The sequence below is a fragment of the Pinus tabuliformis genome, chromosome 3_1 (genome assembly GCF_031772625.1).
Source record: "Pinus tabuliformis cultivar Carrire ecotype Pingquan chromosome 3_1, CPIR1, whole genome shotgun sequence".
Taxonomy (NCBI): Eukaryota; Viridiplantae; Streptophyta; class Pinopsida; order Pinales; family Pinaceae; genus Pinus; species Pinus tabuliformis.
This window is the reverse complement of record NC_142301.1, coordinates 89,619,881-89,691,184: the sequence shown is the minus strand read 5'-3', so window position 1 is coordinate 89,691,184 and position 71,304 is coordinate 89,619,881. Positions and strand designations below refer to the sequence as shown.

Below are 71,304 nucleotides of genomic sequence, written 5' to 3'. Positions count from 1 at the left end.
TTTCTTTGGACCTAGAAGCTAGGGTTTGGTTTAGGTCTATGCCTTGTTCAAGCATTTCATCTTTGAAAGATTTCCATTTAGTATTCAATTCTTATTGTAGAACTTAATATCCATACAAGTTTCTTTTTGAAGGTCGTTGTGAATATTATGATTCTAAAGAATCTTTAAAAGCTCATGATAATCCTATTGAAGAAACTAATGATCCTGTTGATAATATATCAAGCATTTAGAGAGGTTATAGCCAGATTAATCAGATCCAAACAAATGCATTAGAGATAGAAGCAAATATGGTGGTTGCAGGAAAAGCACCAGAGACACAGCCTATCCAAGACACGGGAAAAGAAAAGATGGAATCCTCTCAAAGTCAAACATTGGAGGATATGTGTAATGTAATTAAAACTTCGTCAGATAGGTTGAATAAGTTAGAGTTAGAAAATAAGAATTCTCAGAGATATACATTATATGAAGTAGATGAAGATGAAATTGGTATTGAAGGAGAAGAGTATGAATATGATGAAACAAATGCCATTCATGATGAAAATAAAAGTGATGAATATTGGAAGCAATTCTCTGATTTTATGCAGACTAAACTACATAAGAAATATGACTTGAGATTGACGAAAAGATCAAGAAGTCAAGAAAATAAAAGTGAGCAGCAAGTTTCAACTTCCTCACCAAAGGCGATTCCACAAGAATATCAACCTGCAAAACAAGTGAATAAAGGAAATCAAGAGTGTATTTAGATGGGGGAAAATTCAAACATGCATCAAGAATTTCTGCTCAGCAGTCGAGAAGAGGAAGGAATAATTAAGTTGCAAATAAATATCTAGAGTTCCTATTTTGTTAAATTTGATGATCCTCCTATCTATAATGAAAATGGTTTAAATGGGGAACAAGACGAAGCTCTTCAAGTTCATCAGTTAGGTGTTTAACATAGAGGGAGAAAACATAAAGTGGGATATGTTGGACAACAACATATTGAGCCATCTATCATAGCAAAAGAGGCTATATTATGTAAAAAGAAAGTTGATAAAGAGATTGTATATCATTGCATTGAAGAACATAAGTATGCAGTTGGAATGATGTCCTTCGACTCAAGAAATTAGTGGTCTTAGAGGTATATAGTCATATCAATCTGATCAGATATTAATCAAGCACCTTAACCACAGTTAAGAAAAAGGTTGCAAACAATGTACATGCGGTTGCAGTTCACATGACCACCAGTCCTACGTGAATTAGAGTTAAAAGGTTAATATTGGCTTGAAGCGCTAAAACCTTTACTAAGCGCCTTTTTCTTAAAATATGAATTAAGCACGTGGGTGGTCTTGGAAAGACGGTAAATGGTTTCTCACGTGGGTGAAAGGATGGAAGTAGTATTCTACCAAAAGCATGTGATTAGCCTCAACAGGTGACATGTAGTAGGGAAAAATTGATGTTCTTGCGCACCCTTGATTTGATATCGGTCGTGCAGAAATCTGTGCGAGATTGCGCGATGTCCATTGGATCGAGCGGGGTCACATCAACGGTGGAGATCGTACAGGCTAGTTGGCCAGTGGACGACGTGAACATAGTTGGATGGACGAGATAGATCGACGGTTGAGAGTTAACTCGATCGCAAGCTCTATGGAGGATTATCCCTAACCATTGGGATTATACCGCACATATGTGCACCCAACAATTACGATAATGCTAACGACTGCCTCTGACAGTCAGCCTGGTGGAGTGGCTAAATTTTAGCGGATATGCTAATTTTAGCTAGAGATAAGTGCAGTTGCCAAAATTGGTGGAGTATCCCTAGAGGATAAAGCATAAATACACTCTAGGAGCAGTTTTCAAATGGAGAGAGTCCAGAGAAGAGATAGAGAAGCTCAAAAGACTAGCGAGAGTGAAACAACAAGCTCACTAGGCTAATTAGAGCCTTTTGAACCCAATGGAATAATCCAGAGAAGCTGAAGAAGTCATCTTCATGGATAATTTCATCCAGGAAGATTGATTTGGAGCTCATAAGCCACCAGAGGTTGGAGGAAGTTGTAGAAGCTACCAATACTCATTCTTAGTGATCCAATAGTCAATTATGACTGTAAAGGACCTTCTAAATCCATTTTAGGGATTTGCAGAAGCATTTGGATACTTCTAAGGGCCAAGAAGCTACAAGGAAGTTTCAGGTAGAAAATTATCAAATGATCAGTCTGTTGTAGGTGTTTGATATGTGCCAGAGACAGAAGAAGAAGTTCTAGAGATCGTTGAAGAATTCTGAGGGAGTTAGTGCCATTAAGAAGCTCAAGACAACTCAGAGCACTGATTGAAGGAATCAAGTCCAAGGAAGCTTATATCTGTTTGCAGAGTGAGGATAGGCAGGATATAGATGGTATTTTAAGCCCACTGGTTCAGTTCAGTAACCTTTGGAGTTAAGTGTGGAACTTGTAAAAGAAGCTTTACCATAATCCAAAAGAGCCAAGTTAAGTTGACAAGAGCTCAAGGAGATGTAGTCAATGATGTTAGGGTGAACTCATAGATTAAATTTGTTGTTATGTGTGTGTTAATTATTTGCTGCATTATATTACTGTTATATGTGTTTTATATGAGCATAAACACTTCAAGCACTAAAACAGTTAAAACAAACAAAGACATATACCTATTTCAAGTACTTAGTTCTGCAATTGTCAACATAAGTTAGATCATACATTTGTTAATCTTTGGAGTGGGAGGTTCTTGTAAGTATAACAAGATGTTAAACCCTCATTTCAGAATAGGTGGTATCAGAGCTAGCTGCTTGATTGACAGAGCATGCTTGCTTGATTGACAGAGCATAGCTACATGATTGACAGACAATAAATTGTTTGTTTGACTTGATAGGTGTTTAAACAGTACAAAGGATTTGACTATTTGATTGTTTGTAAACTGACTATTACTTGAGTTTGCAAAGGTGAAGGGAAAGCTACAGATAGCTAAGTCCAGGAGAGGATAAGAAGGAAGAAGGGCTGAAGGCATTATCCTTACCCCAAGGACCTCAAGGAAATCCTTGAAGCACAAGAGGTTTGTTTGCAAAAGGCTGCTTGAATAAGCTCCTTGTGAATTTTGTTGAAGTTCTTTTGTTCATTTCTATAATGACAACTTCTACAAGTGAGTTCTCAAAATCCTCCTCCTTCACAAGATTCTTTGATGAAGACATGAAGCAAGACTTGTTCATCATGATGGATATGATGAGAGAAATGTATGAGGATGAAAGGAAGAGCACCAAACTTCAAGAGTAGTTAAATTCCATGAAGGAAGATAAGCAATTTATTTTTGACAAGTTGCAGGAAATGGAGAGCCAACTTCATATTGCAAATATGAGCCTGGAAACAATGCATGAGATGGAGACACAACTCCTTGTTGCTAAAGAAGCCTTAGTCAAGTATCAGCTTGAAGAAGAGGTAAACAATCCTAGTTTGTCTTCAATTTCCTCTAAGAATGTTTATGTTGGTTCTTTTGAAAAACATACAAGATGCATAGGGTCCAAGTGGATGTCAAAAATGGGCTATGAAGGAAAAGGATTGGGAAAACATGCAAGGGGCATTGTTGAGCCAATAATGGTTGAGGAAAGCCCTAAGTATTTAGGTCTTGGCTATGGACAATATTATGGAGAAAGTTCCAAAGTAGCCATGAAGGCAAGTGAAACAGTTCCTAGAAGGAGTTTCATTTCAGGTTCTCTACCTCAAGTTTGTAAATATTGTATTCATGGGGAATACAATAGTTGTTTGAAACATAGTTTGCAAGAAGAAGATGTTCATAAGCATGCAGTCGAACAAGAGAGTTGTGAAATCTCTAACACCATTGAAGAGATTGATGGTGTTCCAAAGGGAGCCACTTCTTCATTTGATTCACCTCCTCATGAAGGTAACAAAGGTGAAAGAGAAGGGTATAAATCTGATTTCAATCATATTTCTTTGATTATGTAAAGCATGATAAATTTCCACATAAGCATTGGAAAAAAATTGCACGTTCCTTTCGTGGTTTGGATAACCATAGTATTTCTAGATGTTGGAAGAGAATGGCCACATACAGGAAACTTTTGAAGAAAAGTAGGCAAGAAGCCAAAGGTCCATTGGACAAGGAAAATCATGTTGTCAAGAAGATGTGCATGTGTTGCACTTACTGCCATAAGCAAGGACATATTGCTACAAAGTGTTGGACTTTGAATCCAACAATGCTTCCACAAAATTTGAAGAAGGTGAGAAGAGAAAATGGCAAGAATGGAAAGGAAGTTTCCATAATTGATGTGTTGCAAGATGATTCACATATTGATGTCAATGTGCAGACAAAGGAAGCACCTTTGATATGGATTGGTAAGAAATGGTTAGAGTACATGTCCAATTAAGGTTGCATGTCTTTTGATTAGATGCATTTCTTTGCTAATGGAATGCAAGTTGCACGCTTTTACCAAAAAGGTGAATGGAAAAAGTTGATTATGAGAAGTCTCGCTTTACTGCACCAAAATTATATTCATTTAAGCCTTGTAAGTACATGTAAATATGATTGAGGATCTTGTACTATTGATTGTGCTTAAGAGAAAGTTGAAGAATGGAATACATACACGAGAATAGTATGTATGAACACAGGGATGTTGATGATTTCCTTGTATTTGAACATGTATGTGTAATTGACTTGATGGTTGATTGCTTTGTTTAAAACATGAATGTAATGTCATATTGACTTGGAAAAATTTGATTTTGTCTCCAAGATTGAAAAAGGAGATAATGATGAAATGTTTCACAAGAGGTGGAATTTTTTCTACTTTGGAAAAGAATCATTAAGTTCTTTTTGTACATGATTGACTTTAACAGTCAGTTGTTTGAAAATGCATGTTTTTTGTCAGCTGGTTATTCAGTCGATCATTGGTATACAAGATGTAAAGACATGATGGTGATTCACATGATGTGAAATTTGTTTCTTTTGATGAAGCAAGAGTTTATGCCATCAAGTTGTTTTCTTGTATTATGTTGCTTTTGACAAGATGTCAGAAGAACAATTGTTTGAGCCACCTTAGATCAATGATCAAGGAAGCGATGTTCAACTACCTTCTGTAAAAATTTTAACAAAAATTCTGAAGGAAAACCATTCTTAATAGGAGTACAAGCGCATTCAGAAAGCAAAGTGTTGACTACCTTCGAGTTTTGGTTCAGAGGCACTGGCCATACAAGGAAAGTGTATGGAGGTTGAAAGAAAGAGGGTGCTGGTACTCTCATCTACTGTACAGATCAATATATTAGTCTTTTGGGGTCCAAAAGATTCTCAATGGGGAGGAGTGATCAGATATTGATCAAGGACCTTAACCACGGTTAAGAACAAGGTTGCAAACAATGTTGCAAAGAATGTACATGCGGTTGTAGTTCACATGACCACCAGTTGTACGTGAATTAGCGTTAAAAGGTTAATATTGTCTTTAAGCACTAAAACCTTTATTAAGCACCTTTTTCTTAAAATATGAATTAAGCATGTGGGTGGTCTTGGAAAGATGGTAAATGGTTTCTCGTGCGGGCGAAAGGCTGGAAGCGAAATTCTACCAAAAGCAAGCGATTAGCCTCAGCAGGCAACACATAGCAGGGAAAAACTGCTTTTCTCGCGCGCCCTCAATTTGATATTGGTCGTGTAGAAATTCGCACGAGATTGTGTGATGTCCATTGGATCAAGTGGGGTCACATCAATGGTGGAGATCGTCCAGGCTAGTTAGCTAGTGGACGACACGATAGCTATTGGATGGACAGGATAGATTGACGGTTGGGAGTTAACCTAATCGCAAGCTCTATGGAGGATTATCCCTAACCGCTAGTATTATACCACACATATGTGCACCCAATAGTTACGGTAATGCTAACGGCTACCTCTGACGGTTAGCCTGACGGAGTGGCTAAAGTTTAGTGGATATGCTAAGTTTAGCTAGAGATAAGTGCAGTTGCAAAAATTGGTGGAGTATCCCTAGAGGATAAAGCATAAATACACTCTAGGCGCAGTTTTCAAATCAAGAAGGCAGAAAACAGAGAGAGTCCAGAGAAAAGACAAAGAAACTCAGAAGACCAGCGAGAGTGAAACAAGAGGCTCACTAGGCTAATTATAGGCTTCTAAAGCCAATGGGATAATCCAAAGAAGCTGAAGAAGTCATCTTCATGGAGAATTTCATCCAGGAAGATTGATTTGGAGCTCAAAGGCCACCAGAGGTTGGAGGCAGTTGTAGGAGCTACCAGTACTCATTCTTAGTGATCCAATAGTCAATTATGATTGTAAAGGATCTTCAGAATCCATTTTAGGGATTTGTAGAAACATTTGGGGACTTCTAAGGGCCAAGAAGCTACAGGGAAGTTTCAAGCATCAAATGATCAAATGATCAGTCTGTTGTAGGTGTTTGATATGTTCTAGAGACAGAAGAAGAAGTTCCAGAGACAATTGAAGAATCTTGAGGGAGTTAGTGCCATCAATAAGCTCAAGATAGCTCAGAGCACTGATTGAAGGAATCAAGTCCAAGGAAGCTTAGATTTGCTTGTGGAGTGAGGATAGCTAGGGATATAGATGGTATTCTAAGCCCATTGGTTCAATTCAATAACCTTTGGAGTTAAGTGTTGAACTTGTAAAAGAAGCTTTACCATAATCCCAAAGAGCCAAGTCAAGTTGATAAGAGCTCAAGGAGACGTAGCCCATGATATTAGGGTGAACTCCTAGATTAAATTTGTTGTTATGTGTGTGTTGCTTATTTGCTACATTATATTACTGTCATATGTGTTTTCTATCAGCAGAAACACTTAAAGAACTAAAAAAGTTAAAAACAAACAAAGACATACACCTATTTCAAGTAATTAATTCTGCAATTGTCAACATAAGCTAGATCATATATTTGTTAAGCTTTGGAGTGGAAGGTTCTTGTAAGTATAACAAGATGTTAAAACCTCATTTCAGTTCAGGCTCTTTCTCTTTGAAAGGAACTTTGTTGGTTCAGGTGTGTTTGATCTTGGATATGCCTTTAAATATTAAAATTTTTGAATATCTTGTTTAGAAAAACAAGATCCTCACCTGGCAAAACCTGTGTAAGAGAGGTTTTGAAGGTCCTAGCATATGTTATCTTTGTAAGGGTTCTTTTGAAAATGTGCTACATCTATTCTTTCAATGTCCTTTCACCGTTTCATGTTGGATCCATGATTTACAGTGTCTAAATGTAAAATCACGATGGTTTTTCATTTCTATTGAGGAGTGTTGCAAATGATGGATGTTGCAATGAAGAAAACAATGGACTCTTCCTTTTTTTAATTATTTGGGGCATATGGAAGGATACAAATTCTCTAATTTTTAGGAATATCCTTTTGACATTTCATGTATTATCAATAATATCTGTGCAGTATATAGAGAATATGGGTAAAAGAAACATAAGGAAAAACCACACATATCCATGGTTGGGGTTCCAAATGATCTATTTCCAGTTGTTTTTATCAGGATGTCGAATGTGGGAAATGTAGATGTGGTGCCCTTGGCGAGGTCTCATAGGTACTCCACTCCAGTACCATTTTTTTGGAGCTATGGCATTGGGATGAACACAAGGGCTGAGGTGGTCGTATTGTGGGGGATTTTATACTGTACAATGAGATTTAATATTGATCATATTTATATCTTTCGCAATTCTCGGGTCGTCATTGATTGGCATCTGTTTGTTTTCCAATTAGATGCGCAAGATTAGAGTGTTAAAAGCTTCATTTCATAATATATCTTTTGAACATATTTATAGGGAAAATAACTCGTGTGCACACACTCTTTTTGAAAGGATCTCTACCAACATTCACACTAGGGTGTGTTGTGGAATGTTGTGTCATTTCCATTAGTATGATTTTTTCTATGCCATTCCTCGCTTTTATTCTGCAGGTTTTAAACTAAATGACACTGCATAACAAGTAGTTTTTCTACTATCTAAACTTTTTCTTATTAGTATATGTATGATAGGAAATAGATGTTATGAACTAAGTATAATTTATATGATCGTATTGTGATGCATATGTAATAATGAATCCTTTATCAATTGAAGGTTGTTATAATTTGGAACATGTAAGTGATGCTACATGAACATATGAACTCATTAGTCCCTGTCGCAGGCCACACAGGGACTATAGTAATCGAAATGATGGTATTTTACATTAAATAAGATGATTATTATGAAAAATAACCGGTTACTATTCCGAATAGCCAAACTTTTTAAAATGAATTGGTTTGATCATCTTATTTGGCCTCTTCCCGAGGCGGGAGGATAAAAGCATAAGATTATATTCATATTTTTCTTGGCATTTGGAAATTTAGCTTCGCAAAGTAAACTAATGCTAGCATTGGTTGAAAATATTAAATGTTAAAAAGAATGAATTACCTACACTACACTAGATGAATGCAGGCATGCAACTCTTTTATGCTAATTGAAATATATGAATGCATAATAGATACAGAGACAAAGACATGAGCGGTCGAGCGTATCTATTTTCTCGGTTGCTCTGGCACTAATGTCATATTTGTCCCAACAAGTGGCAACCTGCTACCACTACATGGTTGATCATCTGCTACTACGTAGATGATCACCATCTTCTTGGGCAAGCAACGCTTTCTTGGGTAAGAAATGCCTCACGTGCCTTCTAAACGATGCAGAAAACTAATATGTTGATGTTACATTGTTGATTGTAGGCGATGCTTCAATTGCTGATTTTCGGTAATGCTTCAATTCATCTTCTAGAACTTATGAACACTCACATTGTTTCAACATTGATGGTGCTAATAGCTACATATGGCTATGGAAGAAATTCTAGACACACATGAACTGATGGGCATTGTGTCAACATCTCTTTCAACATTGATGGCCCAGCACTTGGTCTCCGCTTGGATGCTACTTGACTAATAATCAGAAGAAGTGACTCTTAATCTACATCACAAGTAAATAGCAGTAACTCTTAATCTACATCATAAGTAAATAAGGTAAATATATCAATAACTCATAATCTGCATCATAAGTAAATCAGGTAAATATATCAGTAGCTCTTAATCTGCATCATAAGTAAATCAGGTAAATATAGTAAAATCTTTACCTATAAGGCCTATCATGCTTGTACTTTATATATAGCATGCCTATACTTTATATATTGTATTTTATACATTATGACGAGTAAAAACCATAAACAATATAAGCAACTATGAGGTAAGAATGTATGGGAATATGCGGACTGGTCCTAATTCAGAGGTATATTTTCAATTTTAGTTTTTAATATGACAGAGTTAAAACCAGATTGAAATTTGAATTTTTTTTCCCTCCTTAGTGGTTAATAAACTTAGGGTCCTTAGTGCTTTCTAGGCTATATCTAGATGCTAATGCTTAAGACATCTAACAAAAACAAGAATAACCATGCATTGCAGATAGTTCAAATGTGAAATCAAAATGTACCCTATTTTCTATGCTTAAATCTATGTTGGTGCCTAACACATCTAGCGAAAGAAATAATGACCTCATAGTTCTTAAAATGGTTTAAAACATACCCATTTTTCTATGGTTAAATTTATCGTAGTATCTAACACATTAAGGAAACAAAATAGTTGCCAAGCATGCAGTGAAGCTAGCAACCAAGCATGTAGTGAAGCTAGCTATTTAGATGTGGATTCAGAACATACCCTGTTTTCTATGGTTATTCAGATGTGGACTGAAAACATACCCTGTTTTCTATGGTTAAATCTGTGCTAGTACCCAACCCATCAAGGAAAAAAAATAGTGTTCATGTAGTGAAGATAGTTCTGATGTGAGCTCGAAAATTCTCTTTCATTGAGAGTAATCATGGTTCAAATTTTAGTTCGCAATATACCCTGTTTTATTGAAAAAGGCATTCAAGACATCCCATCTTGACATGGGAAGGCATCCATAATCTTATCTTCAATCGATGGAAAGATGAGATTAAGGCATGATCATACTCAAATTCATATGAACCAAGTGATGATATAGTTCACAATTAAAAAAAACACTGCTAAATTATTGTAACCTTACTAACCTTTCACAACGGTGGCCAGCAGTGGGTTTTCAAGAACCTGACAAAGAATTGATAAAAATTATAAGCAATTTTGCATTCAAAGAAAGTAAGAATTTACTTCATCATACTGAAGACAATAATTTCGAGTAGCCCTTTCCTTTCCTTCCCTAGTTCAACAGACTAGGGTTGTTTATTACCAAGTTGTTTACTTCCCAAGCATCATGCGCTTTTAAACTTTTATAGATTGATTTCAATTACAGAATGGCCCCTTCCAACGCCTGCAATTGCAACCTAAAAATGATTCCATCTATTCCAAATCCCAAATTATTTCTCTCCTCCTTTCTCTTACTACTAACACTAGCACTCGCTTACCTCACTTTGATATTCCCACCAATTTCTTATCATCCAGTTGCAGTGGCAGTGAAAATACCATGAATGGAAGTACTCGGGAAAATAACTTGAAGGTGAAGGGTAGAGCATTTACTAAATTTAGTAGGGAGTCGTACCACCAACTGCATGTCGCATAATCACATTTCTCTAGTAGCCACCAATCTAGAATCGCACATATAAAATCCTTGTCAGTCTCACCAATGGCAGATTCTCCCTCCATCCAAATCAAAGCAATAACGGTATTGTTAAAACCGCTTTCACATCGTAAATAGTTACAACACGGAGCTTATTATTAAATCACTCGCTCTTACACCACTATAAATCTATGATACGATCAACATCTGTTATGCTATTGACCTGCGAGAAGATGCCAGAATACCAAATATACGAAGAAATACAACCCAGAACACAGAAAAAAATGAGAAATAACATGTATTTTATTATTCAGAGATGAAATTAATGTTAACTTGCCTCTTCGAGGGGGCAGCCTCCAATAGATCGGGGCTCGATTACAGAATAAGACACCACACTCCTCAATGGGGAGTCTCTATCCTTTATATAAGTTTCATACATGAAATACCATGGGTCAGTACCATGGTTCTATTAATACCATCTATCTAATACCATGGCCCATTTGCAACTAATTGTGGTCCCTTTCTTTAAATGCGGGTCAACCACTTGCAATTATTAATATGGGCTTTATTGACTCTTTAACTAACTATAAATATGACTCGACCCTATTACATAAATAAGGGGGTTAGGGTTGGACCCTGACATGCCCTCCCCGATAAAAACAACCTTGTCCTCAAGGTTGAAGCTACGGAAACCACTGAAGAATAGTGGTTGGTTCCCAGGTTGCATCTTTTGGAGAGGTGTCTTTCCACTTGAAGAGGACTTCCTTGATCGTGCAACCACACAGGTTCCGTTCTCGCATGTCAAGAACCTATTCAGGTTGGAGCCAGATTGAACCTTCTTCATCCAATTCCAGTAGACTGGTTTGAATTCTGCAATTTTTCTCTACCACTTTCTTGAGGCATGAGACATGGAAGACGGTATGGATTTTTGCAGTGGGTGCGAAGGCTATCTTGTAGGCTACTTCTCCAATGCACTGAAGTATTTGATACAATCCGTAGAATTTTGGAGATAATTTCTGATGACCCTTGTCTTTGAGTGATGTTTGCTTGTATGGTTGTAGCCTTAAGAATACCTGATCCCCTTCTTGAAATTTCTGCTCTGAACGATGTTGGTCTGCCTGTTGCTTCATGCGATTCTGAGCTTGATGGAGATTATCTTTGAGGTGGGCGAGCATGGTTGCATGGTTTTGTAGGAGTTGATCCACTGCTTGTACCTTAGAGCATCTAGGGATATAAGAAGTAGGTGAAGGGGGGAGTTGACCATAAACTGCTTCATATGGAGTCATCTTGGTGGCGGCATGATAGTTAGTATTATACCACCATTTAGCTAGAGGTAACCATTGTACACATAGATGTTTCTTTTCTGAAGTGATACACCTGAGGTAGGTCTCTAGACATTTGTTGACTACTTCAGTTTGTCCATTAGTTTGGGGATGATAGGAAGTACTGAGTTGGAGCTAGGTACCTTGTAGCTTGAAAAGTTCCTGCCAAACGTTACTGGTGAAGATTGGGTCACGATCAAACACAATGGAAGTGGGAATGCCATGCAATTTGAAGATCTGGTCCATGAATGATTGAGCCACCAAGGTGGGTTTAAAAGGAGGGGATAGGGTGAAAAAATGAGCATACTTAGAAAGTATGTCCACAACCACCATGATCATTGACTTGTTGCCTGACTTCGGAAGACTAATAATGAAATCCATAGAAACATCCATCCAGATTGACGCAGGTATGGGCAAAGGTTGTAAAGTGCCTGGGGACTTGGCTGTTTCTCCTTTGTGGCACTGACACACATCACATTCAGCTACAAAAGCAAGAATGTCCTTTTTCATGCCTGTCCAAAAGAAGGAACGACGAGTGCGAGCATAAGTCTTCTGAAAGCCTGAATGTCCTGCAGTGGGAGATAAGTGCAACTCTGCCAAAATGCGGCTTTTGAGGGTGGATGTCGATGATATCACTACTTTGTCCTTGTAGTGAAGAATCTCATCCTTCCAAGAGTAGCCCACTATGGAATTTGGATATGCTTGTAGGTTATGAATGAGTTGGGAGAGCAAAGGATGTGAAAAACATTCCTTGCGAGCTTCTTCAATCCACACTGGATTGGGAAGAGAGATTGCTAGTAGGGTGCTGTCCTCCTCAAATTAGCGTGATAAATCATCTTCTACGACATTTTCATGCCCTTTCTTGTAAATTATCTCATAATCATATCCCAACATTTTTGCTAGCCATTTATTTTGCTGTGGCGAGGATAGGCGTTGCTCCAAAAAATATTTAAGGCTTTAATGGTCTATGGGTATTTGGAAACGCTGCCCCAATAAGTATAGTTGCCAGGTATCCACTGCATGTAATATGCCCATCATCTCCTTCTCATAGGTAGATTGTCCCAGATGTTTCCCACTTAGTTGTTGGCTAGTGAAGGCCAAGGGTCAACCTTCCTGCATTAAGACAACCCCAATACCTGTACATGAAGAATCACATTCAATCACAAAAGATTTGGTGAAGTCGGGTAGTGCCAATATGGGAGTGGAACACATGAAATGTTTCAGAGCTATAAGCACCTATTGTGCTTCATCATTCCAGATGGATGATTTTTTCTTAAGAAGGTGAGTGAGGGGTCTACCAATGAGACCATAATTGCGGAAAAATTTGTGATAGTAGCCAGTGAGACCCAAGAATCCCCTCAAAATCATCAAGGTCTTTGGTTGGGGCCAATCCTGCATTGCCTGGATCTTTTTGGGATCCACTTTGACACCTTCACGCCCCATAATGTGGCCCAAATACTCGACTTCTTTCATGCCAAAAGATCACTTGGAGAATTTGACAAATAATTCATGCTTCCTGAGTAGTTGCAAGAGTAGGTCTGCATGTTGAAGATGTTTTTCCCAGGTGAGGCTGTAGATGAGAGTGTCATCAAAGAAAACAAGGACAAATTTTTTGAGATATGGTTTGAGCAGGTGATTCACGAGGCTCTGAAAAGTGGATGGGGCATTACAGAGACCAAATGGCATGACCAGGAATTCATAATGGCCTTCATGAGTTCGGAAAGCAGTCTTCAAAATGTATACTTCTTTCATGCGAATTTGGTGACAGCCTGAGCGAAGGTCTAGCTTAGTAAAGAATTGAGCCCCATTCTGTTCATCCAGCAAATCATCAACAATCGGGATGGGGAATTTATCTTTGACTATCAGCTTGTTGAGGGCCCTGAAGTTTGGACACATGTGTCATTCCCCATCTTTCTTGAGCACCATGACCACAGGCGATGAATAAGGACTAATGCTAGGACGAATGACACTAGATTCCATGAGTTCCTTGATGATTTTTTCAATTTCATTCTTTTGGGCAAAAGGGTACCTATATGGGAACACATTCGGGGGTTGTGCCCCTGGGACCAAAGTAATGCTATGATCATGTTCTCCTCTCGATGGTGGAAGCTCATGAGGTTTGTCAAAGATTTGCAGATGGTTGTTTAAGACTTGTTGCATCTCAAGATGAATATGAAGAGTAGGGGGCTCGAAGGCTTGAATGATATTAAATTGGATGATAACTCCATGGTGGCACTTTTTTAACAACTTTTCCATCTGATACGAGCTGATGATAGAAGGAGTAATTGCTTGGGGTTTGCGAATGATATGCCTATGGTCATTCTGCTTAAAGTTCATATATAACTCCTGGAAATCCATTGTGATTGGGCCGAGTGTGCGGATCCATTCAACACCCAAGACAATGTCACACCCACCCATGTTGATGGAAAACATGTGGACCTTTAGGTGGTAATCTCCCATCTAAATTTTGATATTTTCACAGCGGCTGTCACATTTCATTGTCCCCCCATCAACAATCTATACCTGGAAATTAGAGACTGCTTTGAGAAAACAATGCATAGCTTATGCGACTCTCTGATGGATAAATTTGTGTGCTTCCACTTGATATGAAATGACCATACACTAAAAAATGATGTAGAATTGATTAGCCATTAATGACTTGAATGTTAACTGAAAGCACGAAAATCGAGGAAAACTGCTTGAATTGATCACTTTATGACAACTGCTAAACCATAATTAAGATGCAAAATATAAGTGAAAACAACAAAAACACAGATAATACCAAACAACAAGATTGATTACGGAGTTCGTCCTTGATGGACTATGTCTTCGGGTCCGCTTTCAAGATGGGCGACCGTTTTATTAGGAATGAGAAGAAGGAGTCGATTACACAGTGATTTATTCAGAATAAAATTCCACACAGGAAATTCTAACCTCTGTCATCAGATAGCCCTCTGAACCATCTTTCCAACGCTGCTTACAGTTTCCAATTCCGACTCTGGATGCTCCTGAAACATTGAAAACAAAATCGCCTCTATCCCTCTAGCACTTGCACATGAAACTCAAAAACCACTCTTCCCTCTTTCATGAACAAAAAATGCCTCTTGTAGGCCTGCAATTACATCAAAACCTCCTCAGGCTCAATTAGGCATGAATGTGCTAACTTCTGGGTTACAAATGCCTCGGTCTTGTCATGAAATGACACCTAGGCATTAGGTTACAAGGTCATTTAATTAATTTTTATAACAAAACTAACCATAAACCCAAAAATGACTTTAGAAGTTCCCGAAACCATTACCTGGTAGCTAATTGGGTGGAGATGCTAACGGTCCATGTGACTAGCACTATTTCTTGCAGTTTAAGTGTTGGCGGTTCCGGTTGACAGCACAGACTGATGGTTCATGTGTTTGCATTCTCCGATGTAGTTAGAGGCTAGCGGTTAGTGCTGTGGTCTACTGACTGCTCACCGCAACTCTTTTCCACGCTGCTCACATGAACCTGGTTTCGACAAGGCTAACCAACTGATGGTTAGTGCCTAATTGTTGGCTAACCTGATGGTTTATGATACCCTGTTCACATGATTCTGACGCAGTTAGTTGGCCGCGCTTCTTTTGTGTTTTTAATTTAGTTTATAAATAAACATAGGCCGAGGGTTAATTTAAATGGTTTTATGTGTAGGAATTTAACACATAGAGATATGCGATAGGTTTTTAGGTTAGGGTTTAGTGTTTTAGCATAGGATTATGGTTTGTAAGGCATGAATTTTATCTTTAGAACTAGCATTATGTTTTTTGGGTTTTAGATGTAGGATTAGCGTTTAGGTGTAGAATTTAAAAACCCTTTTACAATCTTTCATCACAATGTGACATAAAACCACCTGCGACGAAAAAACCCATGCACATCATCGACTCCAGATGTCTTTGCAACGACAACCCAGACAAGGAATCTATGCCACAGACGACACCCATGTCAACACATCAAACCTTCACAGTCGAATGACAAAAAACATGTCGTCGACAATCCTGGCGGAAGTGTCGATGAACATAAGTCGACAACTAGGTACAACACCACATCAACTGAACGCCATGAAAAACTATGAACATTACCTAAACAACCTGATCATAACCAACACTATCAAAACTAAACTAAAGCGACGACGACACTGAATGATACCCATGAACACTGATGACGACACTTTGAACATCTGTGCAACTTGAATCAACGGATCCTCCTAGATCATTCCTCTCCACTTGAAAGCTTTTGGACCACAAAATTTTGCCTAAACAAATAGTCGATGAGGGTAGAACTCCCTCTCTTTCCACCTTGACCTGACGATGTACAAATACATTCGATCAATCACCTACATGTGATGACCCTGATGATGCTGACCATGATACCTTTCGATTCGGTAACCTGTTTCTTCCATCTGCAGGATGAAAAACTTGCGATGATGGGTAAGCAACCTGTTATCAACATGGAAATTGAATTCTTTCTAGGAAGAATCATGAGTTAGTGATTCAAAAACATCTTTGAAAACAGTATTTGTATAACTTTGTTCAATACATCTGATGGGTATTAACAATCCACTTTCTTGAATAACTGAAATATTCAAAAACTCCTTTGATTTTGACTTGACATCAATTACTTGACATGATTTACTTTCCTGTTGATTGATTACTAAGTGAACTTGCTGCACAGAACTCATCCAGTTGTGATGTAAAGACTGCTGCAAATTAGTTTGAATTTGAAAGTATCTAAGTAATTGTTGATTTACTTGAATCACTACTTCTTCATCTATTAATTGATATCTCCATTGACTTACACTTTCACTTAATGCATTAGTTTTCAAATCATGATAAGGAAACTTTAGATCTTCTTTGTCATGAAAACTTATAGACTTCCTCTCCACTTGAAAAGAGGCTTCATTACTTTTTAAAGCATGAAATGATGATGTAATACCAAAGAAATGTAATATTGACTGTCCCTGATACTGACCTGAACCCCTGAAACTGAAAATAAACATACCATCTGAAACCAGTCTCTTATTAGACTCACATGTACCATTCCTTGCAATACACTGCTAATGATGATAGTTCTAGAATTCAATTGAATTAATGAATTGAAATTCATTATATCTTTAAGAATATGTTCATAGGACATTAAATGTATCTCATGTTGCTTATCCTATTCATGAATAAGATTTCTTGGAAAAGAATTAACCACCTTGACCAATTGATCTATGAACTAAATCTCACTTCTCGAACAATCAACCTTATGTTGTTCCTTAATGAAAATGAGTACATATTTACTTGAACTTATTAACTGCTTAACTTGATTTGTAACAATTAAATCCAAGATTGATTTGACTTTATGTACCCTAACAATAAATTCAACCCCTTCTTTCTTTAGGTGATATTTATTTGCTCTTCTGTAAAACACTGCATCTCTATTATAAAGATAAGGACTTCCTAAGACAACTCCACATATGTATACTAGGACCACATCTAACTCCACTTCATCAATGTACTTAGATGTAATTGCAAATTTTAACTGACACTGCTTTGTGTCATGCATCTGAGTTGATTTATCAATCCAACCTAATGGGTATGGTCTTGAATGATTCTGTGTTTCCAATCCCAATTGATTAACTATATGTTTAGATATTAAATTTTCTTGCGATCCACTGTCAAACATTGTGTCAATCTTTGTATGCTTAGAAGTTATCCTTATGTGGAAGAGTTCAACTCTTTTATCCTCATGTGGAGGATTTATGCTTGAAGAAGATACATTAGTTTTCGAGCTTGAACCAGTTTCAGGAGTTTTACCTGTCGTAACCATGGCGGTTATCTTCATTTCATCACCTAAATTTGAACCCAGATCTTGCTGGACTGCTGCAATGGCCTTCTTATCATCCTTCGCCTTAAGGAAAATTTTGGGCTTAAGTTCTGGATGAAGTTTCCAACACTTTGATTCATCATGACCGATTCTCTGGCAATGAGAACAAGTAGGTCTTTCCTTTTGAACGATCGCTGATTTCTTTCTCTTTGAAATGTTCTTCCCCTTACTGTCACTGGAATCTCTGGTTTCCAACTCTTTGGATGACTGAGATGAAAACTTGAATGGTCTGCCACCTAATTCAATATGTATGGCCTGAACACACACCTCAGCAAAATCATCAGGATTAAACATCAATAAAGTATGTTGCAAATATGAATGTAAATTGCCGATGTATTTTAACAAAGTTTCATGTGTATCCAATGAAATACAAAGTGCCAATGCTTTCTTTCTGAACTCCTGAGTAAACTCCTGAACACTCTACCCTTTACCTTGCTTTAGATGTTGCCAATCAATAACAACTTGTTGCATGTATCCTAAAGGATAGAACTATTTCCTAAGAGCTTTAAAAAACTTAGACCATGAAGAGATGACTTTTCCTTTACGCTTTACATCTAGTTGAGTTTTACTTTCCCACAGATTAAAGCTATTCCCCCCATTCTAAGTGTAGATAACTGAATTTTATTTTTATCTTTAGAAATGTTCTGAATGCGACAATACACTTCTAAATGCTTTATCCAGTTATCTACATTTTCAGGATTCATTCGCCATCATAAACAGGTAACTCAAATTTAACATCAAGTTTCAAAAGAGATGATTTCTTAGGCTTCTTTTCTGTTTCAGATTCTGCACTAGAAGAAGAAGAAGAAGAGGATGACGGAGATGATGGAGGTGAAGGTGGTTTATCATTCTTCCCTTTACCTTCATCCTTCTTCGATGAATTTGAATAAGAAGCTGCATCTCTCGCCTTCTTGTCTTCGTACGATTCTCCCAGCATCTACTGCATAGTTAAGAATGCCTGCTGAAACTATTCCTCACTCATCTTAGTTTTAGTGTTTTCACCTTCATCTAGTCCTGACATGATCGATTTCTAAACGACTCATCGCTTTCCAATCTCTGGATCGATCTACTCAAGGATTTCTTCTCCTCGTTGCAAATTAGACCTGGTTAACATTTAATGGCACATTATACAAACAAAACCTACTCCAATACCAAATTATATGATATGAAATGACCATATACTAAAAATTGATGTAGAATTGATTAGCCATTAATGACTTGAATGTTAACTGAAAGCATGGAAATAGAGGAAAATTGCTTGAATTGATCACTCTACGACAACTGCTAAACCATAATTAAGATGCAAAAAAGAAGTGAAAACAACGAAAACACAGATATACCAGACAACAAGATTGATTGTAGAGTTCATCCCTGATGGACTACGTCTCCGGGTCCGCTTTCAAGATGGGCGACCATTTTATTAGGAATGAGAAGAAGGAGTCGATTACACAGTGATTTAGTCAGACTAAACTTTCACGCAAGCAATTATAACCTTTTTCATCAGATAGCCCTCTGAACTAGATTTCCAACGCCGCTTATGGTTTCCAATTTCGACTCCGAATGCTCCTAAAACACTGGAAACAATATTGCCTCTATCCCTCCAGAACCTGCACATGAAACTCAAAAACCACTCCTCCCTCCTTCATAACAAAAACTACCTCTTATAGGCCTATAAGTACATCAAAACCTCCTCAGGCTCAATTAGGCATGAATGTGCTAACTTCTGGGTTACAAATGCCTCGATCTTGTCATGAAATGGCACCTAGGCATTAGGTTACAAGGTCATTTAATTAATTTTTATAACAAAACTAACAATAAACCCAAAAATGACTTTAGAAATGCCCGAAATTGTTAGCTGGCAGCTAAACGGGCGGAGGTGCTAACGGTCCATGTAACTGGCACTATTTCCCGCGGTTTAAGTGCCGGTGGTTCTGGTTGACAACGCAGACTGATGGTTCATGTGTCCACATTCTCCGATGCGGTTAGAGGCCGATGGTTAGTGCTGCGATCTACTGACTGCTCACTGCAACTCTTTTCCACGCTGCTCACATGAACCTGGTTAACCAGTTGACAGTTAGTGCTTGACTGTTGGCTAACCCGATGGTTTATGATACCGTGTTCACATGATTCTGACGCGGTTAGTCGGCCGCTCGATCTTCTGTGTTTTTAATTTAGTTTATAAATAAACATAAGCCGAGGGTTAATTTAAATGGTTTTATGTGTAGGATTTTAACACATATAGATATGCGATAGATTTTTAGGTTAGGGTTTAGCATAGGAAATAGGTTTAGGACTAATACATGGTTTAATGCTAGGGTTTAGTGTTTTAGCATAGGATTATGGTTTGTAAGGCATGGATTTGATCTTTACAACTAGCATTATTTTTTTTGGGTTTTAGATGTAGGATTAGGGTTTAGGTGTAGAATTTAAAAACCTTTTACAATCTTTCGTCATAGTGTGACATAAAACCACTTGCAACAACAAAACCCACGCACATCATTAACTCCAACTGTCTTTGCAACAACAACCCAGGCAAGGAATCTATGTCATGGACAACATCCATGTCGACACATCAAACCTGAAAAGTCAAATGACAAAACACATGTCGTTGACCAATCTTGGGAGAACTGTAGATGATCATAAGTCGACAGCCAGGTACAACACCACATCAACTGAATGCCATGAAAAACTATGAACATTACCTGAACAACCTGATCATAACCAACACTGTTGAAGCTGAACTGAAGTGACGAAGACACTGAACGATACCCATGAACACTGACAACGACACTTTGAACATCTGTGCAATTTGAATCAATGGATCCTCCTGGATCACCACTATCAATCAAGACTATTACAGGGCGATGTTTAATAAAACCTATAATTTTGAGAGTTTGGGGAGAAGAAATGCCTGCCAAAGCATGGAGCGAGATAACTGGTTCTTCTGGGGTAGCTGGGAGCTCATTATCCTATTGGTTGTTCTCATCTTCCTCCTCTGGTCCCTAAAAGGATGGGGCTTCCTTAGATGAACTGTAATCAGTACCATCAATTTGAAAGAATTTGGTTTCCTTGCATTTATGCCTCGGGGAGTATTTGTCATCACAGTAGTAACACAATCCTTGCTTTATTCTTTCCGCCATTTCTGCTGGTGACACCTTTTGAACCTTAAGTGTTTGGGAAGTGCTCGGAGCTTGGGTGGGGCGTCCCTTGGCTATGAAATTTGGACGAGGCGATTGGGCTGCTAATGCGCGTTCCCCTTCGCGAGCTGTTGTGCAAGCTTCCAGCCATGTGGGTGGGTGGTGCATCCGGACGTGAGCTTGGATGGCGTCTTTGAGACCACTAATAAAACATTCCAAGTAGAATTCATCTGCCAAACCACCTGTGTGGAAGGCTAATTTCTCAAAGGCTATAATATAGTCGTGTACTGCACCTTTCAGTTTGAGCTTAGCAAAATGACCCAAAAAATTGGATTCACATTCAAAGCGTTCACAAAGGGATTTTGAGAACGCCTGCCAATTAATTGGCCTTGCATAGAATATTTTATGCCACTGCCACCATTGCCATCTTTCTTGGTCCAAGTAAAGGCCTCCCACATGTAGCTTAGTCTCATCATCTCTGATGTGATTCAGTGTGAAATATTGGTCCATTTGCGATAACCATATTGCCAGATTAGAGCCATCAAATTTGTACATGTCCAACTTGGGTGGTCGAGGGTGGGAATGTTGGTGGTTTCCATGGAAATGAATAGAATGACTAGATTCTCCTTCATGGTCTTCATTAAAAGCATATGCCTCTAATTGTACCACCGACTTGCCCTTTGTGAATGTGTCGTTCAATGTCTGGATCTGCTTTGATAATTCCTCCAACCTATTTTCAAGGGATTCCATTCTCATTGGCCATAGCTTGAGCTCTGGTTTCTACCATACACAGATCTCGTTCACTTGTCGTCACTATGAAAAAATTTGGGACTGCCCGAAAATTGAACCTGACAAGTGAATGTTACCACCTCGCTTAACCTGTCATCCTAATTCTTATGGGCTAAGTCTCCTATAAGCCTCCCGGGAGGGCCTCAGATTTTTTTATTTTTATTTTTTCTAACTTTGAAAGGAGGTTTACTCCCCGCTTATCAATACGGCAATAGCCAATTCCCAGAAAAGTTAATCCTATCCAATGTCCTGCGAGAATCACCCCAAGGTATAAGAGCCATAAGCCTCCCTGCACAAATGGTCAAATCTGTCCGCGAAACCCTCAACTGTAGAGTGTGAGTAGGAATGTGGCAGCGACCGAACCCCCACTGCTAGATCTGAATGATATTCTGGTGGATCTGATTGTTGCGGCGGTGTAGAACCCAACTTGCTAGATCATAATGGTATTCTGGTGGATTTAATTGTTGCGGCGGTGCATAACCCAGCCTACTAGATTTGATCTGACAAAGAAGATGATGGTCGATCTCCAAAGAGATAAGGGAACTATGGTCTCAAGGAGTGTCAGGTGCTACAGATCGCAATATACATAAGGGTCCAATAGTAGTACTCGACCCAATATTTCAGGGCACTAACTAAGGAGGATCAACCGTACCCTTAGCCATACTACCCGACTACCCTATTGTACACACGAGTAATCTCCCTGAGTGCTATTCTCGGTTTATTGTAGCAGGAAGATGGCCGACGGTTTATCTACGACAAGGTTTTAGGTGAGCCTAGGGGGCTTCTGATATACCCAAAGGGTACATGGAAGATATTTCGTGCGTAGTTGTGTCTAATGTGCTACTACTCGACTGGGTACCCACAAGGGTTACAAGGGAGTCCAACAAGCATGACCACCTCTTGTATTTTCTGCATGTGTGCCTCCCCAAATCCACAGGTTTATGTGCTCAACGACAAATCTAGTGGTTTAAAGACGTCGGAACACGTCTCTAGAAAAAAAAAAAAAGTTTTGCTACAAATGGAGATACCACCAGCCCTAGAAAGAGCTCTGATACCACTTGTTATGCTCTTGACCTGCGAGAAGATACAAGAATACCAAATATGCAAAGAAATACAACACAGAACACATAACAAAATGAGAAATAACAACATGTATTTTATTATTCAGAGATGAAAGCAATGTTCACTTGCCTCTTCAAGGGGGCAACCTCCAATAGAGCAGGGCTTGATTATAGAATAAGACACCATGCTCCTCAATGGGGAGTCTCTATCCTTTATATATGATTCATACATATAATACCATGGGTCAGTGCCATGTTTTTATTAATACCATCTATCTAATACCATGGCCCATTTACAACTAACTGTGGTTCCTTTCTTTAAATGAGGGTCAACCGCTTACAATTATTAATATGGGCTTTATTGACTCTTTAACTAACTATAACTATGACCCAACCCTATTACATAAATAAGGGAGTTAGGGTTGGACCCTAACAACATCCATCTCCATCAGATACTACGTACTCTACACAACATATCTTAATGTGAGCAAGCATTTATTCCATTGTTGTTCCCTCTTGGTCCATGTAGCGAGCATGGGAAGAAAACAGGATCAATCGCCTCGGCTCTAGCTCAAAAAACTAAAAAGTGCCTTATTATGTAGAAAAGGGGTTCCAAACCGGAAGCCATTATGGGAATTGTCTAGATTTAGAAGTGAGTTTGCAGTCCGTAGGAATCGAACCAAGCGGCGCTGGGATCAAACCAAGAATCGAACCAAGTGGAGTTGTTGAGGCTTTTTCCTCCGCCTTGACGGTTCACTTGAAGGCAACATGGTGTTTTCATCCTTGATTTTGCATTAAGAAAATTGTATAAGTACACGCTGAAAGTATATCTTCGAATGCTAAGGGTAAGGGAAGGAGAAGCCACAAGTGGCGACCATGAAATGTAAGCGCTATCATGTCTTTCTTACTTTTTCCCATCACAACGAACAAACACGTGTCATCTTCTCGAAATTTAAAAAACTGTGTTAGCATTAAGAAACTGTGTTAACATATTTCATGCACAATTCATAATTTAAGAAGGTTAAGGTTTTTGTCCGTACCATTGTGTCCCCTGAGCATAAGCGAAGAAGAAATATATAGAAGCAATATATAGGTCACGGATTTTGGCAATATTTTTGTTTTCAAAATTATGGCAGATAAAGCAATAAGGATGGCAAATGAATCAACATCGGCCGTTACTCCACCTGGGTCATAGTGCAAATCACCATTTGTTAGCATCACTAGTTTTCTTACCAAACAAATTCAGATTCGTGAAGTGAAAGAACATCCTTCGATAGCGATGTAATATTACCTTCCCCACGAACGCTAGTGAGTTAATAGCTTACCAAACAAGCAGAAGCAACTGATTCAATTTCTTGATTGGGCAATCGAAGTACTAATGGGACAACTTGGGGTTTGGCTAACTCATTTAATGGCTTGCGCCGGCACTGGAACATAAGAATTATGCTCACTATCTAAGACATATAATGCATTGGCTATACTTGGGACTTTTGTAAACCTCTCGTATTGAAGAACCGGAGCATAAGCCTAGAAACACATCCATTACTGCAATGATTGGGGAACAACGAGGCTCTCATGCAACTCTTATTAATGTGCCTCTTTGATTTTGATTTTCCTTATTTTCATGCTTCTATATATCTATGCGAATAGCAGGAATAAGCTATGAATATTCATCTGTGACTACTGGCGTTTTAACAAGCTTTAGTCACATGGCAATGGCTTAATAGCTTTTGTTCGAAATGCTATAGAGAGTGTAACACCCCTCCCTTGTGTGTTAGACTATGTAAACCTATGATGAGAAAAAGCTAGGTGTGATATGTAATATTGGAAAACAAATATGTTATTAAATAAATTAATAAATAAATCACTTGGAAAAGCGAGACACCAAGAGATGAGATTCTTGCCAAATCTCATTGAGGAAAGGGATAGGGATAATATTTCATGATAAAGCTTCTAGATGTGATTCTAAATAATCTTGGATGGACTGGAGATAAATATCCATTAAGGAAAAAAACATAAAAGCTTTGTGGGAGATAAAGGCAAGCTTTTATGAGGAAAATCCTCGTGGGATATAAAGGCGAGTTTTTCCGAAAAAGACCTAGGAAAATGGAAAATTCCATAAAAGCGAGACGCCACTAATGGAAACTATATCATGAAAGAGGGTATTAAATACCCATTGCATAGATCAGTTGGAGGCAGTTGATCCATGCTAAGAACCTCGACTCGGGGGGAATGAGAGGTGATTCATGGTTGGGTGGTGGTTCTCTGCTCTCCAAGTGATGTTTTAGTTGGTTTCATGATGCGTGGAATGTCTGTATGTTGTTTTCTTCCCCTCTCTGTTATAATTTCAGTTGTCTAAGAGAAGGTTTGCTCAAATTTCCTCGCCATAAGAAGGACTAAATGAATTGTATGGTATGCTTATACATGAGTAGATTTACTGATGTTCTCCACCATTCTGGTTAATTGCATGAAAAATGGTGAATGGTTACTTTTGACATGTTTGTGTGGTTAAAGTGTTAGCTTATATGTGTATATGTGTAAGCATGAGAATAATTAAATGAGTTACTTGTGGTAACTATACATAAGTGGACTTATGTGTGCTTATGTTTTTAGGAGTTGAGTTTTAATTAAATGCATATGATTTTTATTGCTTTCCAGAGTGGGGACTTAGTTAGTGGTTGTATTACCTGGGCCATGGAGCCATTTTTACTTTACTAGAATTTACATGTAACCATTGTACATAGGAAAAATGTTAGCATTAAGCACCATAATGGTAGGGTGTTATGTCAATGATTTCAGTAATGTTATTAAGAAATTAACTCTATGAGATGGTCATATATAAATTAAAGTGTGAAATAACTAATAGCATGAGATGTGGATACATACAATGCTCCTAAATGTCATAATCAAAGATTCAATGTTTTCTAAGCCATGCATGTCAAAAGAATGATATCCTATAAGTCTAGTCTAGCTGCGTTTGCATGTTACATAAAAGGAGCCATGCATGTCAAAAGAATGATATCTTATGAGACAGGTCTAGCTGCTTTTGCATGTTACATGAAAAAGTTATCACTAAACTATTCGACTATGTATGTAAGAGTATGATCATGATTCCTAGCCACTGACATAATGTCTTATAGATGGACAAAGTCCATGTCATCAATCCACCTTATATAAGAAATAAAACATTATACAATTACGGACTCCAGGTACTCTTGGCAAGAGCCGAACATTAAGTGTAAAAGAAGAAAATTTTCCAGAATAAAGAATATAGGGGCTTAATTTCTGGGTAGGCTCAGAAGGTACGAGAACTTTTATATACCTGTGCCAAGGCCACATGACGATAGCGTAATAGGTTCTGTTGGAAACGCTGCAAGCGAACACCTTTATATCAGATCAAAATACCCCAGCTTTGGGGCATACTGCCTTTCCAATAAAATACGTAAATCTGGCGACAGGGACTTGCTGCATCGTAGGCCTCCTTGTTTAACTGGTTTTCATATTGATAACTTTTTTTTGTGCCCCTAAAAAGGTGCTTCTTTCATTTGAGATTAAGCATGAATTTCGTCGACAATTAATCAGGCGAGACACTCTAATCATCGGTTCACCTAGACGTTACCGTCTTTTTGAAAACAGAGTTCCTCAATCAAAACTCGCATATGAGGGTCATGCAATTGAAATAGCGAAATATTGTAACAACCGACTATCCAATCCTTTTGGTTCACCTGGATTTACAACCTTTTACAAAGCAGAGCCCGCCTTATCAGAATTTTAATAATTTACGTGCCTACTAAAAGTTTGGATATTTCCACGAATAAGATGAATAATTTACGTGGGGAATTGAGACTGAAGGTTTGAATATTTGGACGATGACTCGAGTTTCATTTCATTTACACGTATCTATCTCTGTAAATTCCCTACTCACTTACTAGATGTCATTCCATTTCGTTTGCAGCATTATCAAACGATCATTTGAATCGTTACAATGGCCCTCAATATCCCCTCTTGCTTCCCCCTCATTTTCCTCGTAGTTTTTCTCATGGCAACGGAGAGAATCAATGGAGATCCAGATGCGTTGCAGGATTTCTGTGTGGCGAACGCCAAGTCTTCTGCTTTTATGAACGGGTTGCCTTGCCTTAATCCCAATGAAGCTTCTCCTAAACACTTCATGACATCGACTCTGCGCACGCCAGGGAACACATCAGCCAATCCAATGGGAATCAGCATCGTTGCTGCTAATACATAGAACATGCCGCACCTCAACACGCTCGGAATACTCATAGCTCGCATAGATATGGCTGTGGGAGTGGAAGTACCTCCACATATCCGTCCAAGAGCCAGTGAAATACTATATGTAATGGAAGGGAAACTCTCCGTTGGTTTCGTGGATTCAGATACCAACAAACTCTTCTCTGCAATTCTGGAAGTTGGCGATGTGTTCGTGTTCCCCAAGGGTACACTGCACTTCGCACAAAACATCGGAGAGAATTGTTGAAATTATAATTTCAACTGCAGTGAACAGAACAGCAGCAGCTACTTTATTCATTTGTCGTGATCCGGCACCCCACATTTTCTCCTAATCTTTTATGACACGCCATTACCATCTTTTCACTCTTTAATTATTTTTGTGTTTCCAGAAGGAAGAAGATCAGATCTAGCGCCACACCGTTACTTTTCAACAACCATATTAATGAGCAGAACGGCTGAAAGAGAAAAGAACCAGCCTCGAGTCGACGTAGCATTTATCAGTCATAGATTTCATCACCACCGACTCAAGAAATACAGCAAAAGATCAAATCTGTTAATTATGAGCAGCAGAAACTTTATCAGCAAGTTAAAGCGGTGAAGACCCTTTCCCGCACTATAAATAGAAACAGAAACAGAAGTAGAAAACAGAGAGATAGATGAAATAGATTGAAAGTCCTTTTGTAACACACAACAGTGTAGAACAAGAGAGTTTTTTTTGTATTGCACAGCAGTGCTGAAATTTTCTGAGATAGTTGTTTTGTGGAACTGAAGCGTTCCTGTTGTAATCCCTCTGTCAAGAGGAAGATGCTCTTTAGCATAATATTTTGTGAAGATCCCTCTACGTGAGGAAGACTTAGTTTTATCTGTTGGTTTATTTTCATAAATAGAAGTTTCTTTCTGTGCGTTGCTGTTACACCAAAAGTTATTTTGTCAAAGATTTCCTGTTGCTGTTACACCGTAAGTCGAAAAATACTTGACGTCAAAAGTTACGTTGCTGCAACACCACGAACAGCGTTGCTGCAACACCACGAACAACAACTGAAAAAAAAACTGTGTTGCTGCAACACCGTTTCCAGAGAACGAATTTTTCTGTTTTTTTGAGTTAAAAACAGAGTATTTTTCTGTGTCAAAAACAGAGTATTATTTTGATCAGTTTTTGATCCTGAGGCAAAGTAGAGTATTATTTTATGCTCTGTTCTTGTGTTTTTGAATTATCAGAAAACAGAGTATTGCTCTCTGTTCATATTTTTGTTGTTTCAGATTTTATCAGAAAATTCTGAACAGTGGAAACAGAGGATTTTTCCACTGTATTTTGTTTGGAATAACCAAAAATTCCCAACATGGTATCAGAGCTTGTCCAGGCTCTTTGAAGACATCAAAGAAGCTGAAAGAAGATTTGTTGCTGCAGCAAATTATCCAGCAGAGCGAAAACGCTGTCAAGGTATTTTTCAGATTAGTTTTTTGTGTAGCTGCTGAAGACAATTAAGTGATTTTTTTACAGTCAAGTATTACAAGAATGGCCAGCACCAGCGTGGGTATGTTTAATACCCAGCTCCCACAGTTCAATGGGAAAAATTATGACTACTGGGCAATAACCATGAGAGCCGTGTTTGCCTCACATGATTTATGGGAACTTGTTGAATATGGATTTGAAGAGCCAGCAAATGAAGAAGAGTTTATTGGATTAACTCAGGCAGAGAAAGAGTTGTTGAAGAGCAATAAGAAGAAGGACTCAAAAGCCCTTGTATTTTTATATCAAGCAGTGCATGAGAGTGTGTTTCCGAGGATAGCAGCAGCCAATACATCCAGAGAAGCATGGCAAACTCTCAAGACAGCCTATCAAGGCATGGAGAAAGTGAAGACAGCAAAACTACAGTTGCTGAGGAAAGATTTTGAGAACCTGCGTATGAAGGAGTCAGACAATATTGACTCATTCTTCACACAAGCAATTGGTTTGGTCACACAGATAAGGTCTCATGGAGAAACTCTTGAAGAAAGGAGGATTGTGGAGAAACTATTGAGGTGCCTACCCTCAAAGTTTGATGTGATTGTCACCACCATAGAAGAGACAAAGGATCTCTCAAATTTTTCAGTTGATGAACTTCATGCATCACTGATAACACATGAGCAGAGGTTGAGTAGAAATGAAAACTCATCTCTAGAGCAAGCATTCAAGACCCAGATGTCATTTGGAAGAGGAAGAGGTCAAGGCAGAGGAAACAAGAGAGGAAGAGGAAGAACCCAATACAGAGGCGGAAGAAACAGTCCAGCAAATGTTCAAGGAAGAGGCAACAATCCAAATCAGAACCAAGGCCATGGCAGTAGCCAGCAAAGTGGACAACATCATGCTCAAGGACAAAGGTATGAAAAATCCAATGTCCAATGTTATTATTGTAAAAAATATGGGCACTATGCAAATGAATGTAAGAAAAAGCAGCATGATATGAGTAATAGATCTAGTGCAAATATCACTAGAGAAAATATCAGTCAAGATAATGTGTTGTTAGTTTGTAATATGGTTGAACCAAACAGTGAAGATATATGGTTTCTAGATTCTGGTTGCAGCAACCATATGACAGGAAACATAGCCCTGTTTTCTGCTTTAGATCAGAGTGTGCAGTCACAAGTCACACTTGGGACTGATAGTAAAATTTCTGTTATGGGAAAAGGAGAAGTTAAAATATTTACAAAGAAAGGTGAAAAGAAAACCATAGCAGATGTTTATTATGTTCCTGGAATGAAGTGTAATCTCTTGAGTATTGGACAACTTGTTCAGAAGGGTTACAATGTTTTCTTTGAGAATGATGTATGCACCATCATGGACAAATTACCCAGCAAACGTTGTATTGCTGAAGTGAAGATGACAAGGAACAGGATGTTCCCTCTCAGAATAAGGGTAGATCTGAAAAATAAAGAAGTAATTGCAGCAGTGACACAAGAGGCCCTCCAAAGTGTACCAAAGGATGAAAATTGGTTGTGGCATTTGAGATTTGGACATCTCAACTTTGGAGGTCTTAATTTGTTGAGTAGAAAAGGAATGGTAAGAGGACTACCATTGATAGAAAAGCCAAACAGCCTTTGTGAAGGTTGTATATTAGGAAAACAACACAGAGAAAGTTTTCCAACTGGGAAAAGCATAAGGGCAAAAGCACCTTTAGAAATTGTCCATTCAGATTTATGTGGACCGACGCAAGCTCCATCACTTGCAGGCAGCCAATATTTTCTAACATTTATTGATGACTTTACTAGAAAGACTTGGGTTTATTTTCTAAAGAATAAGAGTGAAGTGTTTGAAAAATTCCAAAATTTCAAAGCACTTGTAGAAAATCAAAGTGGGTTGCGTATCAAGGTTTTGAGAACTAACAGAGGAGGTGAGTATATCTCCAAAGAATTTTTACGTTTTTGCAGATAAAATGGAATTCATAAGCAATTTACAGCAAGGTACACCCCGCAGCAAAATGGAGTTGCTGAAAGGAAAAACAGAACAATCATGGATATGGCGAGGAGCATGTTGAAGGCAAAGCATTTGCCAAATGATTATTGGGCTGAAGCTGTACACTGTGCAGTATATATTTTGAATAGATGTCCTACAAAAGCAGTGATGAACAAAGTGCCAGAAGAAGCATGGAGTAGGAGAAAGCAAGGAGTCACCCACATGAAAGTTTTTGGTTGTGTGGCTTATGCACACATTCCAGATCAGCTAAGGAAGAAATTGGACAGCAAAGGGGAGAAATGTATTTTCATTGGATATAGTGAAGAATCCAAAGCTTACAGATTATATATCCCATCCACCAAGAAGTTTTTTGTGAGCAGAGATGTTCAATTTATTGAAGAGGAAGCTTGGGATGGAAGCATAGAGAAAACAGTTAATGTTAAAAACTGTTTGTCTCATGATGATGATGATGAGGAGTTGGCTGAAACACATCCCCAAACAGCAGCGCCAACAACAGAACAGCAAAAGACACCATTGAGGAGAAATGAGAATGCTTCTCCAAGCACACCACAAGGAGGAAATTCAAGTGCATCTACAAGCACTTGCACACCGAATGAAAGAGGTAAGAAATTCAGAAATTTAAGTGATATTTATGATGAAGGAATGAATTCCCTGTTTGCTTTGTATTGTCATGTTGATGACCCTGTTCATTTCGAAGATGCAATTAAAGATAAGAAATGGATAGAAGCTATGGATGAAGAAATGAATGCCATAGAAAGAAATAAGACATGGGATTTAGTTGAGCTACCAAAAGGTAAAGAAGTCATTGGAGTTAAATGGGTCTACAAGACCAAAAGTAATGCTGAAGGCAAGATAGAAAGGCATAAGGAAAGACTTGTTGTCAAGGGATACAAGCAGCAATATGGGAAAGATTATGAGGAGAATTTTGCACCAGTTGCAAGAATGGAAACAGTAAGAGCAGTGCTGTCCATAGCAGCACAAAACAAATGGAAAGTTTACCAAATGGACGTGAAGTCAGCATTCTTGAATGGAGTATTAATGGAAGAGGTTTACATCGAGCAACCTCTAGGCTATGAAAAGAAAGGCCAAGAGCACAAAGTCTGCAGATTGAAGAAAGCTCTTTATGGGCTGAAGCAAGCGCCAAGAGCATGGTACAGTAGGATAGATTCCTATCTACTGGAGAACGGATTTGAGAAGTGTGAGGGAGAACCCACTGTTTACATCAAAGAAAAAGACTGTAAAATTTTAATTGTTGTGTTATATGTTGATGATGTGATTTTTACAGGTAATGATGACTACCTCATTAAAAATTTCAAATCAGTCATGAAAGAAGAATTTGAGATGACTGACATGGGTTTGCTGAGATACTTCTTAGGAATAGAAGTAGATCAAAATAAAAATGGAATTTTTATTTCATAGGCAAAATATGTAAATGAAGTGTTGAGCAGATTTAACATGCAGGACAGCAAGGCAGCAATCACTCCCACAGTGATGGGATTAAAACTCAGCAAAGAAGACAGCAGCAAAGATTTTGACCCTAGTGTGTACAAGAGCATAGTTGGCAGCCTCATGTATTTGACTGCAACTAGGCCAGACATAATGTATGCTGTTAGTTTAATTTCCAGATTCATGGAGAAGCCAAAAGAAACACATTGGCAGGCAGCAAAGAGAATTCTGAGGTATGTTAAAGGTACAAAGAGGTATGGCATATTTTATACTGTTTCAGAATGTTCAGATTTAGTTGGATACACAGATAGTGATTGGGCTGGAAGTGTAGATGACCGGAAAAGCACATCTGGTTACATTTTTCACATAGGTTCAGGAGCCATTTCATGGGCTTCCAAGAAACAGCCAATTGTGGCATTGTCTACAGCAGAAGCAGAGTATGTGGCAGCTACAGCAGCAGCATGTCAAGCGGTTTGGATGAGGAGAATGTTGAGAAGTCTATGCCGGGAGCAGGCAACAACAACAGTTATTTTTTGTGACAATAGCTCAGCTATTGCATTATCCAAGAACTCTGTATTCCACAAGAGAACAAAACACATAGACACAAAGTTTCACTACATCAGAGAATTGGTGAACAATGGAGAAATCATTTTACAACATTGCAGGACTCAGGAACAGGTTGCAGATATTCTGACAAAGCCATTGGATCAGAAAAGTTTTGAGTTTTTAAGGAAACTTCTGGGTATGACTGATAACCCAGCAGTTGAAATTAAAGGGGAGTGTTGAAATTATAATTTCAACTGCAGTGAACAGAACAGCAGCAGCTACTTTATTCATTTGTCGTGATCCGACGCCCCACATTTTCTCCTAATCTTTTATGACACCGCCATTACCATCTTTTCACTCTTTAATTATTTTTGTGTTTCCAGAAGGAAGAAGATCAGATCTAGTGCCACACCGTTACTTTTCAACAACCATATTAATGAGCAGAACGGCTGAAAGAGAAAAGAACCAGCCTCGAGCCGACGTAGCATTTATCAGTCATAGATTTCATCACCACCGACTCAAGAAATACAGCAAAAGATCAAATCTGTTAATTATGAGCAGCAGAAACTTTATCAGCAAGTTAAAGCGGTGAAGACCCTTTCCCGCACTATAAATAGAAACAGAAATAGAAGTAGAAAACAGAGAGATAGATGAAATAGATTGAAAGTCCTTTTGTAACACACAGCAGTGTAGAACAAGAGAGTTTTTTTTGTATTGCACAGCAGTGCTGAAATTTTCTGAGATTGTTGTTTTGTGGAACTGAAGCGTTCCTGTTGTAATCCCTATGTCAAGAGGAAGATGCTCTTTAGCATAATATTTTGTGAAGATCCCTCTACGTGAGGAAGACTTAGTTTTATCTGTTGGTTTATTTTCATAAATAGAAGTTTCTTTCTGTGTGTTGCTGTTACACCAAAAGTTATTTTGTCAAAGATTTCCTGTTGCTGTTACACCGTAAGTCGAAAAATACTTGACGTCAAAAGTTACGTTGCTGCAACACCACGAACAGCGTTGCTGCAACACCACGAACAACAACTGAAAAAAAAACTGTGTTGCTGCAACACCGTTTCCAGAGAACGAATTTTTCTGTTTTTCTGAGTTAAAAACAGAGTATTTTTCTGTGTCAAAAACAGAGTATTATTTTGATCAGTTTTTGATCCTGAGGCAAAGTAGAGTATTATTTTATGCTCTGTTCTTGTGTTTTTGAATTATCAGAAAACAGAGTATTGCTCTCTGTTCATATTTTTGTTGTTTCAGAATTTATCAGAAAATTCTGAACAGTGGAAACAAAGGATTTTTCCACTGTATTTTGTTTGGAATAACCAGAAATTCCCGACAAGAACCCGCAATTACGATCAACGCACTCAACAGTCAAAATCCGGGTATTCTTAATATCCCGTCAGCCACTTTCGCTTCCAGTCCCGCCGTACCCCAGGAAGTGCTAGCTAAGTCATTCGCCATCAGTTCAGAGGAGGTGGAGCACATCAGAAAGCTCCTCGGAGGCAACTGAAGCAGTGATATATAACAATAAGAATAATAATCGCACTGTGCCGTGTAGGTTGGTGTGGGATCATATGATTATATTCGTTTTTTTTTCAGATAAAAAAAAACCAGCATATTTTTAAGAGAATATAAAAAGACATATAACAATACATAAGGCAAAAGGGAGAGCTATAACGAGACTCCCAACAATTTTGCAGAGAATGATCATTGAACAATTTTGCAGAGAATGACCATTGACCAGTAGCCAAATCGTCCAAAGATTGGATCCAGAAAAAAGCCCATATGATTATATTCGTTGGGATAAGACGTTTGATTTATGCATCTGAAATTTATAATGTGTGTATAGGAATACAGAAATTAGCTGACAAACATGTCACGCCTGAAGCCTTTACCATGAATCGTTTAATGTCGTCATTTTCAACGATCTCATTTGATTTAATAAACTAGCAATTACTTCAAAAGGGGCAAAGAAAATTATTTCAAAAAATGTTTTTGCCTTTTGAATTTGTTGCCTTTTGAATTTGGAGATTATAGTGTATCATGTTGTCGCAACCGCAAATCACATATGGTAAATATAATGATAATTATCTATTAACAACATATTCAACATTAAAAAATGAGATTTATTGTAGCATAGTTTAATATAAATTCATATCATTATAGATATTATGCAATAATATTTTGAAATTAACATTTAACAAGAAACTTCAATTAGTCCAAGAGAAGAATTCAAGGGGTTTTTTTAACATGTCATTTTATTATTTGGTTCTATCTAGAATTTTACCTTAAACTTGTGTTTGACGACAATATAAGAATTCGTTTTTCATTTTGATATAATAGAAATATTTTGAACTTGTGTTTGAGAGGCTCCATGATCTTAATGACAAAGTTGTGATTGATTGCAAACATAAAATAGCACACAACAAACTACTAATCGAATTCTATCTATTGAATGAGGAAATTACACACATATTTATACAAACAATAGTCTCAAGATAGGAATTCTATCTTAGACGTACAGTAGTGTGGTTGAGAGATTCTCTCACCCACACATTAAACTAGGAGAAGCTATATTCTAGCTAATTTCTATTATGTAGGAACAAACTCCTCAAGTAGAGAATTACAACCATAGACAATTAGGAATTAATTATTTCTAACTCCCCCCTTAATGACTACTTGTCATGCTAGTGATTCACAAAGTCTGGTTGTGGTCAAACATAACAAAGAATATGTTGACATCCATATAAAGAGCAACCATCCACCGGAATGTATGGGTACTAACCACTGCAACCGCCAGTTTTGTAGGATGTCCTTCGCATACATGGTTCTTCCAACCATTATAACTGCACACCTGTACTTGTACCTGTAAACCCCCCCCTAATATCATCATGGGTTTTATCGAATTACCCGTAACCATGCTCTTCTCTGTAGTATCCAATACCACAACACATCCTCTCTTCTCCAGTCTTTTCCACGCCGCAGATCCCTCGTTCAGCAGTAATGTTCACTTGCACAACACGTTGTTTCAATTCACCGGCACAACGTTTCTCAGCACTCTGTCACCGCTATTAAATGAGGTCTCAGACTCAGATTTGGCTCCATGAAGATCCGACACCTTCACGCGAACAACAACACACCAGGCAATCTCCACCTCCAAGCTCCACGCAGATTCAGGTGCAATCTGGCAACCACTATCCACCGCTTGCTCGGCACACACCGTCGAGCTCGACCTATCTGCTGCTTCCTGATCGGATCTCCACACACCTCTGTCGGCACTGTTGCATTTGCCTCTCCAGTGCTTGGGAATGGGGCCTATGCCCTAAACTTGAGGCTCCACCGATCAAGCACTCACACAGATTCAATATGAAGCCCAACGGATTCAAAAAAAAAGAGAAACAAATAGAGCCCTTCTCCTCCAGAAAATAGATTCAGATCTCGACGACTTCGACTCTTTGTAGAGCTTGAGCCCATGCGCAGCGTTCCTCAGCGTTCTCCACGGCAGAGTCGTGGCAGCTTTTTCCTCCCCAATCCTAGATTCAACACTCGACAATTGGAAACGCCGGCCTTCAAGAAAGGGATCTCGGCCTCCTCCTTGGCAGTCCGCGCACCCTCTGGATCTAAAGGCAGAACACGAATTCGGATCCTCCAAAGCATGCAGCCCACAGCATGCAAAAAACAACAGGCTGCTAGCCACGGTGGTCACTCCACCTCCATGCATCGATGGATATCCAAGATGCAGACCACTGTGCGGCCTCCTTCAACAGTAGCAAACAGAAGCTTCAGTAGTGTCTAACGCCTCGTTTCTTCGTTTGTGTCAATTATGTTCTTCGACAAAATATGAGCACTCAACACCCAAGCAGTCTTCAACACAATGGCAACACAAACTAAATATCTATTAGCAGCCACGCACGACTGCATACATGCAGATCTCTTGACTTTGAAGATGCCACAAATCCAGCAACAGATCTCGGATCCCATTTTAGCGCGATGCACCTTCCACAACAAATCTCAGTTCTTCTGAAAATAAAATAGCACATAGCAAACTACTAATCAAATTCTATCTATTGAATGAGGAAATTACACACATATTTATACAAACAATAGTCTGAAGATAGGAATTCTATCTTAGACGTACAGTAGTGTGGTTGAGAGATTCTCTCACCTACACACTAAACTAGGAGAAACTATATTCTAGCTAATTCCTATTATGTAGGAACAAACTCCTCAAATAGAGAATTACAACCATAGACAAGTAGGAATTAATTATTTCTAACTTGCAAATCAAACTATGATTTATATATAAATATAAACAACTTAATAGCTCAAATACAAGTTTAACAACATAAAATGAAATATACAAAGTAGACATGGATAATAGCTACAAAAGCTGATATGTAGGCTATATAAATTTTAAAGGGGTAAACATAGATATTTTGGAATTATTGAAAAAGAATCTTGTCAAAATATAACTTATTGTAACCTCAAATATCGATAGAAATAGAGTAAGATAATCAAATTTCTAGGATTTTTCTGGAGCACCATTGGATGATAACATGAATAGATAAACAAACAAACGTTCAATTTATAAACATATAAATTGCTGAGGGAAAAAATGAATTGAAGTTCCTACACAGACCCTTGAACACGCCCTACTAAAAAAACACTTCTAGCTATAGTTACCACGAGTCGAAAAAATTACTCACAATTAGAATTATACTTGTGATAGTGAATCACTATCGATATACATGTCAAAGCCATCATGAAAACATAATTTAATTTCATAGGATATCCCACATAACTATATTTTTAATGGTTATTTGCCCTTACATTATCTTAAATTCAATTCTGATGTTTCTAATATAGCTTGGTATGGGAAGTGATAGGAAACAATTTTTATCTAGTGATTTTGTTACTTTTTTTTCGTAGATACAAGGTCATGGAACAGGTTATGGGAAAGAATTGCAGGTATTTTTCAATAAGTATATTATCATTTTTGAAATGATGATAATTTTAATTTATGATATTTTTGGGTTTTATTAGTATATTCACATTTGATATAAAAGGAGGACAAACTTATCATGAAAATTCTTTTATTTTTCAGTTTGGTTAATTTAACAATTTTATTTTCTCATTTTTGTTAATTTGACAGTTTTATTTTCTCATTTTTGTTAATTTGACAATTCCCACTTAATTTAGTGTTAAAAATTTGCTATTTCCATGTTTTGTTAGTATAAAAGTTAAAGTATTTTCTTTCTAAATATTAATAATTGTTACCAAAATGTTAGAAACTGGAAAATTACTTTTAGCATTTTCAAATGTTAGTTTATGATTTTTCCGCTGGTGTTAGTTTATGTTTATGATCGTTCTGGTTGTCATCAGCTTATCTGAGTCCAATAACATCAAAAAGAGAGCAATTATGATAGTTGAATATATATCAGACATACTTATGAGCGTAAACTAAATCCCAATAAACTATATAAGGTAATGCCTGCCTATGTTTCCACTTGATGCAAACATGGTCAAAGCTTTATTTCCGCTGGGAAGTATGGAAAGATCATTAGATTTCACGATAAACCATAGTTTTTTGTGTGAAGCATTCCCTTTCTTTTGGTAAAGACTGATTTCATTTTTCATGAAACCTTAAGGAAAGTATAAAAAATTAATGAAACTTCGTACCCTTGTAAATTCTACTGCTCCGATGCCAAGGCCTACTGAATTGTTAGTTAGCTTTTAAGACATGGCATAAAACCTATAGTTATCCAGGTTTGGATGGCATGATGAGAAGTCCCGATCTTCATTTCATAGATAACCAATCATATTCGAACCCGCATCCAATCTTGAGCTCTCTTTGCAGCTTTCGCAACATGGATACCTGACCTTGCAAATCCACTAAGAAAAAGTGAAAGAGTGAGTTCCTTCGATTAAAAAAACAAAAACTTTTAATAAAACTACAGATGTCATTCCGCTTTCGACTTGCCACAGAATTAGGCATCTCAATTAAAAGTAACATTTACAAAATTTCGCTCCATCGTTTTGTTTATAACTCCATAAATAATATCCTTAGATATATATTTTGTATACTATTGTTGGAGTGTTTCTGCTATAGTTCTTTGAAAGAGGTATTGGCTCATAACCAGTTTTTCAAAATCACTGATATGATTTCCTTCAATTAGTTGGTTTCCATATTCAAAGCTTTTGTTTTCAATTTTCTATGGTTCTCACAGATATTCTTCCCACCATGAATTTTATTTCTGAATCCCCAAATTGGGCAACTATCGCAGTTTTGATTTCGGTTTCGAATCGAAAGAGGAGACTTTATAAAGCGTTTGGCACATCTCCGCAGCATAGTAAAAAATGGCAGAGAGACAAAGCAGAATCAAACAGGAAGGAGCTGAAAGATATTGATAAAGAAATACAAACCTTGTCCTCTCGTTATAAAAGTAATTCAATATCCTCAAATATTCGAAAACGAATATGGGAACTTGGGAAAAAGAAACAAAAGATACTAGCTGAGGAGGAATCCACCTGGCGCCTCAAGAGCCGTGCTTTATGGCTCAAAGAAGGTGACAAGAATACAAAGTATTTTCACAGATTTGCGAATAGAAGGAGGCAGGCTAATATGATATGGGAAATAAAGAATGCTGCTGGCAATTCGGTTAACACACAAGAAGATATAACTCGGGAAGCAGTTAATCACTTCAAAAAGGCATACAGCAGAGAGATCGGAAGTTGCATTGAAGATATCCTTTGGGGCATTGATCTATACCCCTCTATGTTTGATGAAAACCAAAATGCTGCCCTTTTCTCGGAAGTCTCTGAAGATGAAATACTGGCCACGATGAAATCATTCCAAAAGGATAAATGTCCGGGCCCGGACGGTTGGTCCATTGAATTCTTCATCCACTTTTTTGAACTGTTCAAGGATGACATTCAGCACTTGATTGAGGAATCAAGAATAAAGGGTTTCATAAATCCCCGTATCACCTCCACATACATAGCCCTGATCCCAAAAAAGCCTCTATCTACTACATTCTCAGACTTCCGACCAATTTCTTTATGCAATGTCTTATATAAGACAATCTCCAAAATCATTGCTATGCGCATAAGAAGTGTGCTATCATTGCATTTAACTCCAGAGCAGCATGGCTTCCTCAAGAACAGAAATATTATGGACGCGGTGGCCATCACACAGGAGTCACTTCATTCTATTCATACAAGAAAGTTGGCGGCTGCTGTTCTGAAGATAGATTTAAGGAAGGCGTACGACAGCGTGGATTGGGGATTTTTGCGATGTCTTCTCGCCAAGATTGGTCTAAATTACAGATGCTCAAGATGGATAATGGCGTGTGTGGAGGAGGTCAATTATGCTGTACTTATCAATGGTTTGCCTTCTCCTTTTTTTAAAGCTGCCAGGGGGCTCAGGCAAGGATGTTCCTTGTCCCCGCTCCTTTTCATATTAGTGATGGACTCTCTCAGCCTCCACATCAAGAAGGCGACCCAACAAAGTTCATGTCGTCCACTTCCCATTTGCAGAGGTATATATTCATCTCATAGTTTTTTCGTAGATGACATTCTCTTAACCGCGATGTTATGCAGGTCAACATGGATTTGTCTTCATGGCATATTGCGAAGATTTCAAAGTGCAACAGGTATAAATGTGAATGAAGGGAAGTCTTCCTTCTATGTCGAAGACACAAGCGGGGATTTGATCCGTTATCTTTCTCAGCTCTTTAACATTCAAGCCAATCCACTGCGGAATGGGCTCAAGTACCTGGGTTTTAAATTGAAAACATCAGGTTACAGGGTGGCGGATTGGTCTTGGATTATTGATAGATTTTACAAGAAAATCGCAGCCTGGGAAAATTTGTGCTTGTCTAAAGGCGGTAGGATGACCTTGACACAGGCTGTCCTTGTTCAAACGATAGTTTATTGGGCACACTTGTTCTTCATTCCTGCTGCTATTATCAAAACCCTGAACAGGATGATTGCCAATTTCATCTGGGGATGTGGCAAAGATCATAACAAATTTCATTTAACCAAGCTATCGGCAATAACCCGACCTAAAAATCTGGGAGGTTGGGGCATATTAGATTTGGCTAATTTCAGGAAAGCTCTTTTATGCAAATCAATGTGGAAGGCTGTCATGGGCGATTCAATATGGAGCTTAGCAATTCGCGCAAAATATATGTATAACAGGGACATGACATTCTGGATAAGGAAGAATCATATTGGATCCCCAACTGGATCGGCTATCTGGAGAGGTTTCAAGAAGCTGGAACCATATTTTAGAAAGAACATCATCTGGAAATTTCAAACGGGTTCGCAGATCTTGATTGGCAGAGAAGCGTTTGCGGGTGGAGCGGGGAAAATTCAAGTTTCCCCTCGGTTATTGAGAGCGCTCCATAACAGAGGCAATTTCTATTGGGCCAGCGTCATCCGGCAATGGGAAGGGGCCATACCCATTTGGAAATCCGCGGAAGAATTGCAACTCAGTGGAGACATGAAGGTGCAGTGGGATGGTGTTTTATCCGCATTGCATGGCCACGGGATTTTCCGATCGGCGGACAAAGACCTGCTTATTTGGGGAGGTATGGATGGTTCCACAAGGGTGAGGGTAAAACATGTTTATTTGCAGTTCCTATGTACTGGGGCCGATATTCCTGGCGAAATTTTCCCTCCCTCACTGTGGAAATCGGGTTGCCCCACCAAGATTATCATTTTTGCTTGGCTGGTCTTTTACAATAGGAATCCTACATGGGAGAACCTGCAAAAACGCAATTGGCACGGGCCAGCCATTTGTCCGCTGTGCAGAGAGAGCTCTGAAAATAATTTTCATTTATTCCTCAATTGTCAACAGGTGCGGCCAATCTGGCAGAGTCTTGTGGATCTATTTGGTTTCCCATTCGGCACTTATCCATCCATCTCTGAAGCAATTAAAATATGGGGCACCATGAAGAAAGAATGGAGAGCCATTCCCTTATTGGCTATTTGGGGCATTTGGAAATGGAGGAATGGCAAAATATTCAGCTCAAAGGTGGATACTAGCTCTTCTGTAACTGATTCTATAATTGCCCTGTACTATGCCCTTGATATACATGGGAAGGACAACAACATTCAGGGAAGGAATTATGAGTCTTCTATCGACAGATATGTGAGTGGTAGTAGATCCAGGTCATCATCTGTTTCGTCAACTCCATGTGCATATTTCGACGGTGCTGCCCAACAAGGTATTTGTGCATGTGGTGTTTTCATCAGTATAGAAAATGCACAAGCTATAGAAATATGCTGGAATGCTGGCCCGGGAACAAACAATAGAGCTGAAGCTGTGGCATTAGCGGGTCTCCTCACATTCAACAATTTCCTTGATATTCCAAAACTGCAAATCTTCGGAGACTCCAAGGTAATAACGGATCATGTTCTGTCAAAGCAACAAGTAAAAAACATTCACCTTGCCGGATGGTTGGACAGGATAGCAACATTATGGAGAAACAGGAAGGACTATTATATATCACATATAGACAGGCACAAAAACAAAAAGGCTGATGCCTTATCTAAATTGGGTCTATCCTTGCCCCAGGGTTCAGGGAGAATGCAGATAAAGGTGGACAGCAATATCTACCAGATCCAGGATTTCCATCTTCAAGGCATATAGTGACAACTGGGGGAAATTTTGGTTAATTTTATTACGTCTTATGCATACATTTCAGTTTCAAACAGTACTGGTATTTTCTTCCTTTATACACAACATTCTCTGCAGTTTTTTGAATCATTTTGAGCTCAATCTCATATGAGTTCCACACAGCCTTCCATCAGCTTCTGAGTGTATATCCTGGAACTTTTGTGTCAGTTTCAGTGTGGGGATACGTCATCTATCCATTGTTATCTTCAGGCTGTTGCATAGTTATAATATGTAGTCACTGTATGTATCATCATGGATTATAATACAAATATTTAGTTTTTTCGTGCTGAAAAAAAACAATCCACCGGAGAGTTTTTATGAATTGCAAAACATGTTACTAATACTTTTATTGAAAACAAAACACAGAATCAGCTCCTGTTAAAGACAGAAGTTTAATAGCAGAACATTTACGGATGGATTCGTAGAAATAGTCATCTGTCTATGGACATGAATATAAATGCACAGTGATTTTATTGATGAGATGCAGTCTTCCGTTTGCAAGACGGCAGCATAAAGCTTTCATCTTTCATCTTAATAAATAGACTTAAAAAGAATGAAAACGGACATCCAACTGTGTAAATAACAACTTGTAGTCATTAATCCAATTCAAGAAACCAAAAATTCCCTAAAAAATAATAAATAGCCCTCTGCAACAGTTTTCACCAAGAAAACCAAGATCTAGGGAATTTTCTACGTTTTACCAAGTAAATTCATGGTTTTGAACTACCAATATGTTTGGAGAAACACAACATTAATAGCATAAAATTGTTTAAGGTGGAAAATTAAGGGTAAAAAAGACAAACCTCTATATCTATATCTATTTTCAATTTTGAATTTTATTACCTCGATTCAACAATTCAAATATAGATATATAGGTAACCACTTTTGGATTAAATCATATGTATATATAGGTTTATAAATAGAGCGACAAATTCAAAGCACTGCTGTCTGACAAAAAAAAATGAATTAGAATAGCTTCTGCTTTAATTAATAAGAAAGAAGTCAAATTACGTCCGCAGCAATTCACGGAATTTCTAAATAATAAATATTTTGTTTACAAAAATATGAATTTATTTTTGGTCAATTGAAGTAGGTATGAGCATGTCAGACTAAATACCGCTGACAATTAAACGACAGAGTACAACTTGTTATATTATGTTATGAAGGAATCATATTATGTTATTGAAATGGCAGGCGTCACTTCTATCGTGGCATCGCTGGAACTCTGGCGTAAGTATGGACCCCTTAATTAGGCGTAAGATATTGGTGCACAGCCGCTGTTACGCGGAGAGGAGGGTGAGCACAAAGCTTTTGCAGAGGTGTCAGCAGGAGAGGAGAAGGGTACATGAAAATGGGGGTGCCTTGATTCAAAAGAAAGGCTTATCGGCTTAATTATTTTGTTTCAAAATTCCACTAGACATCTCGATCCATTGTCAAACACGCTCAAACTAAATATAATTAACAATATCACATAACAATATTACAAATTCCCTGATAAAACTAAATATAATTTAAGGATGTGACCTAACAAATTATGAATCTGGCCAAACCATCCATAGTTACAGAAATTCGAATTCAATTCATTCGGCCCCCTAAAGTCTAATAGGGAAAAAATGGACATTTTACAGATACTTAAACCTATTAATTTTTTTTTGTAATTTCTAAAAATTTAAATGAAAAATCATTGTATTGGAAATTTTAATGAAAATTTATTATTTTCTTTTTAACAAAAATATTTCTGTTTCTTTATTTTCAACTATAATTTTTCATGTTCACTTATTTCTAATATTAATTTCTTTTGTCTAAAATTTTATAGACTTTTTCTCTGAAATGGTTTCGAAATAATCAACCCCACCCTTGAAGATCAAAAGTATCTCTCTATTCTAACTAGCTCAAAAAAGAAAATTAATATAGCAAAGATTAGAACGAATTCTCATGAGCTCCATAGTGAGACTGGCCGCTGGGTAGTTCCTAAAACGCTATGGATGGAAAGGATCTGCCATATTTGTGAGAATAAGAGCATCGAGGATGAAAACCACTTCCTCTTAGAGTGCCTTGCATACAACCACATTAGATCTCAATTTCACAACCTTTGTTACAATACTGACCTTTCTAGCCTTTTACAATGCCAAAATTATAGTGAACTCGGGAGGCTTCTCTCCAAGCTTTTTGAGCATCGGAATAAAATCTTAAATCAAAATAAATAATTTGTCTTTTTAGGTCTGATAGATCATTATTTGGTCTCAGTGGACGTTAACAACCATCATCATCATCATCATCATCAATAAGATCAAAATGCATTAAATTTATTATGGTTTTGAAATAATGAAGATTGAAATGCATTAAATTTATTATTATTGCACACTGGAAAAACATGTAATTATGAACTACAAAAAATAAAATTAGAGTTTAATGTAAATTTGAAATATAAAAATAAAATAAAATTGAATGTAAAAATTAAATTATTTTATAATTGTTTACTAATATATAAATTATTTTTTTTATATAAAAACTCACCAATTAGCTATTTTATATTTTTTGTTAAAATATTTTTTTTAATTGTAGTTTCTCACTTTGTAATTTATTTTTAATATAAAAATTATTATTTTTTTATATAAAATTTTTTAATATAATAATAATTTAATTATTTTTTTATATAAAAAAATTATTTCCTTTCCATAAGTTATTTCTAATAAAATTGTCCAACCCGAAACTTGTAATCTTCCAAAAACCAAGCCACATTTGTTGCATAGTTCATTGCTTCCAAAATTAAGTCCGTCAAATAAGTGCACCATACCGAATTCAAATTGGCCAAATTATTAATTGTATCAATCTGTACCGAATATTTTTTTTTTTAACATGGTCGTTACTTTTGTATTATAAAATGAACTGAAGTAGGACTAAGTCCTATTACATTCCGTTTGCAAAAAATCTTTAATAGAGGAACAAAAGGGGAACGCAGTCCCTACCTCCTCATGTAAGACCTTGTTTCTAAAATACCGAAAAAATAAAAAAACATATTGCTTGACAAAATGTCCTAGCAGCAAGCAAAATTTGCAGAACATTGTAGGAAGAAGACATAAAGATCACCAAAATTGGTTCACAGACTCCTCTGGACTCTGACCCTTCTTTTTACTGTATCTGGAGGAAGCTTCACCCTGCTCGCTTTGATTCAAAGAATTGATGCAGTCAACTGCATCCTCAAGATGCTTGCATTTGTCTTTCAATTCTTCAATCTATGCTTTTTGTTTCTCGATTTCAATTTGCTTGTAGTTATTGACAGTATTCATCTCAGCACAAAGATCTTTGAGTGTTTGAATAAAACGACCAATCATGAATCTATTGGCATGACACATAGCGCAACTCTCTCTTTTTTCCACTTTTTCTAAGTGGTTGCAAAACATTTTTGCTGGCCTGTCAACTATATTGTTGTGTAGTCCTGCTAGAAGATTGCTTTGATCTCTCTTCGTTGCTTTTGAAGAATTCCTTTTTGTAAGCCAATAACACTGTTTTCTCTTGCTAATGCTGGAGACTGAGTGGATCTGCTTCTGTGGAAAGGGAAAAAGAGGAGTAATAGTCTTAGGTCTATTAGACTGACACTTGCAAGTGCTCAGGGGGCTGAAGAAGTCTGAGTGAACCGACCAGAGGTAAAACACTGAGGTTTCTTTGATAAGCAGCAAAAGACCAAGAGTGCAGCTGTGAAGGGATAACAAGGAAGAAGCCAGTACGGGGAGATCACACTGATGGGGAAAGTAGTGGAGAGGGATTCTATTCAACCGAGACTGACTCTGGTCTGAGTGATGAGGTTCAAAGATCTTAAAAGACAGAGATCTAAGAGGAGTGAGATGCAAAAAGGAGAGAGACAGAGTCTCTGAAAACAGGGACTTATACATGCTAAACACAATGGTAGTCCTGCAGTTATTGTCAGCTTGCATAACATAATGAATTCTACATAGATTATTTCCTCTGATAATTTTATCAACTTGCTTACCTCTGCTTAGCTCATGTGTATTGAAATTTCTTGAAGTTTGATTCTCTCTAGTTTCTATTTCCCGATGCTGCCTCTGATAATAAAGGTTCCTACGCTTGAGGTTCTTTTTATAGGCTTGATTGAGCATGCTGAGCTCGTGACTCTTCTCGACCTACTCGTGAATATTTCGATGCTTGCTCAAATTTCTATTCAAATCAGTTCGAACACTGCCAACGTTGATTTGACTTTTAACTACTATGTTCTGATCTTGGGGGCGATTCCTTCTCTGATGTAAATCATGATGGATCCATTTCTTAATTATGAGGATTTTCCTCACTATACGAGGAGGATTGGCTAAGATTTTTCTGCCTGTGATGTACAGGTGGATTTCCTAATGCTTATTCTTATTTTGATTCCTTGCTGCAATTGATTTGATGTGATTAACCATGCTTTGAGTCTTAGATCAATCCCCTTGAGGGAACAAATTATGGGATTTCTTGTTCATAAATATCATGATTTTCTTTCACCCTTCCAGCTCTTCGTCCCACTGCCTTATTGGCCAGTGAGTCGGCCTCCTTGTTTTGGGTTCTAAGGATGTGTTTAAAAACAACATTCCCCAGCTTCTTTATGTTGTCCAAAATTCTTTGTCGAAGTTTATTTAATGCTAGATTTTTTAAGTCTCTCCATGCTTCCATTGTTGCTATTATAATTTCTAAGTCGCCAAATATAATAGGATCTTTTAACTGATATTTTTTGAGGATATTGGTGCCCATTAGAAAACTGTAAGCCTTTGCCCTATTGTTTGACATTGTTCCTAGCCCCCATTCATAAGTAGCTATTGTCTCGCCTCTCAGATCCAGAATTAATCCGTCTGCCCCTGCTCTACCAGGGTTGTTCTTTGAAGCTCCATCAAAGAAAAGAATGTGACTTCTTTGATTTTTGATCCATTCCTCCATCTCCTTGTCGATCCTACAGAGCTTCCAATCTCTGATTTTTCTTCCAACCTTCTTTGGAATTGGTTCCTTGCTGAGACTTCAATGAGGGATTTTCTATACCAATCCTTTTCTTCTTGCTGCAGACTGTTTTGATCCATACTTGGAACTCCATTTGTACTTATCATTTCCGAAATTTGACCCCATGTCTTGGCTAAAATGGTCCCAATATTTGGCTTTTGGCCTTTAAAGATACACTTATTCCTGGCTAGCCATAAATGCCAGCACAGAGTGGAGGGAAGGCACTTCTAGATTCGATTTCTGACAGTTTTTTTCTTTGCATAAGGATACGTTTGCTCCCAATTTATATTTAGAGTTCTCAACTGCTCAATTGTGTCAATGTTCATTTCAAGAGGACTTATGATTTGCTTCCAGCATTGTCTAGCAGTAATGCATTTCAAAAATAAATGTTGAATACTTTCTTCTTATCTTTGACACATTACACATATCGAACGGCCATGAAAACCTTTTTTCCTTAAACTTTCCGCTGTAAGAATCTTTCCTTTTAGAAGAGTATGCAATTTTTTTTATTTTGGGTAGACATTCATTCTTTCATGCTGCTGTCCATAGATTCCAGTTTTCGTAATTGTGGTATTTTTGAAGAAATTTGTAGCCTGATTTTACTGTAAATTTTCCTCCATTTGGATCCCATATATAACTATCTTGGCTCTCTTTATTTATTGGGGCTACTCCTGCAAGTAAAAGCTTCAAATATTCCCACTGATTTTTCAGTCTATCTGAAAAAAACTGCACTCTCCAAGCTGTCCATCTGTTTTGTTCCCACTCAGAGATGGAGTATAATTAAGTTATGCCTTTCTCCTCCATCTAGTCTTTCAGTCCTCTTAAGTTTTGATATTGATTCAATGGGGTTTCTCCCATGATTCTGTCATCCCAAATAGAGGTAAAGTTCCCATTCCCCGGATTCTTGGAGATTTGGTCTCTAACTTGAGGGATATTTTTTTTATGAGTTCCATACTTGAGTACAAGGACGATCTGGGATAATTTCAGTGAGCATCTTTGACCGCTGACAGTTGAGGTATCTCCTTGAAAGTGCTTCGCCCCACCATTGATCCTTCCCATTTAACATTCTCCAAACTAACTTGATCCCAAGTGCATTGTTTGACAAACCTGGAATTCTAATAGAGATACCTCCTTTTTCAAATGGAAGAGTCACTTGATCCCATCGAAACAGACTGAATCTTTTGGATTCTTGTTTTCCTCCTTGCCAAAGAAAGGCTCTAATGATTAATTCCATATGTTTGTGAGTGCTTGCCGGGGCCATAATTATGGCATATTGGTATATTGGCAAGGCTGAAAGGAGAGCTTTAATTAATATTGTTCTGCCTGCTAGATTTAACCACGTCATTCTCCAACTTTGTATTTTCCCCTCTTTTATCTCTTTGTTTGTTCCAGACCTATGACTTAACCATTTCTTTTGCCAATGGTAATCCTAGATATGTAAAATGGCTCCAATTTAGTTGAATCAGAATATCTATTATTTGAGAGATCCTTTGCATTATGTTAATTGACACGTTCCAAGTGTAGATTATGCATTTTTTATTATTTAGAAGACTTCCTGAAACATCAAGGAAATTGTCTAAAACTTTTTTAAACCACCTGGCTATTATACTAGAGGCTCCCCCAATGAGAAGAGTGTCGTCAACAAAGAGCGAGTAGTTTATTTCTTTAACTCCTCTAGCGATTCTAATACTTGTAATTTTCCTTTTTACTCTTTGGTTTTCTAGCTGAATACTCAACGTTTTTGCCATTAAGATGTAGAGGAAGAGGGAAAGCAGACGCCCCTACCTCAGACCTCTTGTGCTTCAAAAGTATCTACTTGGCATCCCATTGATCAACGAAGCTATCCAAGGGGTGGAAATGCATGCCATGACAATATCTATGAACTTAGGAGAGATGCCAAACTTTTGAAGGATAGCCACAAGGAAATTATGATTTACTCTGTCGAAAGCATTGGCCATATCCAGCTTTATAACCATGCTCTTTTCCTTTCATTGAATACTACTGTGAATGGCCTCATGTACTATAATTACATTATCTGTAATCTATCTTTTTGGGACAAAGCCACCTTGGTTTTTAGAGATTAGGCAAGGAAGAATTCTTTTTAATATATTTGCCAAGATTTTTGTGATGATTTTGTAGGAAGAGTTGCATAAAGAGATTGGTCTGTATCTATCAAAGGAGATAGGATTCGGTTTTTTAGGGATGAGAGCCAGCTGAGAAGCTTTGGTATTTTCTCCCACTTTATTTTTTAAAAACATTTTTTATCATTGTTACTAAATCTTTTTTGATTGTCATCCAATGGTTCTTGTAGAAAGCAATTGTAAAACCATCCGGTCCTAGTGCTTTTTCCAGGTGCATACTCCAAATTGCCTCTCTTATTTCCTCATCTGTGACCTCTTTCTCGAGCTCTTTGTTTTGTTGTTCATTGATTTTGCTGCTAATCTGTTGAAGAAAGTCTTCACTGTCCACTTGTTGGTCCCCTACTGATAGGAGGTTTTTATAGTAGTTATGGGCTGCCTTTTTGATAGCTTCTGTTTCCCTTATTTCCTGTCCTTCCACTTGAATTTTTTCGATTTTACTACCTGCTCTTCTTATCTTTAGGTTGTTATGGAAAAAAATGGTGTTTTTGTTTCCCGCTTTTAGCCATAAACATCTTGACTTTTGCCTAATTTCCTCCTCCTCTTGCCTGTTTTTCTTATATAGATCCATGAAAATTTCTTTTCCCTGAGCATACTCTTGCTCGCTATCTTGCTGATTTTCTTTTTCCTTGCACATTTTTTCGAGTTTCTCTTGCAGCGCTATTTTTTAATTTTTTCCCTTGAGAGCGTTTTCTCTTGCCCATGCTTTTAGTTGTAATCTTAAAATTTTCAACTTGGTTTCCCATACATAATGGGGGGAGCCTATTACAATGGTTTCCCAACTTTCCCTTATTAGCTTACCAAAATCTTCCTTGCTGTCCCAGATTTTGTTGTCTTTGAAAGGGATCGGACCTTGATTCTCCAACCTATCCAAAATCAGCACAACAGGCTTATGGTCAGAGGCTGAGGCATGCACTATTTTGCTTTTGATTATGGAGAAGGCTGCTGTGATATTTTCTTGAATCAGGATTCTATCTAAGCTTTGCTTTATTTTCTGTCCACCTACTCTTTTATTACTCCAGGTGAATTTTCCATTACTTGGAGGAATATCAAGGAGTTTGTGCTCTTCTATAAGTTCTTCCAGTATTGCTCTTGAGAGATCGCTGGAATAATTTCCTCCCAGCTTCTCATCTATATGTTTAATCAAATTGAGGTCCCCTCCTATCACTAATTTTCCCCTCTGTCCTTGTGCTTCTTCTTTTACAGATTTCCAACATTGAGCTTTATCTTTATAATGGTTTAGAGAGTATATATTTATGAAGGTATACTCTTCATTCATGCTCTTGTTTTATAAATCTGTTCTTACCCAATAGTTATTGAGTTTTTTTTTAGCAAGTTCCCATTTGCATTTGTTCCACATTGTACATATACTACCTGAGGCTCCATTGGAGTCCATGGCTATTCCTTCAAAATTCTTTTGGATTTTGATCAGTTTTTGAACCTCTGGATTGTTGACTTTGGTCTCTTGGATCATAAGAATATCTGCCTATTCCTGTTATATTATGTCTCGTACTGCATTGATTTTAAAAGCGGATCCCAGACCCCTGTTATTCCAAGAGACCACAATCATTATTTACTAGATTTATGATGAGTCTCTCCCTTTTCGTTTTGTTGATTTTTATCTCCACTTCCCTTTTGTTTGCCGAGATAACAGTCCATTGGCTGTTGGGTGCCTATGGCCATTTCCTTTGCTGCTACCTCGTCCCTTATTTCTTTGTTGGATTTCCTTCCGACTTTTTTCGACTGATCCCTTGCTTGGTTGTTTTCTTTTACTTTGTTTCTTGTAAGAATTCGGTCAACTATGGGTGGGGGGGAGAATGGGCTTTGAATGGGGAATGATATGATGGTTAATGCATTAGCTTGGGAAGGAGAACGAGGGGATGGTAGGTCTTCTCCCAGAAGTTCAAATGGATTAGAGGAAGAGTTTGCTAGAGGGGTCGTATTTATTGGGGGGCAGAGGCTAATGCATTGGTTTCATGGGGCTGAAAGGCATTTGGAGCAACTTGTTTATTATGAGGTTTCTTTCTTTTTACTTGTTCCCAAGTCTCTTCTTGAGCTTTAGCATTCTCAACATTCTCTAGTTCTTTTAGTTTACTACATCTATTTGCAAAATGACCGTATTCATGGCATACCTTGCATTTGAATGGGATTGTTCGTAATCTAGCTACTGAATGTGTATCCATTGATCCACCTTGATTTTAATAGCCTCCGATAGCCCTTTTCCGAGATCTACTTCCACGCAGATTTTAGCACAGGCGTGCATATTATCTTTTGGTTCACATCTGTCTATGTACTTGCCTACTGCATTTTCGATTGCTTTCAACGACTTATTGCCCCAACAGTTAAGGGGAAGATGGGGCAACTTGACCCAAACCGGAACTGCACTTGGTATGTCCATCTCTAGATCAAAATCTGGAGACCATTTGTTTAGATATAAGCCTCTTGAGTCCATAAAATGGGGTCCATTTCTAAATATTAGGTTCCTGTCTTCCTTAGTTTTGAATAGGAAAGTAAAATATCCCCTTCCACAGAATCTTATGGCTATTTTCCCTTGAATATTTGCTCTCTAGCTTCTCTCTACCCATTTTTGGACTGCTCTTGGAGAGGGTCAGAACCCTATAAATTGTCCCACCAAACCACGTTCAAATAAAGAGATAACAACTTTTCTGGGGAGTGTTGGAGGTAATGATATCTCTGGTATGTCTGCTAACTTCATGAATTTACTAGTGGTTGGCTTGGATTTTGGAGCTCCATTTTCTACTATTAGAGAGGCAAAGACTGCTTCGTGATCATCTATCCCTTATTGAGACGAAGTATCTTCCCCTGCAGAGAGGGGCATGGTGAGGGAGAACTCAGTAGTAGGAGGCTTCCAAGAGGAAAGAAAAGAGCGGGAGGCTGCACAGAGAGAGGGGCCGTAGTAAAGAGGGGCCAAGACCGAGCTCAGGGGAGCTTAGTAGCAGGAGGCTTCCAAGTGGTGGAGCTGCACAAGGTAGCGATGGCTGCTAGGTCAGACCTACGCACGCGGGATGTATTCAAGGTAGTTATTACCATCCAAGAAATCATCCAATCAATACCGAATTTTTTTTTTTTGTAAGCTACTGCGTGACCTTTTCTATTATATACAACAACATTAAAACTATACAAACGTACGGGACCTCAACCCGCCCCGCAGGGAAATTGGGTCTGTTGGTCACTCATAAAACATTGTCTGAGAATGTTCACTTGTCCACTTTGAGAAACAACATATCAAAAAGCATAACAGTTCCCTATCTACATTTTGTCTCTTAATGACTAGTCTCAGATACATAACAAAACTGCCATACAGACTGGTTCACTACAGCTTATCACAAAATTCAAAAAAATAACTGGGTAAGACATTCAGTCTACCATGATTTCTCGCTTGATTTCCACCTCATGCTTCGCTTTGGTAAGTTCCTTCAACATGCTATGAATTTCCTCTATTTTGTTGTCCTGCTTCTGTATCATGAGCTGCAGACTGGTCATCTCTTTCTTCATGTCCGACAAACCTTGGGCTATCTCTGTTATCTCAACAGCGACCTGCTCCATTGCTCTGGCTAACAAATGTTTCATCACCCAATACATGTGTAATGCCTGTTTATATAGCGTTAGGCGCCCTCTCGTATTCCCGGGATCCGGAAGCAGGGTGTTCCACTCCTCCATTTCTGGATCGGAGGGTTCGTCCAGAACTCTGTTTTCCAGCGCGTCTATAATCCTCCTGATGTCTTCGTTGGTCTCTTTGCCGTAAGCTCTCTCCGCCTCCTGTGCAGCCTGCCCAATGGAGCAACGACCCTCTTCTGCTGGTTTGAGGCCGGAGTCTTCACCTCATAGTGGTCAGCCTGCCAAGATCTTCCACGTCCCCTACGCCTCCTTCCTTTTCCCATTTTTGCCGGTCTGCCCCTGTTATTACTTCTGCTGCTTTACCCTACTTCAAAGGTCACCCTCGCCCTGCATTCCTCCTCCCCTATCTCCATTTCCCTTTCTCAGGAATTATCAGTTTCCTCCACTGTTTGCTCCTGCTCTCTCCCGGTATTCCTCCTTTCTCCCTCCTTCACCTGCCTTTCCCTTCTTCCTCCCTCCACAATATCGTTTTGACGTCATTTAAGTCTATGATCCGAGTCTCTCTGCCAAACTCCTCTGTCCTTCGCCACCTTCCCAGGTTTCCAATTAACTGTCGTTCTACCTGCTTCGGTTCTTAAATGAATACCGCCACCTAGCCCCTGTTGCAGTAGATGATCGATGTCGATCCTTTCACCTGCCATTTCCATGATTCGATCTACTCCTCGTCTTGGTATGTGTACTCCTCTGCAAGCCACCGCCGTTAACCTGATAATGATAGCCTTGATGTGTGGCGTGTGCTGGCCAAGTCCATATCTCATTACTGCCTTGAACTGGCCGTATTTCTCCACCCCGATCGGGGAAAGTGCGTTATCATGATCACAGCTGCATTGCTTCATTATTGTCCTATTTGGTGATTTGGTTTAAGTGTTCCCATCTTGTCGTGGCCAGCTGAGGTGTCCATATGGTATGCACTTTTCCTTCCGGTTTGTTGCACCCCCAATTTGCCAGATAATCTGTTGTTCTGTTACCTTCTCTTCTTACATGATGAATGACCTTATACTCGATACGTTTCAATGATTCTTCTAGGTCCTGGATGAGGCCCGCCGTCCTCCAGCTCTTAGCCACCTGTTCCCATGACTTACCGTGATTTAGTTTTCTGATTGTCTCTATTACCAAATTTGAGTCCCCTTCTATTTCTAATTTCATGTATCCATTTCTTATTGCGATCCTGATTCCTTGATATGTCGCCATGAATTTGGATTCGTTGTTACTCATTATGCCTCCTCTGTCTCCATAGATCCATCTGGTTTGACCTTGGCTGTCTCTAAAGATCCCTCCATATCCAGCCGGTCCTAGATTTCCTTTCGATGCTCCGTCAAAGTTAAGTTTGATGAAGCCTTCCTGGGGGCGAATGAACATTGTTGGGCTTTGGTTTTTTATACCCTGAGTCTTTTGATGATGAGGGATAACCATCTCGAGTTCCAGGTTTAGCTTTCTTAGGATATGGTTCTCTTCCTCCAAAGTTTTCCACTCTTCCTGGTCACACGTTTCCGATAGTATTGTTTCTCTTATTTGGTTCTGAGTTCTTTTCCATAAATCCTCAGGTGTAGATACCTTACCTTGAAAAATCCTTCTATTTCTCTCTTTCCAAACGTTCCATATATTGAACCCCACTACCAGGTTCCATGCTCTCTTGATCACCGGGCTTTGAAATTGTCCCTTCCCCCATTGAAAGAGAGTTTGAATTATATCCATGGGATTTCGGTTTGACTTTCCAAAGAGGCCTCTAGTTTCATCCCATTGAAGCTGAGCTACCATGCAACCATTTAGGATGTGTTCCTGATCTTCTACATTTTGATTACATAAGCTACATCTTGGTGGTCCTGAGAACCCTCTTTTCTGTATTTGATCCCATGTAAGTATGCGTCTTCTGCCTACTAGCCATGCAAACATAGTGACCTTTGGCCACCACTTATTCTTCCATAATTGTTTCCAGTCTTGTGTTCGAGCTTCCTGTGCTTGCTTGGATTTTATGGTGTAAGCTTCTTTGATTGAGAAAGTGCCTTTTGTGTTTCTGCCCCATCTGAGGATATCTGGTCCATCTCTGTTTTTAATCCTTCGTGATTCCAACTCCTTTATTATCCTGGCTTTTAGTTCCTCCTCGATGTTATTGTCCCATTCTTCAGGTCCTTTCCATTCTCTCCACACCTCATTTTCTCCTCCTTCCTTCCAGTAGTCTTTGACTAGGGTTAAGCCTTTAGCCCTGGCTTCCCTGTAGATATTTTGCAGCTCCTGGATTTCCATCATTCTTCCCCTCTGTTGCCAGGCTTCCTCCCAGAATTTTGATGTCCTTCCATTTCTTATTTCCCAAAAAGCATGTCCATTTATGATATCTCTGTTCTGACATGCCAGCTCCCATATCGCAGATCCTCTTGGCATTTCTTCCTTCCTCATAATTTCTTCGGCTGCTGTGGGCATGTTATATTTTGATGTCCATATTTCCTTCCATAGATCTTTGCCTCCTTTCATCCACCTCCACCAAAGTTTTGCCGCTAGGACTTGGTTTAAGGTATAAGGATCTCTTAGCCCTAACCCCCCTTCCTCCTTTGTTTTTGTTAAGCTGTTCCATGAACTTAGGGCCCATTTCTTCTGCTGTTTTGGGCCTCCCCATAGGAATTTCCTGTAAATTTCAATCATTTTAGTGCAAACTCCTTTCGGCATTGCCATAACTGATAAGGGATAGATAGGGATTGATTGCAATGTCGATTTAAGAAGCACCACCCTAGCTGCTATATTCAGGGTCTGGAAAGACCAGTTTTCTAGTCTGCTCTTAAGTTTCTCTATAATGGGTTGCCAGTTGGCTATCCTTAGCGAGCTTATATCGAGCATGGTTCCTAGGTATTTGGTGGGCAATTCTCCCTTTCTAAACCCCAAGATTCTTGTTAGGTGGGTTTTAACTGTTTCTGGTGAATTGAAAATAAAGGCGCTCGATTTATCCTTATTTATTTCAGTTCCTGAAGCTTCCATGAATACCTCCAGGATCTCCTTTACCTTTTTGACTTCTCTCAGTGATACCTTGCAGAATATCATGATATCATCTACGAACTGTTGGTGCGTAACTGGGATGTTGTTTCCCCATAGGCGCAGCCCTTTAATTTTCCTTTCTCTTAGCTCTTTCTTAAAATACCTTCCCAGCCCTTCAGCTGCTATTATGAACAAGAAAGGAGACAGAGGGTCTCCTTGGCATAGACCTCTTGAAGCATTAAAGGTTGCAGTTGGTGTACCATTTAGAAGTATGGAGAAGTTCGGCGTGGATATCATGCTAAGTATCCAATTCACCCATCTGTTACAGAACCCATAGGCTTGAAGAATGGCTTCCAGATACTTCCAGTTTAGTCTATCGTATGCTTTTGACAGGTCCAGCTTGATCATCATGCCTGGTTCCTTTTTTTGTTTTAAGGTATGTATAACTTCTTGAGAAACTACCAAGCCATCTAAGATTTGCCTCCCTTCCACGAACCCTGTCTGTTCTGGGGATATTATGTTAGGCAAGATTGGTTTGAGTCTTTTGACCATTAAGGTGGCTATAATCTTATAAATAACGTTACAAAGGGCAATCGGCCGGAAGCCTTCTGCTGATTCTGAATGGGTTGTTTTGGGGATGAGAGTTAATAGAGTGGAGTTTAATCCAGGCCATACCTTTTGATGTATGCGCGCTTCCTCCACCACTTCTAGGATTTCTTCTCCTATGAAATGCCAGCAAGCTTGGTAAAACTCTGTTGTATATCCGTCAGGGCCTGGGGCTTTGTTTCTTTTCAAGCCCTTCACTATTTCCTCCACTTCCTCTAGGGTTGCCCTCCTCATCAAGGCTAAATTTTGGTCTCTGGTTACAAGCTTGGGAATTTCCTTACTAATCCTGTCTATGGCCTCTGTTCTATTTCTCTGGGGTTTAGTGAGTAAATCTTTGAAGTGATTTACCAAATCCTATTCCATTTCCTCGTGCTGGATTATGCGTTGGCCTTCCTTATTTTTAATTGAGAAGATCCTATTCCTTTGTCTGTGCTGAATCATAGCCTTATGAAAGAACTTTGTGTTTCTCTCTCCTTCTCTGAGCCACTGAACTCTGGACTTTTGTTTCCATAAGATTTCTTCATGTTTCCTTCGCTCTTCTAATTGGCTTATTACAATGCCTTCTTCTCTGCTTCTCTCCTCATTTCTGCCCTCCAGTATATCCTTCTGTTGCAATTCACTCAATTTCTGTTCTAAGCGCTGCTGCTCTTTGAGGATGTCCCCGAATTCCTCTTTGTTCCATTTTTTTATTCTCCCTTTAAGCTCTTTCAATTTGAGTTGAAAGGTTTGCATCTTGCTTCTTCCACTTTGTCTGCTTTTAGTCCACCATTCTTCTATTTTCGCTAGAAACTTCTGGTCTCTGAGCCAAAAGGCTTCAAACCTAAATGGCCTTCTTTTGGGGCTCTGCTTGAGGTCTATCTCCAACTTTATTGGCCAGTGGTCTGAGCCTACTACTGGTAGGATCATGGCTTCTATGAACACATCTTTCATCATGATTTGTTCTGAGATAAGGAATCTATCCAATCTTGAGGCTATTTGATTTGTCCCTCCTCTACGATTATTCCATGTATGGGTACCATTTATTGTCTGGATATCCACCAGTCTTTGTTCTGTTATCATATCTTTGAACGCTTCCATATCTGAATCTATCCTTCTCAGTCCTCCCCTCTTTTCTTCTAAGGTCTTAATCATATTAAAATCGCCCCCTATAATCCATGGCTTCTCTGGGATAAGTCTTCTCATTGCTTTTAGATTTTGCAGGAATCCTTTTCGTTCTGTTGGTGTATGTGGTCCATACACTCCTGTTAAAACTGTGCTTTTCGATGATCCTATTACCCTGAATGTTCCTGAGAGGATTCGTGGGAGGCTTATCCAATTTTCAAATTGTATTTCCTCCGGGTTCCATATGATTGCCAATCCTCCTGCGCTACCTGTTGCATCTTGTCCCATTAATTCATATCTGGTATTGCCCCTGCTCATTATTTCTTTCATTCTTTCTGTACTAATCTTTGTTTCTTGGACTATCATTATACTTGGTTTATCTCTTTTTAATCTATCTTTCAGGTATCTTTGTTTACCTCTACTGTTGAGGCCTCTGATGTTCCAACTTGTAATAATCATTTTAACAGTTTTGGTGGTAGTTGGAATACCTCTGATAGAGGTATGACCCTTCCGGAGTTCACCAGCATCTCTCCTACCTCCTGAATTGTCTCGCTCATTGTTCGTCTACCCCTCTTTCTTCCTCCTTTTCCAGAGCAGCTCATTCCTATGTTTTGATTTCCTTGTAGTTCTATCAGTTCCATTCTATTTGTTGTTGTTACCCCTACTTTTTCTTTATATTTTTGGAAGGCTTCTTTATATATTTGCTTCTGCTCCTCCGGGATGAATCTTTCATCTAGCAACCTCCATTCATGTAACAGCTTCCTCATTGGTTGTTCCCCTTTTTCCTTTGCCTCCCCATGTTCTGTACCCTTTTGTTCTAATATTTTTTTTCCAGATTCTTTTGAGTTTTCCATAGTCTCTTCCTCACTGTCTTCTTTTTCCCCCATCTCAATCTCTTCTTCCTGGAGGACTTTGAATTTGTTTTGTGTTTCCAAGGTGATATTCTCCTTTGGCTGTCGTCGTTGTGGTTTACTAAACCCTGCTTTCTTTTTCTGCTATACTTCTTTAAAACCCTCTTCCCCCTGTTCCAGTTCCTCTGTTATTATTCTCTCCTCTTCTCTCTTCTCCTTAACATCCTCTGTTCTGTTTAGTGGACATTGTCTGAAAAGATGCCCATATTTGTGACATCGCCTGCATCGAAAAGGTATGTGTTCGTAATCCACTGGTTGTTGCCAGATCTCGTCATGATATTCCAACTCAATGAAGTCTGGGAGAGGTTCAGTTATATTCATATACACGCATATTCTGGCATATGATGTGTATCTTCCTCTTTTTGTGGATTCTGCAACTTTCACAAATGACCCTATTGTATTCCCTATGCCTTCTAAAATTTCTGGGTCCCAAAACTCCATTGGAAGCCCGAAGAGTCTTATCCAGACCGGAGCTGCTAGCATTTTCTCTTTGTCTGGGTTGTAGCAATCTACCCAGTGCCACATAAATAGGCCTGCATTGTTCATGAAGTAGGGTCCCCCCTCGAAAATCCTTTCCTTGTCTTCTATGTTAGAGAATATCACTGTAAAAAAACCTTTCGCTCCTAGTTTTAGTTCCACATGCCCCTTTGGTTTCCATCTCTGTTGTATCCATTTAGATAAGTCTTTCTCTGACGGCCAAAACCCTACAAATTTACATATCAATGCATAGTCTTTCATGTAACTCCTATATTCTTCAAGTTTGTTGCTTGGTATTACGAACCTGGGTTTCTTCGAAGCTCTGGGAAGACATTTACCTCGCAGTCCCATCTGCCAGTTTGCTCCGCCAGCTGAGTTTTCTCCGTTGTTTAGCTTCATTCCATTCCGCATATGCTCCTTACTTGCCTCCCCCATTGCCATGCTCTTGTAGGAGGGGATCTCTCCCCTCCTCCCATTTGTTTCCATTAGGCCCCTCAGCGCTTACTCTTCCTTTCGTTTCCTCTTGCTACGTTTTGGGAATCCTTGATTTGAGCTTTCTTAGTTAAAACTGCACTCCCTACTCGCCTTCCTTGCTTCAGGATCGCATGCAGGACTATTTGTTCAATCAGTACCGAATTATTAACTGTACTAATTTGTACCAAATTATTCACTGTACCAAACCTAATATGTGAATTTGCCCCGCAAAAAAAAATATAAATGGCGAGTGCTGCCAAACTTGGTAACTATGCAAAAATCTATTAAATTTACTTGTAACTATGCAAAAATCTATTAAATTTTAAACATCATTGCAATTATTTTATGAACTTCCATATATAATATGAATTTTTTCTCGGTGGCAAAGAAAGGTGTTTTTAGAGAGGTGTGTATTTTTGATGTGATATATTAAAAGGTTATTAAGAATTAAAGAAAAGTATGATAATAATTTAATTAATATAAAAAGTTAATATAGATTTAATCTAATTTAAGTTTTACTTACGGGTAAGAAGATCAAAAATTTTTAAATATAAAATTTGAGAAAAGATTTATTTGTATAATTTTTCTATAATTATTGGTTAGATTTAAATATACCATTTGAATAATTATTTTAATTTATACTATAAAATAATTATTAGTTTATAATTATTATTTATATATTTTATATATGTTTATTTATGAAAATATTTTTGTTTCTAATTATATATTTATTAATTAAATTTATTAAATTTTATATGTATTTTAATTATATGTTTTGAAATATCATCATTATAAAGACGAATTAATTTAAAGTTACTTTATTATGATATGTATCTTGTAATTTTTTTCTTTATAATTGTTTGTCATTTTATTAATAAGAGAAAAATTACAATGTAACATATTAAATTGAATCTATTATTTCTTTTTTCAATTAATTAGATATTTTTTATTATTTTTAATATTCATCTAAAACCTTACTACACTATCTTTCCCATATTAGGTTGTAAAGAATCTCTTGTTTAATAATTCTTTTTTAACTAAAATAGATTGATATGTACATTTTTTTTGTCTTTTAATATTTTGTATTTTATACTTACTTTAAAAGGTACATGTATTAACATAGGAATGAATTACATTTTTCCCTAATAATGGACTCTATGATGTGCCACAAATATAAAGTATTTGAAATGAAAGACAGTGTACAACCTAATAGGAGGGAAATGTTGTAGTTGTTGTAAAATCAAGCATTAAATGAAAAATATATAAAAATAATAATGTCAATTCAATTAAGAAATAGTAAAATGTAAAAAATAATAAAAATAATACATCAATTCAATTCAAATTCTTATATTGTAATTTTGTTTTTATTAAAAAAGTTTCAAATCATTTTTGAGAAAAAATCATAATATACATATCACACTAAATAAATTTAAATTATATATATATGATTTAATTATTTTTTATTTTTTAATATAACTCTTCTTTACTATTAATTTTATGATAAAATATTGTAAAGAGTACTCTACCAAATATAGTTCAATGGTTTGGAAACCCTATTTTGGTAGGTGAACCATGGTGTTCATATTTAGTTTAAGTTCCTAAGTAAATGAAGGTTTACAAAGCCATTATTTGATATAAATGTCATGTTTATTAATTGTTATATAATCACAATGTGATGTTTTGTAATTAAGGTAAAAGGTTAATGCTTATTACATAGTCTTCATTTAATGAATATGTGACGTAGCACATGTATTAAATAACTTTAGAGTAAACAGGATAATCCATACAGAACAAATACCTTTGATAACCACTCACACAACTAGATCAAAGATCACAACAAAAATATTGTTATGAAATTAAAATACACAAAGAGGGAAACAAACCATGACTCAAACCAATGCGACCACTTGAGGAAATTTTTCTTAATACAAAAGTAAATATTTTTAATAAGCTAGTTCTCATAATAAGTCATTAGCCATGATTAGATAGAGATCATGGACCAATTGGATGTTAAGTTGTGGATCAATATACATTAGTATTGATGAGAATGTCAACCATTGGATCACTCTATGTCTAGAAAGTATCACGATTGTTGAATTACAATGCAACTAATTGTTGGTAATGCCACCATTGATGTCAAAGGAAGAATTGACATTGTTTAGGAAGAAGACAATGATCAAGCATTCAACCAACTAAAGGTCAAGATTGTTTATCAAGAGTAATCATTTGCAAAGGTATATTTTTTTGTAAAGAAGGTGGAGGAAGTGCTTTGGAGACACATGTAGAATGATTAAGTTCAATGTAATTGTATACAAGATCTTGTATAACTATTCCTGCGTTACCTTACAAATTTGTAAAATAAAGGATCTCCCATTATCAGAAAAACTATGTAGACTTGATGAAACTTGAGGTAAATGAAGCAAATAGAGGACACCAGAGCTAGGGCACTTGACCATTAAGAAGTTAATTATATCCTTTATTTTGAAATTAAGTTATGAGTTTTCTTGTTATCACAGAGGAGTGAATATGGGAGCATTTTTTCCAACAAATCCAATTAAAGCTATTTAACCTATCGATTGACTAATAGAAACAACATATCTAATTTTGAAATTGTTATTCTTGAGATTTTGAAACTCATGAAGTTCATCTCAATGAAAAAAACAATGTTGAGGAGGTAAATATGGCATATCCATTTGGAGCAATGTTATCTATGAATGGTAAGAGGATGTTTTCATATCCTTTGGAATGCTTGGATCGATGTTACAATTTGACATCACGTTGTTGCAAAGACAAGACAAAGACACATCTCACCTTTACTGAGTTTATGTAATCACTTGTGCAGATCATCCAATCTATGCCAACAAGATCAAGTTATACCCCGTTCTCCATATGATCTAATATGGATCTAATTGACATGAAAAATGCTTATCACATTTTTAGGACAATAATATTATGGATAGCTTATATCATTCCATTTCATGGTGAATAACATGTGGGGTGGATTAGGTACTTGAAGAATACAAAAATCAAAGACTTCAAAAAAGGACATGAATTACAACAATGATGAAACTTGTTGAATGTTGTTGAGGTAAGTTATCGAGAGTTAGAAGTTTTTCTTGATAAGGATTACATTTAGGAGAGGAAAAATATAAATCTTCAATACTTTGTACATTTAGCCAAAGAAATGAATCCCAAAAACATTATTGTTATTCCTGGAGGAATTGTTCTCACTTTTGATATGATGATAAGTCTATACCACTAGATACCAACATCTAAAGGTTTAGTACCAAGTTCATAAGTGTTTTTGGTTATTCCCTTCACTTGAGGTAGGTTTCTCATAAATGTATCTTTATTGTAGATCTTGAAAATGTTTATCATGAAAAAGCAATGTATACTTTGAAATAGGAACTATAAACTCAAAACGAGAACTCTAGACAAAAAACACCAAAAAAACATGAGAAACAACCTAAAACCGAGAAATGTTGATGCTGGAATACCGGAATGTCAGAAAGTTTTAAAAAAAATCAACCATGACATTATGGAAAAAAATTGTGACTAAAAAACTGTAAAAATGAGCACATGAATGAAAGAGTCATTATACCAGGACTAATTTCTTTTTTAAATGCTAAAAATATGACAACTTTAAAATCTTAGCCTAAGACAACTTACACATTACAACAAAAATTTAAAAATCAACCATCAAATTTACACACAGTGTAAGCAAACTCAACCCATTGTATTGAAAACTTAAATACCAATCATGAAATTGACACATTGTGAGGGCGGACTCAATCTTTTATAATGAAAACTTTAAAATCAACAATCAAATTAAGATATAATGAGATTAGGTGACTAGTCGTGGATCGGTACCTTGTAGGAAAAAAAAAAAATAATAACAATAAATAAATTTATAAATAAATAAAAAGGAAAAATATAAAAGAACACAAAAATTAAAACATTGAAAAAAAATCCAAACAATAAATTAAAAAAATAATAATAAGTAAAAAATAGTATATATTAAAACATAAAATAATTAAAAAAGCATGAAAAAAAAGAAAACAAAAAATTCTCTTATGTGATTTGTAAGGAAAGGCTTTGATTAACAAACTACAAAACATTTTAAAAAATAATAACAAGTAAATAATATTATATATTAAAACATAAAAAAAAAACAAATATAAAAACATGAAAGAAAAAAACAGAAATATATATATATATATATATATATATATATATATATATATATAAACAAAATTAACTTGTAAAAATAAAAAAATTTAAAATAATATTAAAAAATATTTTAAAACATGCATAATTTAATTTAATAAATACAAAAATACTCCAAAACGAAAACAATTTTAAATAATTAAAAAAAATACTAAAAACTAAACCACAAAAAAAATAAAAACTTAAAAATAAATTAGAAAGATAAAATAAAAGGAAAAAACATTACAACGAAAACAAAAAAAACATAATAAAAAAAATTTAAAACATAAAAAAAAAATAATTAAAAAAATAAAAAATAAAAATGTATGAACATTATTAAAAATAAAAATAAAAATTTAAAGCAGTAGGCTTGGCAAGCCAATTTCGAAAATCTACCAGGCCCTTTGGCCGATTCTCGGAATCGGCCTACGAAACTTAGGGTCACTCGGTTGTTGGGATGGGCAACCTTGGTAGCCAAGCGCTCAGCTCCCAAGGCGACCCAACCTAATCGCCGATGGGACTTGGGTTGGGCCATCTTCATAGTTGCACTTAGTTTCCAAGGCTGCACCTTGGACTGGGCTGCCTTGGCAGCTGCACTCAGCTGGCAATGCCATGCCTTGGGCTTGGCAGACTAATTCCGAGAAGGCTTGGTAGACTAATTCCAAGAATCGAGCTGGGGCAAGTTGATTCTTGGAATTGGAATGCGAAGCCTAGGGCTTCAAATTTTAATTTTTTTTATTAATGTTTATAATTTTTTTTTTTTAATTATGGTTTTTTTTAATGCTTTTAATTTTTTTTTAATTATGTTTTTTTTAATTGTGTGCGTTTTTTTTTTATGTTTTTTGGTTTTATTGTAATTTTTATATTTTTTTTAATCTCTATAATTTGTTTTTAATTGTTTTTATTTTTTTGTGTTTTGGATTAATTTTTTATTTTTATTTTTTAAATTATGCATGTTTTGAAATATTTTTATTTAATTTTTAAATATCTTTTACAAGTTAATTTTGTTAATTTTTTTATGTTTTTTATAGAAATTTTATATTGGTTTTTTTTAATATATTTTTAATGTTATTATTTTTGTTATTTTCAAAAAAAAAAAATCATTATTAAAAAACATTGCAAAGAAAAAGAAAAAGAAACATGTTTGGAAAACCCTTTAAAAAACTAACATCCTAGGTCGAAAAACAATAACAGAAATAAGACAAGTTAAAAAATTGTTAAATAATCAACATTTAAAAAAACTTATGCATACTGAGGATATAAGGAAATTTAAAGTGTCAAAAATATCTTAAAAAAATGTGAATGCTTATGTTGAATGTTTTTCAAATTCCGCATGAAAATATCCAACATTTTAAAAAAATACCCACAATTAATACATTAGAAAATATAAAGTGTTAAAAATAAACCCTATAAAAGAAGTGGTTGATGTTGCATCAACATTTTCAAAATCAACATGAAAATCACCAACATTTAAGAAAATTGTTCATATTTGATGCATAAAAATATTTGAAGTGTCAAAAATATGGTTAAAAAAAAGATCTATTCTAAATCAACACTTTTCAAAATCGATTGATTTTTTTGTTACCTCAAAAAATGGGTAATCGTATCAATTCTGATTTCAATGTTTACATTATTAAACCACGTCTAGCCAAGAAATGATTCGACAATGACAATTTTCAAAAGCTTGTAATTTATTATGTTACAAGAAATTAGTGTATCAATATGGGATCCATTGTAAGTTCGTATATTCCAAGCCCCCTCTACAAATACATTCCAATCTCATGATGCTAGTCTAGAGATAGAGCAAAGCAACTCACCTTGATTCAATTTTTTTTTAATCAAGAATGGTCATAGGGTCTGGATGGGAAATGGTGATTTAAATATTGAAGATTAAACTATAAAGGTTTTGTAGAACTGAAATGAAAGGCTAGCCATTGGTTGTTCATAGAAAGAAAAGTAGCACAGAGTTGTTCCAGTGACATATTCACTTCATGAACCTTATGAAATGCAATGACAAAGGATCCCCCTTTTTGTTACAGTATTGCAACTTGTAAGCAAAGATTCTTTACCTCCTTTTGAAGTCAATGGATATGTCATGAGTGGTTTATGCATTGCAAGCAAATGAGAGAAGGAAGTCATGTCATGGAGATAAGGATAGAAAGTAGATTTTGGTACAACAAACATCTAAGGGTAGGCTGCTAGATAGATGCAAATCCTCTTTTGGTTTTCCTTTAGTGCATGATTATTTTGTTATTAACATGAAAGAAAAGGCAATCCTGGAACTACCAAAGTTGCAAATTTCAAAGGTTGAAGACTATTCATTTTCTCGCTAGGCATTTGTTTATGCAAATATCATTTCCAACTATGACAAAAGACAAATATTTTGAGAAAAATGAGAAACGAATGGGTGAACCAAGAAGAGATACATTTGGAATACAAAGAGACAAATTTTCAATATCAAATCCCTATGTTGGAATAGAAAGAGACAATGGATTATATAAAAATAGATTTTGGAATGCAGAGTATTAGAGAATTTGTTTTTGTGAGTCCTAGTTCATGAATTTCCTGGTAAAGAGAGAAAGAGGAAAAGGAGTGGATGTAAATCACAATTGAGGAAGAGGAGAAGGGATAAAAAGCTATAAAGGGGTAAGACAAAGAGTACATAACATAGTCGAAGAGAATTCAAAATTCAAAATTTAAATACCAAGTAAGCATACAAAATAAAACTTTATTGTATCAAGGGATTGTGTCTCCTTTCAGGTAGTAGGCTAAAAATGAACAAGTTAGAGCTTCTAGGAAGTGGGATTTGGTGTTTCTAACAAGTTGTATATTGCAAAATAAAAGAGGGTTTGAATCGTCTTGTTTGTGGATGCCTACAAAAGCTAATATAAAATTGGAGTGGGTGCTTGCATTTACATTACAACAATAAAATTCATGGTTTTCTCCCTTTATGGGTTTCCACTTATATCTTGTGTCTACATGTGTTGCTCTTTTGTGTTGATTCTTATGTTATGGTTTAATGTTGCCTATATGGTATATTTATTATTCATATGATGTAATAATTCTTATCTTATATTTCAGATAACTATCATATAGAAAAGTACAACTTGGTAATTGATGACCATGAATGCACTATACTGATTCACCCCCCCTCTTAGTATAGTCAAGCTTCCAATAATTGGTATCATAGCATAGTTACTTCAAGTATAGCTTTAACATTGGAAGTTAAGCCTGCTTGAATCATGGATCATCAAGGTGTGCATGTGCTTAGTACCACAACATTTCATGAATGGAGAGAGAGTAAAATATAAACTAATTACTCATGGATTTGAAACCCAAAATGTAGTTACTAATGGTTATGGTAAATATCCCCTTTAAAAATAAGTTCAGTAATGGAATACCCAGGTTAAATGTACAACTTACAACAAACTTCATAATCTGGAGCTTGAGAAGGTAATAGATCTCAAATTTATAAAAGATATATGGGGTAGGTTGTAGGTCTTGCATGAAGGAGATATCAATAATAGTAGTAGTGGAGAAAAAGAGAAGAAAAAGAACAAGAAGAAAATGTTATGAAACCAACTCACAGAAAGATAGAAAAGATAGATCAACGCCTTGTAATTCAGCCTCTTCGAGGGGGCAACCTCATTTACATTACACAAATGAAGAATTCTTGGATGATACAAATGACAAAACCTCCTTTCTATAAATAGGAGTCTAAGGGGTCATAATATAATCAGAGCCGACATAAAAATAATAATGTAAGGGCACAACAATAACAATATAGGGACTACATGGGTACAACCATATAATAAGGGGGTTGTACTAATAACAAAAAGGGGTTACACTAGTAGTATAGGGGCCTAACATGCCCCTCTCCTTCAAAAAGTGTTGTCCTCAACGTTTTAGTAGTTCTTGATGCTTCTGTATAAAATTCTTGTCCTCCCATGTGGAATCTTTAGCAAGTAAGTTCTTCCACTTGATGAGATACTCTAAAATTCATCGATTTCGTAGCTGTCAGGTTCTTGTTTCTGTGACTGCTCCAGGTTCCAATATGATTTTTCCTTCCTCTTCAAGTTCTAGAAATATTGTTTGAATTGGGATCTTATGCAACTTTTGAATGAGTGGCCATACTTCTTCGTCCTTCTTCCATTCATCCCTTGCTTCATTTATCCAATCTGGTTGGATAATATATATAGCACAAAACAATGCTTCCACATCGTCAACCTTTCTTGAGAGTGCATCTGCAACAAAATTTTGCTTCCCTTTTCTATAAATGATGTCAAAGTCATAACCCAACATATTTGTGACCCATTTTTTCTGTTCTTCTAAAGATAATAGTTTTTCTAAAAAGTATTTAAGACTATCATGATCCTTTTTTACCTTGAAGTGTCTTCCCATTTGGTAAGGTCGCCATTTCTTAAGTGCATGTAGTATTGCCAACATTTCCTTCTCATAAATAGCTTGCTTGAGATGTAGCAGTAAAAATACCCAATCACCTACATCAAAACATTTTTCACTACAATGTTGATCTACTCATTGTTTCATTCGATTTTTCACCAAAGTGGTGTTATCCTTTAAAAGTTGGAGAACTTGTTGTTGATGCTCAATGTGATATTTCGCTGCTTGAACCTTTTTCTTCTTGATATGTCCTTCTATCTAGAGAGTTTGAGGAGTGGTAATTTCTTCCAATGCTTTACAAGATATGGTCAGATTCATTTCTTGATGCTTGATGTGATCTTTCACTTCTTGAAATGTTCTTTTCTTGATATGTCCTTCTATCTGGATAGTTTGAGGAGTGGTAATTTCAGTCAATGCATTACAAGATATGGTTGGATTCATTTCTTCTTTCTTGATGTGATCCTTCACTTCTTGAACATTTTTCTTCTTGATATTTCCTTCTATCTTGAGAGTTTGAGGAGTGGTAATTCTTGTCAATGCTTTACAAGATATGGTTGGATTCATTTCTTCTTTCTCTGGGGTTTGGTCCTGGTGCATATCCTCTTCTTTTGATGTTTCTTAATCCTTTTCTTCCTCCTCTTCATACTCTATGTAAAATAATTTCTTCTCAGCACACTTATGACCTTTAGTGCATTTTCTATCACAATTGTAACAAAGCCCTTTTTTTCTTTTCTCTTCCAATTGTTGTGGTGTAACCCTTGTAGGTTGTGGAAGGCTGGGAGAAACAACACTTCCATTATTATAGTTGTGAGGGATAGACTTCCTTGTTGCCATAATTTTACTTTCCACTATGTAACAAAGCCCTTTTAATCTTTCCAATTGTTGTGGTGTTGCTCTAAAGAAGGTGTTGCTCTTTGTATCCTCATAATGTGCTATCATTTCCTCCGTGAAAATTGACCATGGAACAAGTTGTTTACGAGAACAAAGCCCTTTATAACATAAAAATTGATCCAGTTCTAAATATGAAGATGCAATACATACCTTTTGTAATAGTCGTACACCATGTAGATCAAAATATTGCTCCATCTGAAGTATCCAATTTACCGGATCCTTGCCATCAAACTTCCTCATATCGCCTTTTCTTGATTTTAGGAGCTCGATCTTGAAACGATTATAACTCTATAATTTTAGTTCTTCCAGTTCTGAAATTGCAACCTGCAGTAGCCCTTTGCGTCCTCTTTCCAATGCCACCATTCTGATCAAATTTAGATTCTCCAAGAACGAGTTATGAACAATCTCCTAAGATGACATGATTACATATCTTTCCAGAAGAGCGAACTTGTATCAAGTGCCATGTGTCATTGTTTTGACCTTAGGATCTAAAAAATATATGTAGGAAAGTACAGTTCGTCCTCTTTCTGTAACTTCTTATGAAATTTCAATTTGATGCACAGAACAAAAGTTATGACTATTTTCCCCAACTCACCTCTTTGGAATGAAATTCGGGAGTCTGCAAAAAGGCCAAATTCCTTAGTTCATATCTCTGCTAATATAGTGCGAAAAGCTCTGAATTTCAGACCCGAGATTTAGACCGTTTTCAATCCAAATGGGTTTTTGTTTTAGCATCTGAAACGCCACAAAAAAAATGTTATAGCAAAAATGCCATGATGACCTGTTTGGAGCAGCGAAACCCTAGAATCCAAAGCTCTGATACCAAATGTTATGAAACCACCTCACAGAAAGATAGAAAAGATATATCAACGCCTTATATTTAGCCTCTTTGAGGGGGCAACCTCCTTTACATTACACAAATGAACAATTCTTGGATGATACAAATGACAAGACCTCCTTTCTATATAGGAGTCTAAGGGGTCATAATATAATCAGAGCCGACATAACAATAATAATGCCAGGCAAAATAATAACAATAGTGGGCTTCTATGTGGCACAATAATAACAATATTGGGACTACATGGGTACAACCATATAATAAGGGTGTTTTACTAATAACAATAAGGGGTTACACTAGTAGTATAGGGACCTAACAGAAAAATACCTCTTAGAAAAAAATTGTTTAATAAAATGAGATCTACTCTTCTAGTGTGAAAGTAGTTGACTTTCATGAGGAGAAGCCAGTTGAAGACCAAGATAATCTTGTCTCGACCCTGATTGAAATAAAAAAGGCTCTCAATGGAAAACAAAGATCATAAGAAACTTCTACAGATACTCGAATAAAGAGAGCATGATTTTAAAAAAGAAATTATTAACTTGAAAACCAAATTAGAAGAGGCGAGGAGAATTGAAGAAGTAATAAGCATCCAGTTGTCAAAAATAAAGGAACAATATGAAATATTATGACTTGAGGTAGTTTCAAAAAAAAATATGGTAGAAAATATCATGACTAACTCAAAGGCAACTATAGAAGATAATGAAACAGTATATAAGAGACCTGTAATAGAATATGGAAGTAACATGATTAACACGGACGTAAGCAAGAACAAGTAGGAGAACTAATAGCCAAGGAATGAGCCAAAGAAAGCGTTTTATACAGTAATTTCATTTTCTACTAGAGATGAATTTAGGAATCTTGCAAGATTCGAAAGGAGGAATAACAACTCCTTTCCTCCTCTCTTGGAATATTTCAAGTGCTTCAATGGACATAAACTTGGACATGTTGCAATTGATTGTAGGAGTAGTCAAATTAGGGTCTATTAGTAGAATATGTAATAGAAGATATAGTTGGAAAGGAAGTTCTTTCAACCAAGCAATCAAGGAAGATCACTCCCCTCACAAAGATCATCTACCATCAGGTACACAAGTTCTTTTTATGACTATTTTTATTCATGCAATACTGTTCGCCATAAGCTTTTTGATTCAAAATAATATGAAATTAAGAGTGGGATTGCACTATGTATAAAGGAAAGGTCAGATGAGGGTAATAAAATGAGAAGGCATTGTTAAGAGATTTACCCAAGAATACAAATTAATTACGGAGAATTACTTGAGAGAAACAAATATACAAATAACCAGCAGCAACCATAAACACATAAACACACATGTTTCTCTGGGAAAACCCCAAATCTGGGGAAAAACCCAATCATAATGAAATTTCATTATCCCTGGCCAAAACCCTAGCCAATCCGGCCAAGTGAGCCTTCATCGCTCACCTCCAGGCCCTTACCTTACAATGAAGTCCTTCGAGCCTTTTATAGGCTCCATTACATATAATACCACGGGCAGAATACCATGGGGGCACAATACCATGTGCCCCAAAACCATCACTGTTTAACACC

The 71,304-nt window shown here is 37.1% G+C and overlaps 3 protein-coding genes and 1 pseudogene across 3 annotated transcripts; 2 read left to right on the top strand and 2 right to left on the bottom strand.

Moving 5' to 3' along the window:
* Positions 1–26,723: 26,723 nt before the first annotated feature.
* LOC149185924 (germin-like protein 8-3) lies at positions 26,724–33,939 on the top strand (annotated as a pseudogene).
* Positions 33,940–38,643: 4,704 nt separating this feature from the next.
* Positions 38,644–43,503, top strand: LOC149185923 (uncharacterized). The gene is made up of 3 exons (XM_089409176.1): positions 38,644–39,854; positions 40,029–41,832; positions 43,306–43,503. The coding sequence occupies exons 1-3, from the start codon at positions 38,644–38,646 to the stop codon at positions 43,501–43,503; spliced, it is 3,213 nt and encodes a 1,070-aa protein (XP_089265302.1).
* Positions 43,504–56,795: 13,292 nt separating this feature from the next.
* LOC149185922 (uncharacterized) lies at positions 56,796–57,872 on the bottom strand. Its single transcript, XM_089409175.1, has one exon. The coding sequence runs from the start codon at positions 57,870–57,872 to the stop codon at positions 56,796–56,798; it is 1,077 nt and encodes a 358-aa protein (XP_089265301.1).
* A 665-nt stretch (positions 57,873–58,537) lies between these two features.
* LOC149185921 (uncharacterized) lies at positions 58,538–59,365 on the bottom strand. The gene has a single exon (XM_089409174.1). It carries the CDS (start codon positions 59,363–59,365, stop codon positions 58,538–58,540), a length of 828 nt encoding a protein of 275 aa, XP_089265300.1.
* Positions 59,366–71,304: the final 11,939 nt, after the last annotated feature.

Excerpts from the sequence above, each read along its gene's own strand:
- LOC149185923 (XM_089409176.1), top strand. The coding sequence starts at position 38,644 with ATGGTTCTCACAGATATTCTTCCCACCATGAATTTTATTTCTGAATCC. Across the intron at positions 39,855-40,028 it reads AAAGCTGCCAGGGGGCTCAG|GTCAACATGGATTTGTCTTC; the intron begins GCAAGGATGTTC and ends GATGTTATGCAG. Across the intron at positions 41,833-43,305 it reads AAATCTTCGGAGACTCCAAG|GCGTCACTTCTATCGTGGCA; the intron begins GTAATAACGGAT and ends TTGAAATGGCAG.
- LOC149185921 (XM_089409174.1), bottom strand. The coding sequence starts at position 59,365 with ATGGGGGAGGCAAGTAAGGAGCATATGCGGAATGGAATGAAGCTAAAC.
- LOC149185922 (XM_089409175.1), bottom strand. The coding sequence starts at position 57,872 with ATGAAAGAAATAATGAGCAGGGGCAATACCAGATATGAATTAATGGGA.